This window comes from Henckelia pumila, chromosome 4 (genome assembly GCF_033568475.1).
Source record: "Henckelia pumila isolate YLH828 chromosome 4, ASM3356847v2, whole genome shotgun sequence".
Classification (NCBI taxonomy): domain Eukaryota; kingdom Viridiplantae; phylum Streptophyta; class Magnoliopsida; order Lamiales; family Gesneriaceae; genus Henckelia; species Henckelia pumila.
In genome coordinates, this window is record NC_133123.1 from 203,034,021 (window position 1) to 203,106,109 (window position 72,089).

At 36.6% G+C, this 72,089-nt stretch overlaps 5 protein-coding genes and 1 long non-coding RNA gene across 11 annotated transcripts; 3 read left to right on the forward strand and 3 right to left on the reverse strand.

Annotated features, from left to right (window-relative positions):
- Nucleotides 1–10,611: 10,611 nt before the first annotated feature.
- On the forward strand, nt 10,612–14,709 carry LOC140864037 (ATP-dependent Clp protease proteolytic subunit 6, chloroplastic). 2 transcript variants are annotated; one of them, XM_073267917.1, is made up of 9 exons: nt 10,612–10,763; nt 10,890–10,954; nt 11,203–11,272; nt 11,801–12,002; nt 12,119–12,184; nt 12,384–12,524; nt 12,973–13,026; nt 13,518–13,610; nt 14,286–14,709. In XM_073267917.1, exons 1-9 carry the CDS (start codon nt 10,675–10,677, stop codon nt 14,331–14,333), a joined length of 828 nt encoding a protein of 275 aa, XP_073124018.1. In that variant the 5' UTR covers nt 10,612–10,674; the 3' UTR covers nt 14,334–14,709. The 2 variants fall into 2 exon arrangements, with proteins under 2 accessions (XP_073124018.1, XP_073124019.1); XM_073267918.1 differs by having other exon boundaries at nt 11,206–11,272; nt 14,286–14,707.
- Nucleotides 14,710–15,077: 368 nt separating this feature from the next.
- On the reverse strand, nt 15,078–17,119 carry LOC140867325 (uncharacterized). The gene is made up of 3 exons (XR_012145111.1): nt 16,991–17,119; nt 15,799–16,115; nt 15,078–15,662 (listed from the first exon to the last, which is right to left on the reverse strand). It is a non-coding gene; the product is annotated as an uncharacterized lncRNA (long non-coding RNA).
- Nucleotides 17,120–17,876: 757 nt separating this feature from the next.
- On the reverse strand, nt 17,877–21,133 carry LOC140865157 (uncharacterized). 5 transcript variants are annotated; one of them, XM_073269693.1, is made up of 9 exons: nt 20,929–21,133; nt 20,689–20,746; nt 20,444–20,495; nt 19,684–19,954; nt 19,528–19,589; nt 19,253–19,430; nt 19,052–19,148; nt 18,724–18,806; nt 17,877–18,059 (listed from the first exon to the last, which is right to left on the reverse strand). In XM_073269693.1, exons 2-9 carry the CDS (start codon nt 20,742–20,744, stop codon nt 18,052–18,054), a joined length of 807 nt encoding a protein of 268 aa, XP_073125794.1. In that variant the 5' UTR covers nt 20,745–20,746; nt 20,929–21,133; the 3' UTR covers nt 17,877–18,051. The 5 variants fall into 5 exon arrangements, with proteins under 5 accessions (XP_073125794.1, XP_073125791.1, XP_073125792.1 ...); XM_073269690.1 differs by having other exon boundaries at nt 20,689–20,751; XM_073269691.1 differs by having other exon boundaries at nt 20,689–20,797.
- An 11,157-nt stretch (nt 21,134–32,290) lies between these two features.
- LOC140860002 (polyol transporter 5-like) lies at nt 32,291–35,610 on the reverse strand. The gene is made up of 3 exons (XM_073262725.1): nt 35,373–35,610; nt 34,799–35,161; nt 32,291–33,498 (listed from the first exon to the last, which is right to left on the reverse strand). Exons 1-3 carry the CDS (start codon nt 35,515–35,517, stop codon nt 32,426–32,428), a joined length of 1,581 nt encoding a protein of 526 aa, XP_073118826.1. The 5' UTR covers nt 35,518–35,610; the 3' UTR covers nt 32,291–32,425.
- A 2,426-nt stretch (nt 35,611–38,036) lies between these two features.
- On the forward strand, nt 38,037–41,596 carry LOC140862629 (uncharacterized mitochondrial protein AtMg00860-like). Its single transcript, XM_073265660.1, has 3 exons — nt 38,037–38,147; nt 38,315–38,641; nt 41,585–41,596. The coding sequence occupies exons 1-3, from the start codon at nt 38,037–38,039 to the stop codon at nt 41,594–41,596; spliced, it is 450 nt and encodes a 149-aa protein (XP_073121761.1).
- Nucleotides 41,597–59,546: 17,950 nt separating this feature from the next.
- Nucleotides 59,547–63,627, forward strand: LOC140862630 (uncharacterized). The gene is made up of 2 exons (XM_073265661.1): nt 59,547–60,156; nt 63,542–63,627. Exons 1-2 carry the CDS (start codon nt 59,547–59,549, stop codon nt 63,625–63,627), a joined length of 696 nt encoding a protein of 231 aa, XP_073121762.1.
- Nucleotides 63,628–72,089: the final 8,462 nt, after the last annotated feature.

Below are 72,089 nucleotides of genomic sequence, written 5' to 3' on the forward strand. Positions count from 1 at the left end.
TCAGAAGTTTCTGCGATGAGATAGAACAGATATGATCTGCTAATTCAGACTGCAAATTCAAAATTCGCAGACTGAAAATTCTCTAAGACAGAGAGAGGGGGGCGTCCGAAATTCCTAGACTGGAGGCTAGGGTTTTCGAAAATTTGAGTGTAAGTTGTGTGTAATTTCTGTACTACAATAACTTATTTATAATGTGGGCTGCTAACAGCTTAGGGCCCATTAGTCCTAAGTTCAAGCCTGATAAGCAAAGCCTGCATGTTCAGAAATTAATATAAAATTTATCGTGACTCAGATTGATAAACCAATTTCACCAATGTGCACAGAAACCATTTCTGCATCTTTTAAAGTCAAGATAAATTTTCTGAATCCGAATTCAGTGGTTTCCAAAAATGTCCATCACTATGTCATTTTAGGAAATTTTACTCCCTCTACTCTTAAATAAGAAGTCCCACTTCTTTATTCACTAAATTTAACTCTTTAAATTTAATTATCTCAACGGGGATTAAAAATCCATTACTTGTGTGACCCTCAATGGTTCAGGGATACAGCTAGCTGTGGGCTCACAACTCCTTGTGACTCGGAACAACAATTTCCGACTTGCCCATCGAATCATGGTAAGAGCGCCTAGCAACATCGCCCCATGATTCCCTAGGTATCACTGATAGTGCCTGCAAGAACCAATAGATTTTGGTTCGCGTACAGTACGGTCCCTTCATCCATATATCCCGATCGAATCAACAACCATTGGTAAATCGAGAGTCGTTCGAGATTCGATAACTATGCAATGCATCTTGAAGATTAAATAGTGACATCGCATGTGCTACTAAGAAACCATTTCTTAAAACACATCATGTACTCTGGCCAGAGATTCGTCACACTAATATCTCCTCAGATTGCATAGGATATCCACACTCGCAAGTATGTGGTGAATCCTTGACAACAAAGCATCGACTCCTATATGTGTCGTAATTGTACCCAATCCCGACACCTGATGACCCCAATAAAGTCGATAAATGAGTCAAAGTACAGTACTAGCATATAGAGTCTCAATGATGTTTCAAGTAGTAAGGACTAATGGTGTACAACCAAAACCGCGGACTTTATCCACTCGATAAGTGATAATCACTTGGAAAGTCCGGATAGGGTAGTTCGATCATTCATCGTATGAATATCCATTTGCATGCTTTGAACATCTCTATGTTCCATACCAATGAAACGTGGTACTCGGCATCGCAAATGCTAGTCTCAATCTCGAGCGATCCTTATCCTTATTAACGGTCGGCTCAATCGACTAGGAACTGTTTAGAATATACAGTGACTATAAGATGTGTTTCATGATAGCCATCCCCATGTGCCACCACATCTTACATACACTATAGTATATTCAAGGTCTTCATCTAAACATCTTATAGTATGTCACAACATAATAATATGATAAAAGATAAAGTAAATGCCATTATAAAAGTGTAAATTATATTAAACAAAAGATTATTTATACATAGAGTCATAAAAGCCCTTAGCCACAAGTTGGCTCACCGGGCACCCACTCTTTCAGTGGTGCAGAATGCCTCCCAGACCGATGAACAGACGTGGGGGATCTCCACCTACACCTCCACCTCCACCTCCACCTCCACCTCCACCTCCGCAGAACCCTCTAGCAGCATTGGAGCAGGCCAATGCGAATATGATGGCAGGTATTACGGCTCTGTTAGAGCAGCAGGCTACACGTCCTAGGTTGTCCCATGAGGAGGACGTTGCTGAGAGGTTTCAGAAGAAGGGACCCAAGGAGTTTGCTGGTACCACCGATCCTTTGGTGGCTGAAGGGTGGATTCGCTCTCTGGAGTCCATCTTTGCTTATATGGGGATCACAGATGCCGACAGGGTGAACTGTGCGATTACATGCTGAGAGGAGATGCAGCTCTTTGGTGGGAGGGTGCTGCCAGGGGAGTTCACCTTCCTACACTGACGTGGGCAGAGTTCAGGCGTATCTTCTACGCTAAGTACTTCACTGAGGATGTGCGCAGTCGCATGATCCGGGAGTTTATGAGTCTCCGTCAGGGGGACAAGTCAGTAGTTGAGTATGTGAGACAGTTCGAGAGGGGCTGTCGCTTTGTGCCTCTGATTTCAGACAGTCCACCGGAGAAGTTGAGGCAGTTTGTGGAGGGATTGAAGGCGGATATCAAGCATGATGTTCGCATGGCAGACGTCCTTACTTATGAGTCTGCAGTCAGTAGAGCCTTGCGTTCCGAGGAGGGTCGGAGAGTGATCCAGAGGGAGCAGCAGGGGAAGAGGCAGTTTCAGGCTGGGTATCAGCGACCATCTTCGCAGCCTCCTGCGAAGAAGCAGTTTACAGGGCCGGCTAAGGGCCCGAATCCGCAGCAGAGGCCGCAATAGCAGAGACCACAGCAGCAGAGGGGCGGGGCCCCTAATGCCATAGGTTTTCCTACTTGCCCGAAGTGTCAGAAGATGCATTCGGGACCGTGTTTGTTGGGAGCAGGGGTTTGCTATCACTGTAGGGAGCCAGGGCATCAGATAGCTAACTGCCCGAGGAAGAAGAACACTGCTGGTAGAGTGTTCGTCATGCAGGCCAAGGAGGTAGATCCAGACACCTCCTTGATCACCGGTATATCTTATCCCTAGTATTTTATAATTTTCCTTTGGTTAAGAATTTCGTTTCTTTATGGAATTGTTGTTCTTTGGGTCATCTATCTGCATGTTAGAATAAGAAGCATGTTTTACTTGTAATTAGAATTAAGAGTTAGTAGTGACTCGTTGGGAAAAATTTGGTAAGTGGTATGAAATTGTTGGGAATTTTTTGCGTGCAGGGAGAATTTTAGTTGGAGGCAACTCCACGTTTGCGTTGCTAGATTCAGGGGCTACGCATTCGTTTATCTCCCTGGAGTTTATCAGGCGGGTAGGCATCACACCTGAGATTATTGACAGTGGGTATGATGTTACTATGCCGTCAGGGCAGATTATTTCTACCTCGAAGGTTATTCGAGGACTGGAGTTGGAGCTGCAGGGACACTCCATTCGAGCAGATGTGGTGGTTTTGCCATTGAGTGGATTCGATTTGATTTTGGGTATGGACTGGTTGACAGTCAATGGAGCTTCGATTGATTTTCGTCGGAGATCAGTGTCAGTGAGACCTACAGTAGGCGACCCGTTCACTTTTCATGCATCTCAGAGCAGTGATATTCCTCAGGTGATATCTCATATTCAGGCGAGGAAGTTGTTGAGACGGGGTTGCCAGGGGTTTCTAGCGAGTATCGTCACGACTTCAGAGCCATCTATCAGATCATTATCAGAGATAGAGGTGGTTCGTGACTTTCCGGATGTCTTTCCGGAGGATATTGCAGGAATTCCACCAGTGAGAGATGTGGAGTTCGGCATCGACTTGGTGCCAGACACCGTGCCTATCTCTAAGGCACCGTACAGACTTGCTCCTACCGAGATGAAAGAGTTGAAGGAGCAGATTCAGGAGCTATTAGAGAAAGACTTTGTTCGTCCTAACTTTTCTCCATGGGGAGCTCCGGTGTTATTTGTGAAGAAGAAGGATGGCAGTATGAGATTGTGCATCGATTACCGAGAGCTCAACAGGGTCACAGTGAAAAACAAGTATCCACTGCCGAGGATAGAGGATTTATTTGATCAGTTGTAGGGAGCTTCAGTGTTCTCCAAGATCGATCTGCGATCTGGTTATCATCAGTTGCGTGTTAGAGATGCAGATGTGTCCAAGACTGCTTTCACGACACGATATGAGCATTACGAGTTCTTAGTGATGCCATTTGGGATGACCAATGCTCCAACGGTTTTTATGGATCTCATGAACCGAGTCTTTCAGCCGTATCTAGATCAGTTCATCATAGTCTTCATTGATGATATCTTGATCTATTCTAGGAGCATTGAGGAGCTTAGACAGCATCTTCAGACAGCCTTGCAGACTTTGAGGGAGCATCGTTTGTATGCCAAGTTCAGTAAGTGCGAGTTTTGGCTCGAGCAGGTGGCATTTCTTGGTCACATTATTTCGAGAGATGGGATTGCAGTTGATCAGTCGAAGGTTGAGGCAGTGCAGAATTGGGGTATTCCGAAGAATGCTTCGGAGATTCGCAGTTTCTTGGGTTTGGCAGGGTATTATAGGAAGTTTATCAAGGGTTTTTTCTCTATTGCAGTACCCTTGACTTCCTTAACCAAGAAGAATGCGAAGTTTATCTGGAGTTCAGACTGTCAGAGGAGCTTTGATCAGCTGAAGAAAGCACTCACTACTGCACCGGTGTTAGCGGTGACAGTACCACATGAGGAGTTAGTGGTGTACACCGACGCGTCTAAGCTGGGTTTAGGCACAGTACTTATGCAGTGTGGCAAGGTTATTGCGTATGCGTCGAGGCAGCTGAAGGTTCATGAGCAGAATTACCCGACGCATGACTTGGAGTTAGCAGCAGTAGTTTTCGCTTTGAAAATCTGGAGGCACTATCTGTATGGCGAGAAGTGCAAGATTTTCACAGACCACAAGAGTCTCAAATACTTCTTCACACAGAAGGAGTTGAACATGAGACAGCGCCGATGGTTGAAGTTAGTGAAGGATTATGACTGTGACATTAGCTACCATCCGGGTAAAGCTAATGTAGTAGCAGATGCTTTGAGTCGGAAGTCGTCAGTGGTCTCATATTTGACCGTACAGTTACCACTGCAGAGCGAGATTCAGAGATTTGACTTGGAGTGTTATCCGAGTGGTCATGCACCGAGCTTGTCAGTGTTGACGGTGCAGCCAGTTCTGCGAGATCGGATTAGGGATGGACAGTCTACTGATGAGGAGTTGCAGCGATGGAGACAGAGAGATGAGGCTAGGGGTAACCTCTTGTATACAGTGGTGGATGGTATCGTTCAGTACCGTGGTAGGATGTGGGTGGGTACCGAACGTCGATCAGTTGAGAGCTGAGATTTTAGCAGAGGCTCACACATCTCCGTACTCCATTCACCCCGGAAGTACGAAGATGTACAAAGATTTGCAGCTATTGTATTGGTGGCCCGGAATGAAGAGTGACATCGGGAGAGTGGTGTCAGAGTGCTTGACTTGTCAGCAAGTCAAGGCAGAGCATCAGCGTCCAGCAGGACTTCTTAGACCTCCTCCTATTCCGGAATGGAAATGGGAGAATATTACGATGGACTTTGTGGTTGGCTTACCGAGGAGTGCTAGAGGTTGCACAGCGATTTGGGTGATTGTGGATAGACTCACCAAGTCAGCTCATTTCTTTCCCGTGAGGACTACCTACTCATTGACATAGTATGCAGAGCTTTACATCAAGGAGATTGTTAGACTGCATGGCATACCAGTGTCGATTGTGTCAAACAGAGATCCGAGATTCACATCTGCATTTTGGAAGAGTTTGCACACAGCATTGGGGACTAGGCTTTTGTTCACCACAGCATTCCATCCCCAGACAGATGGCCAGTCTGAGAGAGTGATCCAGGTTCTCGAGGATCTTCTGAGGGCTTGTGTCATTGATTTTCGGGGCTCTTGGGAGACTAGACTGCCATTAATGGAGTTTACCTATAACAACAGTTTTCAGTCGTCTATAGGTATGGCTCCTTATGCAGCATTGTATGGGAGGAGATGCAGATCTCCTGTGCATTGGGATGATGTTGGTGAGCGGATTTTACTGGGTCCTGAGATTGTGCAGCAGACAGCTGACATTGTGACTCAGATTCGAGATCGGATGAGGACTGCTCAGAGTCGGCAGAAGAGTTATGCAGATGCCAGACGACGAGATTTGGAGTTCGCTGTAGGTGATCACGTATTCCTGAAGGTGTCACCTATGAAGGGAGTAGTGCGTTTTGGCCGGAGAGGCAAGCTTAATCCGAGGTATATAGGGCCATTCGAGATCTTGGAGAGAGTTGGCACGTTGGCCTACCGTTTAGCTCTACCACCAGGGCTAGCGGCAGTGCACAACGTTTTCCATGTATCCATGCTTCGGAGATATGTCTCTAACCCGTCGCATGTGTTGGATTTCGAGCCCTTGCAGTTGCCATCAGATCTAGTGTATGAGGAGAGGCCAGTGCGGATCTTGGCTAGGGAGGAGCGGAGGCTTAGGACGCGGGTCATACCGATGGTCAGAGTCCAGTGGCTGAATCACTCAGAGGAGGAAGCTACTTGGGAGACCGAGGCAGACATGAGGACTCGCTACCCGGAGTTGTTCGAGTAAGTACTTTAAATTTCGAGGACGAAATTCAATTTAAGGGGGGAGAATTGTAACACCCGGTATTTAAATATGTAAATCCGTATGCATAATTAGGATATTTAATTATTTAAATTTGTGATTTATGGGTTAAATAATTATGTGAATTATTTGTGCATGATTTAATTTATTTTTTTAAGCATTTAACCCATAATTAGTGATTTTACGATTTTTAGTATTTTAATTGTTTTGATCGCGTAGACGGGACCGTAGACGGACGAGATGACAACTTTCTAGCCAATTTATTTCATGAGCATTTTTAGAGCCCAAAAATATTATTTTGAGATTTATTACCTCAAATTTTTAGTATTTAATTTTATATAATTTTAGGAGTCCATTTTTATCCAAATTTAGCCATTTTAATGACTTTTAATTATTTTTAAAATTCCCTTAATTTGTAATTTCGGGATTTTTATATTTTTAATTTAAGTTATCAGATTTTAACTTTTATTTGGAGTTTTAAAATTTTATATTTTATATTTAAAACTTTTAATTATCCTAAAACCTATTTTAACTAAATTAAAAACAAAACCTAATCTACCCAAACCCCACGTTATTTTCCCATCAGCCGCCACCCCACCCCATATTCATCATCTTCTTCCTCGAACCACAGCCAAGGAGTTTCCATAGCCGAATTTCTTCGAAGTTTCAAGGTTGCTCGTCGTCCCGTCGTCCCGGAATCGTTCTACGCACTCCTTTCTCTTCAAACTACGGTGCAAGGCATGATTTTTTTATTTTTACGTACTATATCAGTGTTTATACGTGTGTGTGTGCGTGAGAATCATTTTTCTTCAAGAATTTTTCAGAAAAAAATCGAGAAGGGTTGAAGGTATGCACTTGTTCACGTTTTGGGCATTCATGTTCATGTTTTTGGTTAAGGGGCGTGCATGGCTGCTGGTCAGGGCCGTCAAGGGGTTCGTCGGGGTCCTTAGGCTAGCTTGGCTCGGTCGGTCATGGGCTAGATGGAGGCTGGGGCGAGCTGGTGCATGAAGTAGCCGTGGGGTGCGCAGGCTAGGGTTTCTGGAAGGAGGGTTCGGCCTTGGGCTAGGTTGAAGGGTTGAGGCCGAGCTAGGGTAGGTTCGAACCGCCCAGACGTGGGCTACGTCTGGGCGGCAGCGCTCCGGCCAGGGGCGGCCGGAGCAGGCCGGCAGCAGCCAAGGAGTGGCTGCTGCTCACGGCCGCAGCCGAGAAGGGAAAGGGGGGGCGTCGGGTTTAGGGTTAGGGTTTGGTTACGGGTCGGGTCTGTAGTCCGGGTCGGGTCAGTAGGGTAGTGGGTCGGGTTAAGTTGGTCCGGGTTGGTGGGCCGGGTTCGAGTCTTTTTAATTTTAAAGTATTTTATGATTTAATGGGTTTTTGGGCCAATTAATAGAAATAAAATGATTTGGGTTCCATTTAATTATTTGGGTTAAGTTTAATTATTATTGGGCTTAATTAAATTAATTAAGTGAGTCTACTAATTTTTATGGGCTTTAGGGCCCATGAAAGTTATTGGGCCAGTCTTTGGGCTTTTGGGCCCATTGGGCCAGATTAAGTTGTTATTGGGCCCAGAATGTTTTAATGGGCTTTAATTATTTAATTGGGCTTAGAATAAATTTTATTGGGCTTAAGTATGTTATTGGGCCAGTCTCAGTGTTAATGGGCCAGATTTAAGTAAATGGGCTTGAGTGTTAGGGCCAGCAGTCCAGTACAAACCATGAGAAATTGCATGTGTCCTGATTATATATTTAATTATTTTTATGCATTGAAGTTATTTTAATATGTATATGTTAGTATGAAATTAAATTAAATATATATGAAGGACACACATTTTATTTAAGTACATGCATTCATAAAATAATTTTATGTATGATTAAATGTTTAAGGTTGAGCAATAAGAAAATATTTTATGTTGGAAGTTGAAGTAGTGTGACAATTTGAGATTTGAGGGGGATTCGTCCCCATATGTGAACTATTGAAGGGCAGTTTACTGCCAACTTAAGAGGTGATTCGTCACCGCCACGTACGTTGGTTTCCACGCTGATCAGTATTTAATGTATGATTTAAGGTTACACTACGGATACAACCATGCGATATTAGAAAATAATTTGCTCAACAATATTTATGTTTTATGTTATTTAAGTTAATTTATGTTATGATATGTTATGATATTTTTAAGCATGCTCATTCATGTATATGTTATGTATTAGTAGTAAATTGATTTAAATTATTTTAAACCGTTGTTATGTTAGCATGTTGGGCCTCTAGGCTCACTACACTGGTATGGTGCAGGTGAGTACGTAGAAGAGGATGTAGCTCCTACCGGCGGCGAGGACATATGAGCGGACATGCAGTGACCCCGTGACCGTGATAGATGTCTGAGTCGTTATGCATGTTTTGAATATTTTTAGTATGTTACATTTTTAAGTATTTTTCAGTGGTTGGGTTTGGAATGTTATTTTTAAATATTTTCAGTGCATGCAGTTTTTAATTATTTTCTCTTGATAGTATTTTAATTAAATGTAGACTCAGATATTTATTTTATTAAAGAATGCATTTTTATTTAAGTTATTTATTTATTTATCTTTTTATTATGTGCATATTTGTATGGGCATATATGTACATATTTCTATTTAGTAAGTAAATAAAAAAAAAAATTCGCATATTTATTTATTAATTATAGAGTTAGGGTCGTTTCAATCTCTTTTTGCCGCCTCAGTCAAAATCATTTTGATTTATATACGTTACAAATGTTAGATTATCCACAAATATTACATGGTTAAAATTACCGGAAGGGTGGATGTAAATTATTTTAATTTCAAATAATATTCAAGAAATATGGTAAACTTATCATTATCTTGTTTAGCACAAAATTTTTGTGAGACTGTCATTTTTGTGAGACTGTCCATGACTTAATTTTGTGAGATAAATTTTTTATTCGATCTAATCTATGAAAGTTAGTTTATGACTTAAAAAAAATTTCGTTTATTAAAATAAAAATTTGACAAATTACTGGATTAAAATTATATATATATATATATATATATATATATATATATATTTATATATATAAAGTTTCTTTCAAGTGCCCACCTATCATGCCCACTACCATGCCCACCAATGATGTGTCATTATTCTATTGGATGTGATAAAGATGTGATAAATTGTAGGTCCAATAGAATAGTGCCAACTTATTGGTGGGCATGTTAGTGGGCATGATAGGTGGGCATTTGAAAGAAACTCTCTCTATATATATATATATATAGAGACTTGATCCCCCGCACCCTAGGGTGCGGGGGATCCGTGCACACCCGTGCTCAAAATAATTCCGATTGACTTGAAATTTTTATGGTAGGATCATTTTAAAAATACGAATCCAAGGATATATCATATGCTACAAATTTCAATCTCGATGGCCGGAATCGTGAAAATGACCAAAAATTGCACATTTAACCCTATTTCCGGCTATCTTCACGATTCTGGCCATCAAGATTGAAATTTGTAGCATATGATATATCGTTGGATTCGCATTTTTAAAACAATCCTACCGTAAAATTTTTAAGTCAGTCGGAATTATTTTGAGCACGGGTGTGCACGGATTCCCCGCACCCTAGGGTGCGGGGATCAAGTCTATATATATATATATATATATATATATATATATATTTTCAGCTGCCCAACTAATGATGTCCAACTCATCCCCGACAACTAAAACCCGGTAGTGGGTTTTAGTGATACGAATTTTTTTTTTAAAAAACAACTAAAACCCGATAGCGGGTTTTAGTGGCCGGGGACGAGTTGGGCAGAAATGGTTGGACAACTGAAAATTACTATATATATATATATATATATATATATATATATATATATATATGAGATTTGATATGGTGAACAATATCCTCAGTATCCATCTGAGCATTTGATGATGTGTCAATCACCTATTAGATGTATATGATGTCAAATTATATATATTAGTTGGGGAAGAGTTGTTATAGATCAATATTTCATCTCACATTAGAAATCTTCCAAACAGGGTTGACCCCGAAGGGACCCAATTTCACATGAGTCAGAGGTCCATTGGCTCATGCAGAAGTTAAATCGAGGGATGTGCACGAGCGGTAGAGACCTGAAGGAGGGAGCAATATGACCAATCTCTAGAGCATTACCCCACAATATTTGAGCAGCAAATATGCTCCACACGAGGATCAAACACGCAACGCTGAAAATTTTTCTCATGTCACCTCATGTCATACCAACTCGACTATGCCTTGTGGGCTCTCACAGAAATATTGAGCTCAAATGAGCTTGTTTACGGTTTATTAAAATAAAAAAATTTATTATTATTATTATTATTATTTGAAATTGAAATAAAATTGAAGCAAAATAAATAAATTATTTATCCTAAAAAACCCGAAAGCCGGTCGCGATTCGGATCCTCCTATCCCCTCAGGAACCTCGCAAAATGGAGATATCGGCAATTGCGACACCATTGAACTTCGCTGCAGCTTCTCTTCGTCATAGAAGTTCTTCCTCGCCATCATGTTATCAGAGGTATTCTAATCCTGCGTATGGAATTATTTTCACTGTTTTTTTATTTGTTTGCTCGAATTTTTTTGAATGAGCATTGTTGCCTAATTTTTTTGTTCTGATTTCCATTTATATTTCTGTTTGCGCCAGAATTTTGGGGTTGAGACCTGTAGTTTCAGCTCTGTCTAGCTCCTATGGTGATTCTTCGGTTCTCGGTATGCTTTCAGTTGAAATTGCAATGATAATTGTGTGTTTAAGTAATTTTAATCGAATGAGAAGTGAATTAGTTTCAAGTTTCTGCCGCTGACATGGTTTTCTGCGTATTTTTTATGAACTGCTGAAGTTTATCTAGTTCTGCATCTACTTGTGTTTGAATTGAATGCGTTCTGTGTGGGTGGGAGATAGGGGAAGGGATTCCTCCGTGAGGAATGATTTTGATAATGGTGTTAATTTTGGCTGATAGCAGGATTTACTAGTAGAACAAGCGGATTGCCATCAAAGATTGACCAGAATGATATTTTTGCTGATTACAGGTTCATTGTTCTGTTCTTGAAATAAATCATTGAATATTTATAACTCTTGTCAGCATAAGCAATTTGAACTTAGATTTCGGGAGTTTCTTGGATGATACTTGATGCATGCTTGATGATTTGGCATACTTTCACTTGCTGCTGTCAAACTCTGCTCTTGCTTGACGATTGCTCAATGCTCGTGTTTGGAGAGGGTAAAACACCCACTTACACATGAACAGACTCGCCAATACCTGGATAGAGATTAGAGATATAGCTAAATAAATCATGCTGGTTTTTTGTTGGTGTATTTTCATGATCCTATGAATACATATTTCACTGTTCAGGCCACAAAATTGGTACCTTGTTAGCAGGTAAAATGAGTTTATGAACAGTAACTCTAGCATCATGGTCATAAGTATTGTCTGTCGATTTTTAGTTACACCAGAATTGGATAATTTCTTATGAATTTGATATCTATGACGTTACTTACACCGTTTTTTAAACAGATGGTAGTTGAAAGTACGTTTCTTTTTTTTTTTTTTTAATCAGTAATGGCGTTATAGAAGCCAAAAAGGGAAATCCGCCCATCATGCCTGCGGTGATGACCCCAGGTGGACCTTTGGATCTTTCTACAGTATTGTTCAGAAATCGTATAATCTTCATTGGGCAGCCAGTTAACTCACAGGTGGCTCAGCGAGTTATATCACAACTAGTAACTTTGGCGACAATAGATGAACAATCAGATATTTTGGTGTGTGCATATTTTCTTTCAAATTTTATAACTCATAATCTTATTCTAAGTTAAGATTAAGATTATTGTGCCCTGTTTATGACTTGTTTACATTAATCAAAATTTCTTCTTGTTAGCTTTATCTGAACTGCCCGGGCGGCAGCACCTACTCTATCTTAGCAATATATGACTGCATGTCCTGGGTAAGATTCGTTTGCTTTACTATTTTATTGCAATTTTTTAAAATTCTATGTGAGATTTTTTTGCCTCCATGAGCGTAAATATACTTAAATTTCCAGAAGGGTATGCCAGATAGGTTTCCTCTTTAAGTTTTTAGCGTGCATCTTTCTACTTGTTGCTTGAGTTTTCCTAAACTATGTTTTGCTCTAATTGTTGCTTTAGATTAAGCCGAAGGTTGGTACAGTATGTTTTGGAGTAGCTGCAAGTACAGGTGCTCTTCTTCTTGCTGGCGGAGAAAAGGGAATGCGGTATGCCATGCCAAATGCCCGTCTTATGGTGCATCAACCACAAAGTGGGTGTGGGGTATAAACTAACCCTCTTATGCGTGCATTTTTTATGCTAGAGTCTAGACATTAGATCCTAGAGTGGGATCACCACACACCATTCCATGATCAAAATTCCTTTTACTAACGGTCCGAACCATACATATTGTCCTACTATGATTCTCTTTCTTGTTGCTTTGTTGGGCTGCGACGTTCATTTGCACTAATAGTTTCAAGAATGTTGCTATGAGAAACTTATCAAACTTAGATCTAGTTACATGACAGACGAGACTGTCATTTGGTTTGTGTTGAACTATTGTTCAACTTCAGGACACCAGTAATAAAAAGTTAACTCAGTATTGCTTCAAATTGAGCTGGCATCCCTTGCTGTCATCATCATTCATGTAAATGAACCCTAAAAACACACCACCACACAATTTTCCTACATTATTATTTATGGGATTGACTCACCCTTGTTATGTCTGTAGGGTCATGTCGAAGATGTACGGCGCCAAGTAAATGAAGCAGTTCAATCCCGTCATGTCAGTTTCCTCATTGTTTGTGTACATACTCTACTGTTTAAATAATTATCATGTCTGACTTGAATTTTAAAACCATAAGCATTCAATGTATCACTGTTTTGACCTGTTTAATGGGGCTACTAATATTTCTTATGATAGCATGTGAAATACCTTTTGGTCTATTCAATGGAGTTACTACTATATCGTATGATAGCAAGTGAAAAACCTTACTCTGATCTATGTATATTTTCATTTGAGGAACAACTGATGTGTTTTAGGGTACAATATTTTGGAACTCTACTTTTGAGTTATCATTCACAAAACTTGGTGACTAAAATATTATCTTTCTTGTATTAGTGGATATACCTTTCTTTGTTTATCGTTGCTTGAATATAAGGATTGATTGGTTGAAATTAGTTTATGTCTCAAGTTTAATACTTTGCCATTATATGTAGTTCCTGTTGGGGATTCATGATGCAGTGATATTCTAAGTTTGCGTTATGTTGATGCAGAAAATTGACAAAATGTATGCTGCATTTACTGGACGAACTCTTGAGGAGGTGCAAATGTACACAGAGAGAGACCGGTTCTTGTCTGTGTCTGAGGTGATGTTATGATATATTTTAATTTTCCTTATGACATATGATGATGGGGTGTTTCCTTTTTTATTTTTCTTTTATATGGAATTTTTAAATATGGTAAAAGTGAAAGCTAACTTTTAGCTGAGGGGAAAGCACAGTAGTGGTAGAACTGATGAAATGGACGAATCGTTTGGTGATATATGAATGGTCGGACCGGGACATGTCGCTAGTCAGGCAAATTCCAATTTTTGAATGTGTTGAGAGATATCAATAAGTTGCAGATCTGGACCGATGATAACCCTTATGCTTGGATGTACGACATGTATGTTTCATATACATAATACATCATAAATCAAATGTTCATCAATGATATGGTTCGAAATGAAAGAAGAATTGCACATATTAGGATCTCTTTGGGATTGCCATTTATCATATTTTTATCACTTTAATTAATAACTATACTGGGATTGCCATTTATCATATTTTTATCACTTTAATAACTCTACTTCATTTGTTGCTCATGCATATATTATTTGAGCAGCAGATGACTCTGAAATAATTGGCTGCTTGGATACATCACTCGTCTATGTAATTGGAACCGGGATAGGAAATCCATTTCTCAAAAATTTATTTGATTCGCATGTAAAAAATTATTTTAAATAACATCAAATTCTGCTGGACCTCTGCTCTTCCTTGCAGGCTTTGGAGTTTGGGCTAATTGATGGGGTGCTGGAAACTGAGTACTAAATTTACTGGCATCCTGGAAGCTGATAAACCAGTCTTGTGACTTAAAATTTACATGACAATGACACCGAATTTGAGAAAATCACGTGGTTTGTACGCTTGTTTAATGTGGAAGTGCTGGGTTTGTTTAAAGAATGTGGGATATTCTTCTGGGTTACATCTGGATATTATTTATCACAGAGAAACCAAAAGAGAATGGCTCCCCGCTGTTGGTGAAATAGTAAAAGGGTCTTGTTTTTTTTAATTCTGGACAGATGTATTTTTCGTAACATAAGCGCTTATCAGGGAGTTTCGTGTCCCAAATGGGCTTATAGTCTTCTTCAAAGCAACTGGATTGCTGAAATTTCTCGTAGACAAGGCTATTGAGCAGCAGATTGGTTTGCACAATCATGTAGGCTCTGTTTCGACAACTTTAAAAGCGTTTTTATAAAATTGCTTTTAAAAAATATTTTATAAAAATATTTTAATAGTTAAAAAGGTAAAAATATTTTATGTTAAAAAGACGTTTGGACAACTATTTTACAAAAACAATTTTAAAGTTAAAAATAATTAAAAATGTGTTTGGACAACTCTTTTCTAAAAACTTTTTAATGTTAAAATTTTTTTTTTTCTCATTTTTTTATCTAGTTGCGATTGAGAGATTTTCTATTTCTTTTTTTTTTTTTCTATATGTTTGTGATTGATTTTTTATTTTCACATTTAGTACATAATTAAATCTATAAAATTTCAAAGATACAAATTCTCATTTATCGTGAAAGCCCAAAAACATAATGTACAAGTGCAGTAAATGTATATAATTTTATACATACAAATTCTCAATTAAAACGTTGAAAGCAAAAGGACATAGCTTTTTAATAAAAAAAACAATTTTAACGACTTTATTTCGATACATTCTACATTTCAATTGCTATAGCAATTCGACCATTATTTCATTGAGAGATGATTCTATCTAATGTGTCAATGTCTTCTATGTCTTCTAATCTGTTTTGACTTCCATCATTGTCTTTATTTATGCCTTCTTGCTCCACTTGAAATCTTCGTTGCAAACTCATTAATATATACTTTCATCTTCCAATTGCACTTCTTCAATAAAATTAACACGGCAAGCAATTGTGAAGTATATTCGGTTCTTTAAACTATAATAATTATTCATGGCGATAAAATGGAAAAGAAAGAGGACTAACGGCATGGAGGTGGAATTGTAATGCATTAAAAACACTAGAGAGTTGATCTTTGACTGGAAGTGCTACCAACTCATCTTGTGGTGGTGGTGGTGCAGCAACTTCACCTCCTGGCTCCTGCCATATTTATTGTACTTTTTTCTTCAACTCACTGTAAAATAAATACATAAAACTCTGAGTCCATACACTTTCTTACTCAGATTAAACAAAAGAGTAACACTAACAAAAAATCTCCAAAATAAAGAAGTTGCATATATCTAAGCCAGAACAGATGGAAGCTATTGTACCATCAAGACTTTCTTGAGCATCAACGGTTACCGGTTCGGTAGAAGTAGTTTTACCTCTTCTGAGGTGCTTGCTTCTGAAATGAAGTTGTTTTTGTTATTAAACTCATCCAGAAGAGGGGGCAGCTAGCGAATAAAGGCTTCCATTGGGAGCTATAAAAAACCTTGACATAGAATACTCCTCTTCGTATTCCGAGTCATCTCCCTCGCTTTCCAGCGACCGTTCTTGAGCTTCCCGGCGAATAAACTTTTCAAGGCTCTCAATCAGCCATATTTCAAAGATCTCATGGTTTTCTTTGCGAACGTCCTTGTAGCCATATCTGTTAATTTCAGAGTCAGAGAACCATGTGTTCAAAATCTTCATAAAATCAGTTACTAGTCACACTAACAAGCAACGCTAATATCCCAAATTTTCGAGACTTGGCTAAGTTAATGACAAGAAAAAGAACTAATCTGACTTTAACTAAAATTATTACTCCAATTGTTGGATCCCAAATTTTCGAGACTTGGCTAAGTTAATGACAAGATAAAGAAGAACTAATCTGACTTTAATTGAACTAAAATTATTACTCCAATTGTTGGCCTGTTAACCAAAATTATTACTCCAATTGTCGCAGCTCTAGTTTCTTTACAAAGCAGAAAACAGTGATGTTTATTTTGAAGAATGAGACTATCACTATATTTTCCACAATTGGACTGCAAAATATCCATAGAACTACCAGAACAAATCAGTGATAAAACGTCTCACTTATTAACATCAGTTGTCTTTAAGTACCACCCTCCAGTCACTATGAGTGAAGGCATGCAGGCTCGAGGACGACACATTACCACAATAAGAAAAAGCTCAACACAAGAAATTTCAAGCATTTTTCCAGAGTCTAGCTCTCCAATTTCTCTTCCGAAATGAAAATGACCCAATTTTCCCTTGAGGATTCCTATCTGTAATAGCGATTGAGCTCCAACTCACAATGATATACCAAGAAACTTGATTTCTGAAGGTCAATATCAGAAGAACCATGCTCAATCTAACCACAAATATAATCAAAGCTCTTATTTATGGTATTTGAGGATCACAAGTCGTACAAAAAAACAAATCTCATAGAGAAACCAAATCCACTGTTTAAAAATTTGAACTTAAACGCCAAGACAAGTAGACATTTAAGCAAACACCTAAAAGAAACAGCAAATACCATACCAGAAAGAACAAGCAGCTTCAGAAAAAAATCGAAGGCTTGAAAATGTTTTACAGAGCAAGTACCCTACAGATTTTTGCGGCAGCGACGGCGGCAAATTCGGACGAACGGGAGAAGAATAAGAGAAAAATGTAAATATGTAATGACCCATTTTCATGATGCTCCGATTCATGACCCGTTTGACCCAACTTTGACCCGTGTTTTTTCCCCTAAAAAATACCAAAAAAACGTAAATACTTTGTTTTAAGAAAAAAATTTAAAAATATTTTATAAAAATATTAGTCCAAACACATTTTTTTAGTTTTTATACTTGTAAAACACTAAAAAAATATTTTTTAAGTTGTTATCCAAACGGAGCCGTAATTTCAAATACCGCAAATGACCATCCACCGCTTTTTCTATGGTAATGCAATTGGTATGCTTTGTCTCTTCCTATTACCCCAATTGTTAGTATTGCACTATAGCTTCTGCTTCAAGAGTTGCAACCTTTTGGGTTTTGAATGAAGATCTTTTTAGGATGTCTGTTGGATAAATAACATATCAAAACCACCATCTTTCTCCGTACTCCCAAATTTGATCATATTTATTGTGATTCTTTTCTAATTGATTTCATCTTAAAAAGTTACAGATACGAGCTGCACATGAGAATCACTGAAAGCAAATCTCATCCCCTAGCGTTTCATCTTTCCGTTATGAACCGTAACACCTCCAAGTTAATCACAAATATTCTACTGAACTACTTTTCCGAGTACATATAGGTGGTGCAAAATATAAGTTTTGTTATTAGCCAAGAAATTCAATTAACGAGGACGAAAATGATTTTTTTATTGGATGAAGGGGCATGTCGATAAATTGTTTAGAAAAAAAAACTACTATTGCAAAGTTGGAGATACAATACAATATAAATAAGAGTGTAACCACTGTTGGCTCCATTTCTGATTCTGAGACTATTTCATACAGTTAATAATGTTGTTTACAAATACATAACATTGGATTATCCGAAGCATTCTCCCAATAAGGTTCCGCTACACAAATACATAATTCTTGCCTGTCGAGATGCAATTCATTTACCTGGAGAGCAAAACATAAAAATGAACAGGGGAGGTGAATAAATTCACTCTATACCAAATAAGAATAGGATCTCCTATTCAACATATCAATTAAAAAAGATGTTTTCCTTGTACCGATGTGCTTTAGCAACCCGTTTTTGGCATAGACACTTATATATTTGAGATAGAAATTGTTTTTGCATAATGCATCTTGACATATAAAGCAAAATACAATGCTAATGGGAAACGGTTTTGAATTCACCTAATCCCATAAAATAATACCAACCACAAACAACTATTTTTTGTTGAATCTATGATAACGACTACACAATTTTTCTTAGTGATGCTTCGTGTTGCTAAGCTTTATTTACATATTGTGTCCCCAAATATGTAAGAATAAACAATTCAGAAGATAAACTTGTTCACCTCTCAAATGATAAAAACCAGAACATAAAAGTTTATAAATGTATTACAGAATCCAGAAAGCCCAAGGTTGAAAGAAGCCCATTGCATGGCTTGAAGAAATTAGTCCCCCTCAATTTTCTTTTGGAACCAAAAGTTGGTCCAATATTTGATTATATCTATGACCTGTCATTAAACTTCTAGTTTCTACTTGGAGTGGAGTGAGAATGCGTATGACAATGTTCATTAAAATTCCCATAATAGAAATGCATATGCGTGCATACCGTAGTTTTGACGAACCGTTGTGAACCTATAAATGGCTTTTACGAGGGAACCAAATTTCATAGCCTTCAATGGTCCCATGTACCTGCAATCAAACAATACAGCAAAAGGTCCAGTGTTCAAGAACTGAACGAGTGCAATATTTGGTTAAGATTAAAAGGAGAGACTCAACAAAAACAAATAAACCGTCCAGGTTTAGTAGAGGTTTGCTTTGGCTGCTGCAAGAGATAGTAATAACATGTATATAATATGAAAGATGCACTTCTATTTTTCCCCAAGCAATAGTAAAAGGGTGAAAAAAACAGGCTGAAGCGTGATTTTAATACTCACACCATCTCAGCATAACGAATTCTCCAAGCTGGAAATCCCAGGTGACATCTTGCAGGCCCATAAATCAACATGAGATCTGGTTCTGGTTCTCCATAACCTAATTTCACCAAAAAAATCGGTATGTTTTTTTAAAAAAGAAAAAGATGATATCAGAAACATGGAATTGGGGGAACACGCAAGCAAGCAAGCAAGCAAACAAACCTATAGCTCCAAGAGCAACGGTCATATCAGATTCCGTCAAATTTGGCTTCTCCGTACCGGAATAATGCTTCTCTAGAAGAAAATTAGCTGCTCTGGCAACTGCATGTTTTCCATCTGAAAAAGAAATTACTTCCAAACTCATATATTTCTGCTCAAGAAGTGGGTCACTCGTAGTTTCCTGTATAATGATGGTTAAGGATGGCTGATTTAGAGGGTAATGTGAGTGGGATTTAAGAGACAGAAAAACTACAAACTATCTTCGTGTAAGGCAGCACCTTTGAGATCTTTTCACTTTTCAGCCACAGAGTGAGGGCTTCTTTAGATTTCTTCAGCACTCCTACAGCATGAAAGGATTTGCAATCACGATGCTCTAAGGTCAACAAAATGTTAGCAATCGACCATCATGGATCATTTTATAGCAGGGATCTTACCTTCTGTGTCATATAGACACACTTTCTTTATTCCAATAGCTTCAAGCCACCTCAATAGGTGAAGAACTTTTGTAGTGTGAGCCGCTTCTTCACTATCTATAACAACTGCCAGGTACTGAACTTTACTGATGTCAAGATCTCTATAACTCTTCAGGAAGCCACTGGAGATAAGGAAACTCTCAAGTGCCTTGACCAGACTCAACAGGAAGTACCATATACTCACGACCAGATGCATAATGAGCCAGAGAAAACGAAGTCCGATATGGCGACACTGAGAATTTTATATCTGATAAATACCACATTTTTTTTGAAAAAAAAACAATGGAGATTTTTTAACATACTGAAACATTAAATTTGATTGCATTCAGGAGTTTGTTTCTCTTGCATATGACAAGCCTTTTTACATCACATTGACGTCATAGGTCCAACAGAGACCATAACTTTTAATCAGATACATTATCAGTTTCTCATTAAAGAATATGCTGCATTAGGTGTCTCTACAAAGTTCAACTTATGAAGACCCAACCGATGTTCTTCTGAAGAAAATGTAGGTTTAGAATGAGTAGGATTGCGCGTGGCTGAATTTTTTATTATTCGTGGACACTAAAGATTAGATCATCTAATGAAACAGCAAATGCAATGTGTAAAGCACCTCGTAAGTTTCTGATGGAATTTTTTGTTAAATTTCAGTGCACCTCCATCGAGCAACAATTTAACCATCCATACCATTCGAAAGGAACCAAGATATGCATTAACTCACCGAGCCAATACGGACACATATCTTCTGCATTTCATCCCCCAAGTCCAATATTCTGCAAATACCACAACCTGCTAGTTAGTCGACAACAAATTCCTTGAACTTAAAACACAAAAAAAATGCACAGCATTCGCAGAATGATGCTAATAAGTCAAAACCACAATCAGTATCAGTAAACGCTAACAACTAAAGATAAAATCAATTACGCAGTAATTTTTATTTTAAAAAAAACACAAATAATCACTAACGCTGATTCAATCCACTGAAGAAACACGACCAAACGAACGAAGTCAACCTTCAGCATATCTGTTCTGTTCAGAGGAACAAAAAAGAGACGCTTGAAATCGGTCGATCTAACTGAAAGATAGCACTTTTCATCAATAAATTAACTGAAACAAGCAACACATTCTCTCAGACTGCACCTACCAAAAAAATCAACCACAGATGATTATGCAAAAAAAAAAAAAAAAAAAAAAAAAAGAGCTCACCTACGATTTCTTCTTGCTTGAATCCGAAAGAGCACAATTCCCGGAGAATTGAAGGCAGATGACAGAAAATCCACAGAAAACCCTCGCTTAATTCAAGAACATCGGCAATTGGATGACTCCAATTGTGCTAGTTTTAAACGTCTTCAGTCTTCTAGTGTTTTCCCAGGCGTTCACAGTGCGTGAGAGAGAGAGAGAGAGAGAGAGAGAGAGAGAGGTCATGGCTGATAACCAATCGTAACCGAACACGTCATTGGTCCATATTTATTTCGACACCTGACTCGCTTTGGGCCATTGGAAGCTTGGCCCAGTTTATCTGGCTCAACATACAGAAGACCCATCAAGTTCAAATTTTGGGACACGAATGGCCCAATACACTTCGGATAGCTAATATCCAATAAGTACTGAACACGTCATTAATTTATTTTAAAAATTTTCTTCCCTACATGGGCGAATGCTTTAGGTAGTGATCGAATTCCATACAATTCTGATTATGATAAGGTGGTGAGGATTATTACGGTTTCGAAATTTTAAAGATCGACGTATTAATGATATAAGATCTTTCGAAAAAAGTTGAGTCATCCTTATCTATTTTCCGAAACTTTATTTTAATATTTTATAAGAAAGATTAACATTTATGCTAAATAAAGTTTATTATATCACAAACATACCCTCCAAAAATACAAATAAACAAATGTGATCCAACACATTTCACATCTTATTATCTTGAAAAAACAATCACTCGTCGGGTAATCCTTCATCTAACTTATCATCATGATCAATATCATCATACTCAACGACTTTAGCCTCTTCGAGAGTAGCGATGGGGACGTCCTCGACGAACTCGCAACCATTGATGCTCTCAGCAATAGCATTGTCCACAGGGCATTTGCAAGCAATTCTCTGCTTCTCATGATTTACAAACTCCTCGGCCTGATCGCAGGCGTTCTTGAAGGCTTCCCATTTATCAGACAAGCTTTCCAGACCGGAGTCGCTGCTCGGCCCTTCACCACTTTGTTTAGCTTCCAAGAAACTGCTTATTTCGTTCACAAACTCTTGATACGCGTTGTCGATGGAGTCTACTATGTTCTCCATATGCCACTGCACAAAATAGTTTCATTGTAAATTAATTAAATCATATGTGCTGCATCAAAGTTATAAATATGTCCACAAATTCTTGATATGCATTGTCACGTACAGCATATTTCGATTGCTCTACTCAACAAAAACAATTACTGCACATCATCGTCAGTAAGAATAAAAAATAGGGAATAAATTAAACTACATATGCTCAGAAATGACGAGAGTATAGGAAAGATCAAAGAAGTACAACAACTGTGCATAACAAATTTGAGAGATAACTTGATATGACCAAGTAATCATTCTCTAAATCTTAAAGGTGTTGCATACAATGTAGCATATTGTGCATGAAAAGATTTCATCCAAACTTGTTATATAAATAATGACGGCCTGAATGACTCGCGATATTCAACATTCCATCATATTCATCCCGAATTTATGTTAGTAAGGAATTCTCTATGCTATATCTTCTCATGGTGCAATCTCCAGTACTCTTAAATCTGACTCCAAATTTGAGTTTTGGCTCATCTAAAGGTGTGATTGCACTAGAAAAGGATATCTCAGAGCAGTATAGTGGCAGCCATGCTTTATATATGTTCAGGTGCAAAAGGTAGATAATATACAATATGCATGAGTTATCTTCCCATTACGTCTAAAACACTATAGAATATTATAGTGTCTCTCGTATTTTTACGGAAGAAAATCATGTGCGAGTAATATTTTTGGTATGAAATTTTGCGAAAAAGGTCGCAAAGGATTTCATTCCTTTTTCTTTGGGGATCACCTTATACATTAGGACTTCAAATATCAGATCAAGCATATACAAATTCAATCTAGATTATTAATTATCTAAGATAACTCATTATTTTTAAGAAGTAAATATTAACAATTGTGTTAAATAATCGATTGTTTTATTATTTTATTTCTTTCTAATACATATGTTTTATAGTAAATAAATATCATTTTTACTTATTTTAGATTTTAAAAAAAAAGATATGAATCAATATATATATATAACATACATGACTAAAGTGCTAATTTCTTTGTACACACTTCATGTTCGTAAAATAATGGATACAATATATATATATATATATATATATATATATATATTGTATCCATTATTTTACGAACATGAAGTGTGTACAAAGAAATTAGCACTTTAGTCATGTATGTTGGCATGTGTTTTGTTTTAGTCCTGCATGTTGTTATGTTTTAAAAACGGTAAAATAACTTGGATTTTTTTATTAGATATCATCTTGTGTGAACTCAAGAGAGCTGTCAGGTTTTACTTAGTTGACATAAGATTTCGCCTAGCTACCTGACACCTATAAACTATCATGTGGCATGAGTTGGGTTCCACATAAGTAAAATTAACTACAAGAAACAAAAAAAAATTAAAACAAAAAACAAATTAAAAGACCTAATATTTATATATATATAAGAAAAACACATGAATCGGTACCTCAAAACAAATCTTCACTCAAACAAAAAACCTAATCGAAGGGATCGAGTCCAAATCTCTACCCCTCATAAATCATTAAACTCCAAGAATTTTTGTTAGATTTTTGTTTTAAGACAATTGACGTCGAAGGAAATGGCAGGCAGTGAATCCATATGTCAATTCTTGTGATAGAAAATTTAGCCACTTAAATTTCTTTTGTTGAGATCAAGGACCGACCGGTTCAATTAGGTTTTGTTTGTGTGCAGATTTGTTTGACATAAATGATTCACGTATTTTCTTTTATATTTTAGGGTTTTTCATAGTTTAAGTGGAACCCGACTTTGCTACATGATAACTCAAAATGTGCTAGGTATGCAAAATATTATATCAACAAAGCAAGACACGACGACTCTCTCTCATTCCGGCGACACAAGATGAAATAAATAAAAAAAACCAAGTTATACATTTTTCAAACTATGACAACATATAAGACAAGAAGCAAAATCAGGCCAACGTATAGGACTAAATCGCTAATTTTCCCGTATTTATTAAATGTTGAGTTTGTAATAGTTTCCCATATATTTTAGCAAACAATATAAGATTTTTGCATGGCAAGAATGATGCCAACAAGTCTACAAGTTAATTTCATTACATGATTCCTAATAAATAAGAAATTGTAAAATGAAACAAGAAAATTAAGGTAACATATACAAATAATAAATCTTCAAATTCCTAAATATTTCCAAACCTCAAAAGATGTGTTCGAATCACAAAAATGATCTCCAAAAATCACTGATAAAACATTTTTTTAAAAAATGTATCTCAATCGCACCATAAAGTTTTCGAGAAACAACAATTCTGATCTTCGAAACCACATTGAACCCAAACTAATCTGCAGTTGTGCGTATACAAATCGTTACCTGGTTTGTGTTTTAATATGTTTTGGGTTTAAAACATGTATTTATTTTTTAAAAAAAATTGAAATTTAATGCTAAATAAATGAAAAAAAAAAACTAAATCGCAAAAAAAAAAAACATATATAAAAATGTAGAAAACATATATATAAAAAATAGAGCTCAAATGAAGAAAAAGAAAATGACCTCGAGGAAATGGGAATGGTGAGAATTGGTTGCAGACTGCTGCGCTGTGAATTGTGAGAATGATGGTGAATTACTCGAGGTTTTCTAAATAGGGTTTCCTTTAAGGAAACAAAGTACTAAAATGATAATAATAAAATGAAAAATGATAAAAATTAAATTAAAATACTTAAAAGCCCAAACAGACCATTCATTTGCATAATTAATTAGGCCTGTTTTTATTTATTTGTTTTTTTTTAATTTTCGTTTGACAAATTTATATAATCCACTATCAAATATCACTTTTTTTTCCCTAACTAATTGTACACTTTTGATTAAAATTTTTTTTTTTGAAAAATTCTTTTAAATCCATTTGTTTTGAAAAAAAGAAAATCCTGCTTAAACTTTTAAGTCTCTAAAAATCGAGCTCGTGAAATTTTCATACAAATAATTCTAGCCCCACGATTTCTTTTCCAAAGTTACTTTTGATTAATGTGTGTTAAAGCTTTATTTGATTATTGTCGAGTACTTATAAATTATAATTCGACTAACATACAAAGTAAAAATCTAAGGATCTTTTGGGAAAGTCTTTTAAAAATATTTTGTGTGTTCAATTATAAGTTAAAAAAACTTAAATCATATATATGTTGGACAAAATATTTTGAAACATTTTTGTAAAATGTTTTTAGTGTCTTCAATTATATAATTTTTAAAGAACAATTGAGATGTGTTTCATGATTTTTTTAGAATTGAAAATGATGATCGAAAATAACGTACTATTTTTAATTGTAGAAATTTTTGTATACAATAGTTGATCAAATGCATTTATATTCTTAAAACAACTTTTAAAACGTTTTATTTTAAACAAAAAATACTTTTATAAAAGCTTTTAAAAGCACACGTCTAAACAGAGCTAACTGGTCAGTTATACGTAAAACGATTAACCTAATATTAGGAAAAATAATTTTTTTCGTCCATTAACTTGTCCATGTTTTAGTTTTGATCTATTAATTTTTTTGATGTGGGTTTTGGTATACTAAATTTGCATTTTCAGTGTCTTTTGGTCTAATTGCATACGTGTCAACTTCTGATTGGTACTCCAAAATGATGACGTGGATCAATCAGAAGTTGACACGTATGTAGTTGGACCAAAACACACTGAAAATTCAAAGTTAGTGTACCAAAACCCACATCAGAAAAGTTAATGAACCAAAACTGAAAGGGGATAAAGTTATTGGACCAAAAAACTTATTTTTCCCATAATTTTATAGCTTTCGGTAAACAATAGGTACTCGATCTTACAATTATGGTTAATTTTTTGTCGAAAATTTGGTGATTAAAAGTTCACATTGTACACCTGTTTTAATGTAATATAATTTTAATATGTACATTTAATAATTTATTTTGGAACGTTTCCATATACATGCATGCACAAAGTTTGGTAAAGGTTTGTGATCGGATTTGTTGTCCAATTGATGAAGACTCGAGTTCGAGTCCTCTCTTCTCCCTTTGTAATTAAAAAAAAAATTGGTAAGATTTTTTATATCTATTACTATTAATAATACGTTGACAACGTATATATTAAATAAAATAGAGTCATGATATAATGAAAAAAAATTTGTTTATATATTAACATTTTTATTTTTTGATTTTGATCTATTAAAATTTTAAAGTTTGGTTTTGGTACACTAAGTTTTAGTTTTTTGATATTTTAGTCCAATTACTCGTATGACACCGGAAAATGATGACATGCCAAGTTTCCACGTCAAAAATTATACCAAAATAACCGAAAATTAAAAGTTAGTATACAAAAACCAAAATTTGAAAAATTAATTGACAAAAGCCAAAAAATGAACAAGTTAATGAATCAAAAAAATCATTTTTCCTGATGTAATTTTGAGTTTACTTAAAATATCCTTCATCTTATTGAACTAATTAAACATGACTTTACGTATTATATTATCTTTTACTAACAAATCCCAATTTTTTTTTTTGAAATATTTTGTTAACAAATCCCTTTTTTTTTTTTTTTTTTAAGATTTTACTAACAAATCTTATTCTGTACTATTGATTTCAAAAGACGAATATTATTTCAACTTCGATTCAAAGTATGTCACGGCTCGCTTCTAAGTATTTGTTATAGTACGTAGATAAGTAAGAACATATTTCACTCGTATAAACTTACCTATAATTTATAATACAAAAGATATCATAAAATATATTAATTAAAACTCTAAAAGTTTGATTATCTACTATTAAGGATCAAACACTTACCTTTTTCAAAAAAAAAAGGATCAAACACTTGCAATTTGATCAAAAATTATAGTTGTTCGTCAAAGCACAACTTATTTCGAACGTGCCTTATTGCTAGTGCTGGTCGGCACTGCCCCCACATAACTTCAGCAGTTTGACGCACTACTATAGCGTCCCATGAGGTCATCAATCTCAGTACTACTCTCACATTGACACGTTTAACCCAACAATCCCCCAAGAAGTATAGAAATACGTTTCTTGTGAGACTCGAACTTATGAACTCACTCTGATACCAGTTGTTATGATCAAGCGTTTTTCACTAGACCAAAATTTATAACTATTAGTCAGAGCGTAACTTTATTTTGCTTACTTATCAGAGTTATTTGTGCAAGTACTGAACTATCAAGACTGAAATTATTTGCAATAGAAATTGAGCTAATCACAAATAAACTTAATATAGTAAATAAGGGGAAAAAAATTTGTTTATGGAAGTTCGAAGGTAAAACTTCTATGTCTCTCCTTTTTTTTTTTTTTTTTTTTTTTTTGCAAAAAGATTCCACTAGAAGATTTGATTAGTATAACTCCTTGTACAAACCCAACCTAACTTGGTTCAACAACCCTTTGAGCTGAAACTCCTAGCAACTATCTATTTTAACATTGTATGTCTCAAGCCCCGAGACCGATATGCGGCACCAACATTATTAAACAATTAAATATTGTAATAATAAGCATCGTAGTTCATCAAAATACCATAAAGCCAGTCTGTTACATGAAACAAAATTATCTTTTACAACACGAAATGTGAATGTGGAAGCGATAAAATTAAGAAAACCAATTACAAACAATTTTAGAGGTCGTCTTGTCTTGAAACTTTATCACTAACCCCAAAACATGTCTTGTCCGTCTTCGTCTACTTGATATTCGTTCCTATCTGGGGAGGAAAGTAAGTGGTGAGTGTTTTGAAAAATACTCCGTAGGTGAGGGAAGTTCGTGCTCCCAAATAACAGAATACACACACACACATACACACACACATATATATATATATACACAAGAATAATTATGAACGTGACATGTTGCAGGACATGTTCCAATACGAGTCAAGACAAGATAGATACAGTACTCAAAAGAAACCTTAAAACGTATCAGAAATGAAGCATGGATGTATGTGTTTGTGTGTGTGTATATATATATATATGTATATATATAGTACAGAAGTTCATCAAGTTCATCTTACTCTATGTAGCATGATTATTCTTATAAGCATATGATTCTGGATTTGATATGTCGCAGGATGTGTCACGACATGAGTCAAAACATGACAGAAACAGAATTCAAAACAGAGCATGAAATCATATCATAAACAGAAGGTTAACATACAAAAGACACTGAAATTTCATTTTATTATTCATGGTTCGTTTTGTTGTCCCCTATAAGTTACTTTTCTAAAAAACGAGGCTATTGTTTCGATTTTATATCCACCGAAGAGGGCCATAAGTACAATTTTATACACGATGTTATAACAACTGTACAGGGCAATAACATATCATATTTCTTTCCAATTCGAAATCAAATCTTAACAATGTCGTTTCAAAAACTCGAAGCATAACCAACGAATAAAAAGAGTAGCCGAATATATACAAATCAGATAGAGGACTCGATGTACATGATGTACGATCGGATTACGAAACAGAATCATTGATGTTTACAACGCAGACAAGTCCATTTGTGAAATCTCAAGCATATAAAAGGTTCCATATGGAATATAACAAATTATATACATATCAAAACATGAATGAGATGGTGTACGATCATATTTCAAAGCCAGCACATAATTTTTTAAAGCATATATAAGCCCACTTACCGTATTGTTACAAAAACGAGAGGGGATCCTAGATGGTCGAAAATTCCTTGCCTCACGCGCGCTCCTCGTTGAAGAAAGGTAGCTCGAACTTGGAACATAACTTTGGGTAGTAATCTTGCTTGAAAATGGACAACCCTAGGCCAAAAATTTTAGAAAATTATGCAGTGTGTTCCTAGTTGATATTACACAGGTCACTAAAATGGATACAATAAGAAGGAGATTGCAAGGAATTATCAGATTTGCATAGGCCCAAAAATCAGTTAGTTTGCAGAAGCATCAGAGACCGTTTGAGCCATTGGATCGATATGAAATTTGGACATCACATTCAAGAGAGAGTGAACTTGATTGTGAGTGGTGAAAATCTGGTTTTGATGTCATTTGAAGCAGAGAAACAAAGACAAATAGAAGCTGCTGGTTTCTCGCTTGGAATCTGTACAGTCTGATTCTGAAATTGTTTTCAGAAATCTAACCGTTGGATTTTGCTGAAATTTGTGCATGATGTTCAAAATATAGTGTGGTATATTCTAAACGGTGAAGATCGAATTTAAATGATAGTAAAAGTGATGAAAATAAGTTATGTTATGTGGTCTTTTTGGTATGTATCTTCTGCAGCCTTTGAACGTGTAAATATAGGATTAGAGGAAAACGAATTTGCAGATTTCAAAATGCATAAATCAGTCTTAATTTCTGCTAATAAGGGCTGCAATTATTCTGCATGATTTGTTCCAAATCTTAGTTGATTTGGTTCCCTAGAATTTGGCCATCACAAGGCCAAAATATGGAAATAAAATGACTGCCATTCTTGGTTGATTTTACCAAACTTTTGATTTCCTTTGAATTTTAGTTTCGAAAATAAGGCTGCAAATAGGCCATATTTGTTCCAATTCATGTGGGTTGCTAAAAAAAACGAGTTCTCACAGTGTGTTCAAAAGCACTTCTCAGATAAATACATTGACTCTTATACAATCGATATTCAAATGTAAAATATCACAAATTGATCACTAAATTGATTTGATATATCAACGTAAAGTGTGCAGTCAGCTTGAATCCTTGGTAGGAATGACAATGGATCGAGTTCTGGTAAGATTATATGACTCTGTCCCCAGCATCATCTTCATTTATTGTATCCACTCTTATACACATCCCTATCCCCATAAGATATTCTACTTTCATTATCGTACTCATACCCGCCGGAGGATCGGATATCCATATATACCAATCCAAATACCCTATTACCATCTACAATTTTATTTTTACTTTTTTCAAATTTAAATATTTTGATAAAAATACGCTTATTTACCAAATTCATAAGAAACAATGATAAAAAGTTAAAGATAAAAAAATAACAAACTAAACATCATATACAAAATAATAAAATATTATAAATAAATTATTTCACTACCATTATCATACAAAAATAACATTAGATTTATACTAATAATTTGCTTATAAATTAGAATTAAAATTTCTTTAGTATAAATAAATACATAAATGTATATGCATATATATATATATATATATATATATATATATATATATATATATATATAAATAATCGGATATTCAGATCGGGTATGGATAGAACGTTATTATATCCGCCTTCATCCTCAAACTCGAAATCCCCATACTCGATTACCCATTTATTTAATCAGGTTCAAAAAATCCCTCCATTCGGGTTGGATATCAGATGCTCCATAGGATTCTGAGGAACTTAATTGCGATCCCTAATCTTGGAGTTATATTCTTTTAGAGAACTTTAAATAAATATCGGTCACGGTTTCAGTTCGAAACAATTTCGAAAACCATTTTTTCGATTCAATCGCTCAGAAATGATCCAACTCGATCAAAAATCGATTGGACCGGCCTTGAACCAGTTCAAAACCGGTGCGACCGGTTCACCAATTTTTTTTTAAAAAAATTAAAAAATAATTTTTTTAAAAAAATTAATTATTTCTTATTTCCCATAAAAAAATATATTTCTCATATTTAAAATGTAAAATTTTTATTTTTGGTTACATATACATGATTATTTAGTTTTAAAATTTTTAAAAATAATATTTTAGTAGTATTTGAGCTTATTTTGATTAAATTTTTTTGTATAAAATAAAATATATAATAATTATATTTCATAATTTTATCATATATATGTTGTTGTTTAGATTTTAAACTTTGGTAAAAATATATTATTATATATATACATATTTAAGGTTTTTATATAATATTTAAAATATATTAATTACTATATTATATTATTATTTTATATAATATTCCGGTCCGACTAATTGAACCGTTTTTTTAGGGTTTATCTATTCGATTACTGATCTGATTATGAAAACATTGTTTTAAAGCTTGTACGAAGTTTTCTGCAAATTCTTGATTGTTCTTTGAAGATCTTGAGATCCGAGTATTTATAAGCAAGAGTCGTTCCTAAAAATAGCCGGTGTTTGTTTGCCCCAAAATATTCGACATTTAAGTAGAGCATGTCACGACTCACATATCTTTGTATTCTTTCTAAATATAGTACAATGGCGCAGAGCTATATGCACCGAAAGTAGAATACGGAAACCAACATCTCATTTATTCCTTTGTCTTTAGTGAGAGTTCATTCAAAATCCTTGGAGCATAGTAGATAGAATGTCAAGAGTTGATCTACTCTGGATTGATTTAGAATAGAATAATTTGATCCGATCAGTTAGCTATTTCAGATCACTTATCTAGCTTTCAAATCATTCTTCTTAGCTTACAATTCTGATTTGTTCTATCGAATCAGTTTGATTTATCTTATCGAATTGGTTTGGTTTAACTTTGTCTGATCATATTTTGTCATCACCAAAACTTGTGTGTTATTTAACATGAATGCAAAATTTAATATCTAATTCAAGTGCTTTATTGAACTAGCTAACTTTGTTTTTTCCCCCCACCAAATAAGGTCTGATGAAAATATTTATTTTTGTTATAAGAATGAATTTTTTAATCGCATTCAGGGGAAAAAATTATTATTATTTTGACAATCTTAGTTATTCGATGTGAAAACTAGTATTATAGTGGTTTCTTGTTAACATTTTTTACTTCGTGGCTTTTTGCAAACAAAATTTCCAAGAGTGAATAATTAGATAATTTCCTAGCTGTTTTATTTGTGTAAATGAAAGAAGAATATATATTTCTATAATTATTTAGTAGTTGTGTAAATAGAATTATTAAATCTCTCGTTTAGTATATGATTTTTTTTTGGGTGTGAATATTATTTGACAATTTTAGTTACAAATAGTTTTCCAAATTTTTCTTTTGGATGTGAACATAATTGTTAGAGCACGTTGACTCTTATTACTTGTTTGGACCACATCGAGTCTATTTCATCAATTATTTCATTCCACACAACTCATTCAACTAAAATATCAATAAACTTTGGCTCAAAAAAAAAAAAAATCAATAAACTAAATACTTGATCAATGGTCAGAAGTTTGATTTTTCGTGCCAAAACTTTTTCGAATGAGATTGTTCCATAGAGTTATTCAATGTGATATAACCGACTAACGTGATATGCATGCTACTATGTTATTTCGAAATTTTATTCAGTGCACATCGATTGATACCAAATACAACTTCCATAATAAAAAAATAAAAAAAAAAATTGTGAACCAACCATAGTGGATACAAGAAACTTTCCGAAACTACTTAAAATTTCGTGATTAGTATTCCATTTTAAAACTTGCATTACAATATATATGAAAGGTTTCTAACATCTTTATAAGCGAAAACAAATTTACATATTTGACCTCATATCTAATTAGCAGTACTAGTCATCTGAACTTGTCCATTACCCTCACTCTTCTTTTCCTTTAATGCCCTGGTCGCCGCGGTCGTCCTCCACCGGAAGAAAGTCCCGAACAACGACTCCATTTCCTCCAACGTCTTCCCTCGAGTCTCGGGGAGTAAAGTGTAAAAGAACACCCATGCGACGCACGCGATGGCGGCATACAAAAAGAATGCCCCTCCAATGGTGATAGCGTTGCTCAAAGATAAAAATGTCATGGAAATCACCCCACTGGTGACCCGATTCACCGCCACTCCCATACTGCACCCTTGGGCCCTCAACTTTAAGGGGAAAATCTCGGAACTGTAAACCCACGTAATCGGGCCCATCCCGATCGAAAAAAGGGACACATAAGCTAAAACAGACCCTATACACAAAGCTATGGCCCAAATCAGCCTGTGTTCGGAGTTGGAAATGATGGTAAGCCCAGTACCCAGGCCCACTAGACTGATGATCATTCCGGCCACACTGGAGAGAAGCAACGGCCGCCGTCCGATCTTATCCAACATAAAAGTGGCCACCAAGATGAACAAGGTCTTGGTGAATCCGACGGCCATGGTGGCGAGTAGCTTATCGGTGTCTTTCTTTATCCCGGCCCTCTCGAAAATGTCGGGGCTGTAGAGCACCACGGAGTCGATGCCGCTGGCCTGTTGGAAGAAGTGTATCCCCACGCCGCAAATGAGGATGTGGCGAACGGCGGGGGTGGGGCGGAGGAGGAGGTCGCGCCACACGCCTTCGCCGTGGTGCTTCTTGGGGACCGAAACGACGTCGTCGTGGCAGTCCTCCGGTATTCCGGCAGCCTGTTTGATGTCCGCCAGCCTCAGTGTGGACTCCTCCGGCGAATCGGAGGTCTTGTCCAGCACTCGCTTTGCGTCCGCCAGCCGGCCTTGCATTACGAGCCAACGCGGTGACTCCGGCATGGCCAGCACGGCTAAGGCGATGAACACGGACGGGATCGCCCCCACTCCCAGCATGAAACGCCACCCTATGTTGGTTGGGAGCTTTGAGAATCCATAATTCGAGACGTAACCCAGCAGTATACCTGCACTCAGACATCAAACAAACACATCCTAGCTATATTAATTAGCGACATATCCATATTTAGAATATAATAATAATAATAATAATTCGAAAGATAAAATCATTTCACTATAGCTTTTGTGTTAATGAATATATAAAATTGTAATTCGACATTAGGCTGCAGTAAAATAAAACTATATATGATGAAGAAAAATATAATTTTGTTATATGATTGTTATTTAATTTTATTATGTTACCATGATTAATTACATTGATTGAATGATCTATCAATCAATACGTACACACACTTTATTCGACGTAACGTCAAATGTTGTAAAATTGAGCAATGAAAACATAACATCATGTTAAGTCACGATCAAGGTATGGTAGGAAAATTGGAAAAGGGGAGCCATTCGTTTAAACAAGTTGTGGGCACACATTGTACCAAATCGATAAAATTCAAATATATATATATATATATATTATTGTTTTCTATAAAATCAATAATCAATTTCCTTATTTTAATTTATTTATTTATGTGATGAAACACGAAGTTTAAAAAAAATCAAGAAAAAATATAGATTGAATACACTTCTAATAACTGGTTACAAAATATTTCATCATCTTAAAATCTTAAATGAAATCATATAATACTATTTTTAATTATTAATACAATTTTAAATTTCTAATTATACAAGTTTGAGACTAAATCAATATTTGTACCTCAAATAAAAAAGGCCAGGTTATATATATATATATATATATATACACGCACACACACAAAGTCTAAAGAAAGAGAGTTTGAGAGACAAACAAGAGCGACATCGATCTAATTGATTTTAGATAGAGATGGTTTCATTTAATATTGTAATTTATTTTTTATTTTAGACCTCTAATTCTGAATATAAAATTAGCTCACTTAATAAAATTATTATTATTATTATTATTATTATTATTATTATTATTATTATTATTTGTCTTTTCTAATTATTTCTGACAGCAAAGCTCAAAACGACCCTTCAACAAAATACACCAACCAATTATGTCCTTCACGTCTCTTGAGTTTTGACAAGCTCTGACTTAACTATTATTTTTTAATACATGGCTACAATTATTTAGAAAGAAAATTTTATTTTGCTCACCTCTATTTTTACACGCCAATCACATATTTTATGTTTATTATAAATTTTAAACAAAGTTATCGTGTCTCCAATTTTAATTCATACATATTCAAAAAAAAAAGAGAAAACAAAAACCATGAAAAACATGGTGAAAGTGAAGCATAGAAAATCATAAAGATGATTGAAAAAGTATGAACATACCAAAATTGATGAACACTTCGGGGAAAGAAGTGAGGAAGCCCCGGGAGGAAGCCGGCGCCACCTCCGCCGTGTACACCGGCGCAATCATCAGTGCATAGCCGACACCTATGCCGGCCACGAACCGGCCCACCATGAGGAAGGCGTAGTTGGTGGCGAATCCCATGAGCAGGGCTCCGGCGAAGAATATTGCTCCGGCGAAGATTATGGTGTAGCGGCGGCCGATCCAGTCGGAGGTGCGGCCGGCGGCGGCGGAGCCGAGCAGCGAGTATAGGTTGAGAATCCCCATGATCACTTCTTTTTGCACGTCCGTCATGGGAATGGTCTTCCGGATGTAGATTATAGCTCCACTCATCACTCCTATATCTGAAATATAATATTTATACACACTTTTATTACCAAAAGTTGTACAAAAATTAAATCTTTATATTATCTATATATATATATATAGAGAGAGAGTAATGTTTATGGGAAGCAATCTACCGAGGTTTCCCCGCAAAGAGTATGATATTTAAGTATGATTCTTTTATAGTAATTAGTTCCAAAGAAAGTGGAAGAGTCATATATATATATGTACCATATCCAAGTAAGATGGAGGTCATGGAGGCTAAGAAAGAGCAGGCCAAAGCATATTTGTTTCTCTTTGGTTTCGCCGGTGGATCGAAAGCCGGAATGGGTTCGACATGGCCGGAGGGCACACCATGTTTGCCGTCGGCCATCATGGCGGCGGCGGCGGCGGTGGCGGTGGCGAAGGCGGTTTGGTTTGGAGTTGGAAAACGAGTGACTTGTTTAGAATAGCTAGTTAAGTTGTATGTATGTATGGAGTCGAGTGGATTGGGTATAAATAGAAGAATGAGGTTGCCTTAGGATCAAATTATCAATTTGCTACTTATTTAATTAGTAAATGGATAAAAATTACCATGATTATTCATAAAATCAAATAAATTACCATAATAATAATAATAATAATAATAATAAGTAATTAATCTTATATATATATATATAAACAATAGCGTTTTCAGAAACTATATTAAAAATTCAATTACAAACTAGGACACGTGCTTGTTTGTATTTGTTTGAAGGTGACTACGACAAGAATATGTCGATGGTTAAACTGTAAGTTAGAATCAAAAGATTAGACAAATGGTTTCAGGTATGATATAAGTAATATATAGATAAGTAGTGTAATGTAATAAAAAATAAATAAGAAATAATAGTTAGAATTGTATTGAATTTGATTGATAGATTATGGTTTATTTGATTTGATTGATTAAATTTTATATAAAAATGTTAAATAACTATTTTGTCCTTTTAACAATAAATAAAATAAAAATTAATTAATTTATAAGGGGTAATATAGTAATTTGAATTCAATGATTTGATTGATATGAGATAAATAATTAATGATTTGATTGATGTAAAATAAATAGTTAATATATAAATAAATAATATGATGAGAAGAACATGAGATGAAATGTGATGAGTTATACATATATTAGTAATATCATGAACAGAACGGTGCCTAAAAGTATACATAGTATTTGTTTATAGTTACAATATAATAACATAATTTGTATATGAAAAGTTGAAATAATTATTAAATAGAAAATATTATACTGCCAAAAGTGCATTTTTTGGGAAAATGTCGAAAAGGATAGCTAGAGTCGTCGAGAAATGAAATTTTTTTGTTCTTATTTCTTGAGAATTCGAGCGGTGCCAAGTTACAAGATTATAAATATCCCAGATTAAATAAATATTAGTAATAAATATCGATTCTCCTGATATTGTTAAAAACAAAAAAAAAATTCAATTTCTCAATTAACTGGTAAAATTTGAGATGAATTTATGATTATATTCTAAATTCATTCTCAATAAAAATAAAAATTTATTAAGAAAATTAGTTATTTTATATTGCTCTATCTTTTTTTTTTAAACAATTTGATATTTTTTTATTTACCAAATGACACGCATTTTTATTATTTGGTACTTTTTATTTACGAAAATGTCACATATTTTTGTAAAATATATGTATCTTTTGCATAATTTGTTGACTATTTGATAACGAAAATGATTTTTTTTTTCCATTTTTAAAATTTTACCATTTTTTTTTGTTTTCATTAAAAAATGGACTTTAATACTGTACAAGTACGCAACGTGTGCATTAGAAAACTATTATATATATATATATATATATATATATATATATATATATATATATTGGTGTGTATGTGTGTATATATATATACCAATATACACTAAAAAAATAAATTTGCTTATCTATATATATATATATATATTTGCTTATCTCTAGAGTCTAGACTTTAATTGATGCATGTTATTTTGATTTTAAAAAAAAATTAATAGTCTTTATTTTCTTCATTCTCTAAGTTATTTAATTAGAAATCTAGTCATCCCGAAAATTTTCAACAAAGAATTGTTTTTCAAATCTCATAATTATTCAATTTTTTGTTATGCTAAATCGAAAAATAGAAATACAAGCTCAATAATAATTGCAACATCAATAATTCTCAAATATTTCAACCAGTTGATTATTTTTTCAAAAATTCGCAACAATAGATTTTTAGAATAAAAATCCAAACTTGAAATTCATATACACAATTGGTTAATATTATCGTAATTTAATCAATTACAACTAAATTCAACATTATTTTAGAGTTATTCAATTTTACCTCAAAGTCGCATAATTTCAATACGATAATAAACCAAATAATAAACAAAAAAAAAAAAGTGTGATTTTTGAGGGATTTATTTTTGTGCATGGGGCTGATGTTATTTTTTTGAAAAATAAACCATGGGGTTGGGAAATTTTTTTTAAAAATAAAACTAATAATTTTTTTTAAAAAATAAAAAGTGATGGGGGCTGGAGCCTACCTTAGCCAAAGGGATGGTGTAGCAGTCTAAATACTAATCTAATTAATTGATCACTTTCTAAAACATGATTAAGGAGTGGAAAATCGGATCCAGGACGTTCGAAATGGTCCAGGAGGAGTTTCAAGTGCTTAGGAGTTCGGAAGATCCGAACCAAGAAAAGCGGTGTTATTCGTACGCAAGAAGGATGTGTCAATGAGATTGTGTATTGACTATAGAGAGTTTAACCGAGTTACGGTGAAGAACATATATCCATTGTCGAGGATAGATGATCTATTCGATCAGTTGCAAGGAGCAGTGGTGTTCTCTAAGATCGATCTGTGATCAGACTACCATCATTTGAAGGTGAAGGATGAGGAAGTGCAAAAAACGGCGTTCAGGACTCGATATGACCACTATGAGTTCTGGTTATGCCGTTGGGTTGACCAATGCCCCAGCAGTATTCATGAATTTGATGAACAAGGTGTTTCAGCCTTTCTTGGATAGTTTGTCATAGTCTTAATAGATTACATACTGATCTACTCTCAAAGTTTGGATGAGCATCGTCAGCATTTGACTACGGTCTTGCAAATTCTGAAAGAGAAGCAGTTATTTGCTAAGTCAAGTAAGTGTGATTTTTTGTTGGAGCAGATTGCATTTTTGGGTCATCTAGTTTCGGCGAGAGATATTGAAGTTGATCTATCCAAGTTAGAAGAGATTCAGAATTGGGTTGCTCCGAAGAATGCTATGGAAATACGGAGTTTCTTGGGTTTAGCGGGCTACTACCGGAGATTCATTCAAGATTTCTTCAAGATATCTCTGCCACTGACGTCTTTGACCCAGAAAGATGTGAAGTTTGAGTGGTCAGATCAATGTGAGAAGAGTTTTATTGAGATGAAGGAAAGACTGATGACATCACCATTGCTAGATGATGCTTCCAAGAGTGGTTTAGGGGTTGTTCTCATGCAAGATGATAAGGTGATAGCTTATGCATCGCGACAAATAAAAATTCATGAGAGAAACTACCCGACTCACGATCTTGAGTTGGCAACAGTTGTGTTGCATTATCTGCATGGAGATAAGTGTTAGATTTTCACCGGCCATACAGGGGCGGATCCAGGATTAGATGTTTGGGGGGGGGGGGGGCGATCCGCCCACACACACAAATTCAAAAAAATAATTATTATATGTTGGAGATGTTGGACATCACAACTCCACCGAGTTAACAGAAAACTAAACCTGATATACAAATGTAAAAAAAAAAAAAAACAGACACAAAATTCAAAACCTACCTAAAAGAAAAACAAATTAAAGCAAATTAAACAAAACAAACTGTTTATCACCAATTTATCGCTCTTTCCAATAGGAGAAATCCAGGAAACTAGATAACAACTCTGAAAATGCTTTTGGAGATAAGAAGATATAGAACCAAAAGTGTTTACTCTGGAATAAATTGTGCAAGTTCTTGGACGATGTTGGATGAGGTTCAAATTCAAAGTATGGATCCATCCGAAAGCTATTGAAGCAACAGTTCTTTCCTGAAAATTTCATGTAACAAGACCTTTAAACCAATTAGAACACATTAATTTCAGGAATCAAGAGCTGTTTGTGTCATATCTATAATATCGTTCAGCTTTTGATGGATGCCACACTTAAGGGGATTATGGATTGCCCACAATTTCATTCAATAAATTAGAATTCCATTAAACAATTATTCTTTTACAAAAAAACTACATATTTTAACCATTGGATTCCAATTGCATGCCATCCCACTGCAAGATAATTTTCATGATTGAATCAGAATAGAGAGGAATCATGAATTAGAGTGATCATATAAAACTCACAGGTAAAAAAAAACACTAAACCAAAAAAGCATCAATTTTGAGAAAATATTAAAAAAACACTTGTCATATTTCATTCATAAATCTACTTCACCTCCAAACTATGTCTCACTTCACAATTTACTTGACTTAACAGTGACTAATGTCTTTATAATTTATATAGCCAACCTCCATTAACCATGAAACTTGTAGGAATGTAAAGTTATTAAATTATTTTAGAACATCACTGGCCAGTCGAAATCCTATAGTTTTTCTAAGTGTGCATTTAAGGATTAATTAATTAGCCTAAGTGAGAGTTAATTAAAGTCATGCAAGTATGCATAAAACAGACAAAGTATTGGAATCCCGGTTATCTTTGTTTTTATAACATAACTCCAACAAAATATAATATTATTGATAAGTGCATTTTGTATGCATTAGTTCGTGATATTTTTATGTTTATTTTGTGTGCATTCATATTGTTTTTATGTATTTTTATGTGTTTTAAGTGCATGTGTGTGTATTTCACTACTCAGGTTAATTTTGTAGGAAAATAGATTTTTAAAGAGTGAATTACGGAGTAGCCTTGATCGAAAAATCATATTTAATTTTAGAGAGATCCAAATCCGATCTTCACCGATCAGAATGAAGTTAAGATGTTTTGAAGCTGATGTCCAAATTGCAGCTCGATCCGACGGCTAGAACTCAAGATACAAATTTTTCAAAATTATCGCTCGGAGCAGGTTGAAAGTTGCGCTGATGGTGAGTGTGTAGCGCATTTGCCCTTGTGTTTGGCACTAACAAGACATGGTGGAGGCGCTATCGCGCTAAGGAAATGGAGTTCAGCGCAGGGGAGAAGCGCAATCGCGCATGATTAATTCTTTGGGCAGAAACTTGCTCGCTCGATCGAGAGTTGGTGCTCGCTCGAGCGAGCGAGACGTGATTTTTATTTTTCGGAAACAGAGAGTCTCTCGCTCGAGAGCGACCCTATGCTCGCTCGAGCGAGCCACGCGACCAGAGTTTTATTTTTGGAAAATTCTTGCTCGGGAAGGATTTTACCTTTTTAATATTTGGGACCTATAAATATATTTTTTAGCATCAGAATAAGGGTTCCAGTTCCAGATTTTCAGAGACGGCGGCTACTACAACTTGGGAGAGAAGATTTCTCGTTTCTTTTTCTTTTCTTATTTTTATTTTCAATTCATGATCAAAAACTTTGTTTGAATTATGAAATTGATTTTTGAGTAGTTTTCCCTTTCGATCAAGGCCACGTGATTGGGCAGACAATTTATGTATAAAACTCGTTTGTTTATTTGAGATTTTTAGACTTGATTTGATTTTATTGATTATCGAATTTATATTTGTCTTACAAATTTCTTGGCCAGTTATTTGTATGCTTGTTAATCGATTCCAAGTCGACAGAGGAGATCTTGAATTCGATCACTTTGATATTCAACATAGTGTAAAACTGACTAGAAATAGAATTCGGTTTCATTATGCGGTTTAGGTGTTTACAGAATTTTCACAGTGATTTATGCATTCAAGTTTGATTAGAATTACGAAAGATTAGTTCATCAATATTTGAATAGGTTTGATTGTTCTAGAAATAGTCATTCGAACAAATTAGGAAAATTCCCGTGAATTAAGATTAAGTCTGATGTCTTAGATCGACTGCTTGTTACATGAGTTGTCTGGTACCTACGTGAGTCCTTGATCGAACTTTTCCCAAATTTGAAGTAATCCAAAGTTTTCTGTTGCGTTTTAATTAATTTAATTTTAATTGAAATTTTATTTATTTGTTAAAAATCTGAACCATCTTTATTCATTAGTCTAGATTAAGTAGAAATAAATATATTTTGGTAATCATATATTTACAGTCCCTGTGGGTTCGACACTTGGACCTTTGTCCACTATATTATCACTTGACCTGGTACGCTTGCCAGTTGAATTTATTCATACCGATTAACGCGGTCAAGTTTTTGGCGCCATTGCCGGGGACTGTTTTGATATAAGAATTTTTGTTTATCTTGAGATTAGACTTATTTTAATTTTAATTTTTTTTTTAAATTCTGAATTACTCTCTTTTCTTTGTAACTTTCAGGTGCTAGGATAGATGGCGGGAAATCGTACTATTTGGGATATTATTAGGCCGCCAGTTGAAGGTTATGGATCTAGCATCGTTCGTCCCGCTGTTGAGGTGAACAATTTTGAACTGAAGCCCTCTACAATTCAGCTGATCCAATTACAAGCTAGATTTGGGGGTACGTCTGTGGAAGACCCCTACGCTCATCTGGAGCGTTTTCTGTCGATCTGCGACACATTCAAAGTTAATGGGGTAACATCTGATGCAGTGCGACTGCGGTTATTCCCATTCTCTCTTCAAGGCGAAGCTGTTGAGTGGTTAGATGATTTACCTACGGGTTCCATCACTACATGGAACCAACTTGTTTAGACTTTTCTGAACAAGTATTTCCCTCCTACTAAGATGGCGAAGTTGTTCTCAGATATTATATCTTTCAAGCAAAAGGAGGGAGAATCTCTACATGCGGCGTGGACCAGGTTCAAAAAGATGTTGAGGACATGTCCTCAGCATAATCTTACTCAAAGCCAGCAGACCCAAACATTCTATAATGGAGCCGATCAGTCGGTTCGATCTATGCTGGATGCTGCTTCTAATGGATGCTTGTTCAGGAAAACGCCGGCAACTGCCTGGGAGATCATCGGTAATATGGCAGAGAGCAATATTGGGTGGCCGGATTTGAAGAAAGAAAAGAAATCCGGAGTTCTAGAGGTCGATGATCTAATGGCTCTGAATGCAAAGATCGACACTCTCACACACCAAGTCGCACTCATGAAAACAGCGCCAGTTCAAGGGAATCTTCAAGATGAGCAAAAGTTGTTTGAAGTTGAAACGGATAACTTTACAGAAAATCAAGGACGACAGCCGTACAACTCCTACAACAACAATTATAATCAGAACTGGCAGCCCAAGCAAGAGGAGAAGAAGCCGAGCTTCGAGGAAATAATGATAAAATATGTGGCGGGTACTGAGGCTCGCTTACAAAATCAAGAAGCTGTGATGCAGAGGTTGGAAAATCAGATGGGTCAAATCGCTTCTCAATTGTCAACTCGTCCTGCTGGATCCCTACCGAGCAACACTGAGCTTGTTGAATCCGATATTTTGGTGATAACAAACAACAACTCATTGTATAGGAATGTGCTGCCAACCATTGTATTTCAGGAATCTACTACAACTTCTACCGGAAGCTTGTCAACCGCCTTTGCCCTCGACCGGCTGAAGTCACAAGCCTATCGACTGGCTATCAAAACCAGCAGAGGATAAATCTATCTACCGGAAGCTTGTCAACCGCCTTTGCCCTCGACCGGTTGAAGTCACAAGCTTATCGACTGGTTATTCAAACCAGCAGAGGACAAATATCTCTACCGGTAGAATGCCAACTGCCTATCTAGATATCTCGAGACAAGTACCTGTGACAAGATGTTCTTTGCAGGATCCTTTATTAAAAGCAGAACCGGCGTTTCAGAAGATTTGTTGACTCCTGCAAATCAAGACAACAGGTTGTACCAAAATGGCAAAAACACAGAATGACTGCAGATAAAGCATTCGACCGTTTATTCCAGTTTTGGACCCTGGAAGTTGTCTGCAGTGTACGATCCTCATGCAGAATCATCAATGCATTTATGAGCATTAAATGTGCATTCAATGCAGCATCAGAACGTTCAAAATAAAGACGTTGATGATTGACCTATATAAAGGGAAGATTGCTCAAAAAGAGAACAACAAGAACAACAAGAACAACAACAAGTGATACGAGACAACGAAGAGAGACAAGCAACTCAGAAAAATTTCAATCACTTGACTAATATCAAAAGTCCTCATCTGATATACTTGAGCACACTTACAAGATCATTCATCTGCTGCTCAAATAAACCCTCGCCTACAGTTCACATATCTGATCGTCAAAGATCATCCTAGGGTTTTCAAGCCTCTCGACCGCTCTGCAGTCTGAGAAGCTCAACTCAACTATACTCAGTGTTGAAGAGACTTGAAGCTGCTCTGAAAGCTTCCACCAGTCTGATAAGAACTGAGAATCTTATCTGTGTAAATCTAGGAGTTTCGGATTAGGCATTGGATAAGTCCTAAGTCTGAAGTGGGTGTATTACAAGACGTTGTAATAACCAAAGTCTTCTAGTGAATTCCTTCCTAAGTGGAAGAAGGGGAGACGTAGAAGGATTAAGCCTTCGAACTTCCATAAAATCGTGCTTTAGCATTTACTGCCATTTATCTTACATCCTGCTCATACACTGCATTATAAACTTTGCATCACTAAAACCTCTGAACTATTTCCGCACTATTTAAGTTGTTCAAAACGTTTTAGAAGTTGAGAAAACTGATTAAGTGAACTAAACCTCACTTGATCATTTTAAAGAAGAAGAAGAAAAGTTTCAGAGTGTATTCACCCCCCCCTCTACCCTCTGAACCGATCCCAACAAGTGGTATCAGAGCGGGTTCCTTTCTCAACTGCTGATCTGAAGTTTTCAAATCATGACTTCTTTCAACAGAATTCCTATGTTTTCTAAAGAAGAGTATGATGATTGGAAAATTCGCATGCAGGCACATCTTGCAGCACAGGATGATGACATGCTATATGTCATAACAGACGGTCCTATCAAAATTATGAAGGTCAACCCAGCTCTAGCCGATGGTGCAGGACAAATGATTGAGAAACCAAGAGCTGAGTGGACCACTGAGGACAAAAAGAAGGCCAATCTTGACAATGTGGCCCGGGATATCCTATACAAAACACTGGACAAGAATATGTTCAGTAAAATCAAGTCATGTTCCACAGCAAAGGAGATTTGGGAGAAGCTCACTCAGCTGTGTGAAGGGAATGACCAGACAAAGGAAAACAAGCTCACTCTGGCCATTCAAAAATATGACAACGCCAAAATGAAGCCAGGGGAAACCATGGCTGAATTTGATGAACGGTTCAGTAGTATCATCTGTGATCTTATTGCTTTAGGTAAAACTTATACTAACCGTGAAATTGCTGTGAAGGTTATGAGAGCTCTGCCCAAAGAATGGGAGATCAAGACAGTGGCCATGAGAGAGTCAAAAGACTTGAGCAAGGTTGAACTGCATGATCTCTTTGCAGATCTCAAAGCCTATGAGTTCGAGCTCAACATGAGAACAGAAGATGAACCATCTACTTCTCAACCAACCAAGGCCTTAACCTCAACCGTGATATGTCCACCGGTCGAGGAAGCTCCAAAGAGATCAGCTGAGCAAATCAGCAATGAAGCCATGACACTCTTTGTCAAGAAATTTGGTAAATTTATGCGTAAAAACAATTCTAAATTTAAAAATTATCATAAATCGGACCATACAAACGATGGTCCTACTTGTTTTAACTGTGGAAAGCCAGGCCACTTCATTGCAGACTGCACCAAGCCTAAGAACAATGATCAGAAGCAATTCTCCGAAAGAAGAAGGGGTAAGGAGGATAAAAGGACGTTTAGAAAAGGAAGAGACCAAAGGGTTCTAGTAGCAGACGAAAGCAAAAGCAAGTGGGCTGAGTCTGACTCTGACAACTCCAATACCGGAAGCTCTTCAGATGACAGCGATGATGAAAAAGTGGAATGCCTTATGGCCGACATCGAAGAAGAAGCTGAGGAGGTATTTGACTTTGGCTCACCTGAATTTACTCACAGTGATTTAGTTACTGCTTTACACGAAATGGCTAATGAATACAAAGCATTATCCAAGGAGTTCGAGGAATTAAAGGCAGAAAGAGCTGACCTAAAAGATAAGTCAAGCAAATCAAGCTGCATGCAGCAAAAAGAGCTTGATGGTCTTAAGGTCAAGCTAAGTCTGCTGGCTACTGAGAACGACACCTTGAAAAGAGTATTCCAAGCTACCTTGATTGAGAATAAAAAACTACTTGAAACCATTAAGGCTTGGAATAAATCTTCGGTAACCATTGACAAGATTCAAGAAATCCAAAGACCGGTACATGATAAAACCGGTCTAGGGTTTGGAACAAATGAACAGTCTATGGAATCCTGTATTCAGTCAAGCCTGGACAAAGGCAATCTTAACAAAATAAGATTTGTCAGGTCCAGCACGATATATGAACACGATAAGTGCAGCTTTGACAAAAATCAGAAAGTATCGAACGAACGAAGCTCTAAGCATAGAGGGCTGGGATATGTGGATCCCCAGACCTCTAATCAAAGAGGAACTTGGATCAAACCAAAACCTAATGAAAGAAGAAAGGGAAACCAATCTAATTTCAAAAGGCCATGGAATGAGTCTAACTACTCTAAGAAAAGATGGTCAAAGGAGAAGCCTTACCAGTACTTTAATTGCAGGCCAGTTCAAAAGAGGTACAGGCTAACTGATGAAAATAAAAAAGGCAAGCAGCACACAGCAACCTCACAAGCACACACATTTACTGCCTATCGACCGCACAGATTTCTGGACACACACACGGGCAAACCTGTAAGGGTGTTCCAGGTGTGGGTCCCGAAAGGGCTAATCCGACCTGGACCCTACTAGATATGGGTACCAAAAGTTCTTCACTCTTTGCAGGTACTAAAAGTCCAAACGGGCGAGAAAACCACTTCTATCAAGGACACTACCTGGTATTTAGATAGCGGTTGCTCACGACACATGACAGGGAATCCAGAACTTCTAACAGAAGTGGTGTTGTGCAAAGGACCAAAGATCAGCTTTGGAGACAACTCCAAAGGTAAAACCGTGGGTAAGGGTAAGATCATCCATGGTAACATCATTATTAAAGATGTGTTACTTGTTGACAAACTATGCTATAATTTGATAAGTATTAGTCAACTATGTGACAATGATCATTCGGTCGAGTTTCACAAACACACTTGCCTCATAAAAAATGACAAAGGTGAGACTCTTATGACCGGTGTACGAGACCTAAACACCTACAAGGTAAACTGGTCTTGCTCACATATTTCTTCACCTACTTGTCTTACTGCTCATCATGATAAACATTGGTTGTGGCATAAGCGGTTAAATCATCTAAATTTTAAGTCCATTTTTAACTTGAGGAAGCATGATTTGGTTTCTGGTCTGCCCGAAGGAGATTTTATAAAAGACAAAGTTTGTCCTGCTTGTCAACTAGGAAAGCAGGTGAGAGCAACTTTTAAAAATAAAGGGTGTATGTCTTATTCCAAATGTTTAGACTTACTTCACATGGACCTATTTGGTCCTATACCAGTAAGAAGCATAGGGGGAATGAGATATGCTCTTGTTGTTATAGATGACTTTTCTCGATTTACTTGGGTCATCTTTCTCTCTTCAAAAGATCAAACTGCACCTCACCTGATTAAGCTTTTTAAACGCTTGCAAAATGAACAATCTACTGTGATAGATAGAATCAGGAGTGATAGAGGGACTGAATTTTTAAACACCACTCTTATGACTTATCTAGATGATCAGGGAATCAAGCATGAATTGTCAGCTGCTAGATCCCCACAGCAAAATGGGGTGGCTGAAAGAAGGAACCGTACTTTAAAAGAAGCAGCCAGAACTATGATTGCTGATTCAAATGTTTCTCAAAGACTTTGGGCAGAAGCAGTTAACACAGCTTGCTATACTCAAAACAGATCTATGATTAATAAACGATTTAACAAAACTCCATATGAGATCTGGAATGGCACAAAACCTGATATTTCTTATTTCAAAATTTTTGGGTGCAAATGCTTTATCCACAACAATGGCAAAAACCATTTGACAGCCTTCGATGCCAAAGCAGACGAAGGAACTTTTATTGGTTACTCAGCCGTTAGCAGAGCTTATCGAGTGTTCAATCAAAGATCACTAACGGTCGAGGAAACCATTCATGTTGTTTTTGATGAATCTACTCTATGTACAGAACAAACTCAAGGGAGCATAAATGATCTGAGTCACAGACTGGAAAACACAAATCTACAGGAAGAGAGTGACAGTGATCTATATCCTCCAAAGAAGGATGATCCAGTTCCCTCTACCGGGTGTGATCAAACAAGGCCAGAAGTGGATCCACCGGTTGATAACAATCCTCCAGCCAATGATGATCCAGTAAACGAGGACGTTCATCAACCAATTGATGACAACCCTTTAGGGAATTATTTTAGGTGGAACAAAGATCATCCACCTGGGTTGGTCATAGGTGACCCTTCTGCTCCTCGAAAAACGCGTGGTCAAATGATTAATGAATTCTTGCATGCCGCTTTCATATCTCAGGTAGAACCCAAGAAAATAGATGAAGCTCTATCAGATGCCAGCTGGATTGAAGCTATGCAAGAAGAGTTGAATCAATTCACCCGCAACAATGTTTGGCATCTAGTTCCTCGACCGAAAAATCAAAATGTGATTGGAACTAGATGGGTGTTTCGTAACAAGCTCGATGAACATGGCACTGTTGTGCGTAACAAAGCTCGACTTGTTGCTCAAGGATTCAGACAAGAAGAAGGCATAGACTTTGAGGAATCTTTCGCGCCAGTTGCAAGACTAGAAGCAATCCGCATCTTTCTTGCTCATGCAGCCTTCAAGAATTTTAAAGTTTATCAAATGGATGTGAAGTCTGCATTCCTCAATGGTCTACTTCAAGAAGAGGTGTACGTTGAACAACCACCAGGTTTTGTCAATCCTACTCATCCTCAATATATCTATAAACTTGACAAAGCTCTCTATGGATTAAAACAAGCACCGCGTGCTTGGTATGACACTTTGCTAAAATTTTTACTGGAACATGATTTCCAAATTGGAACGGTCGATAAGACCCTGTTTAAATTTGTAAAAGGTGATCATGTGTTACTAGTACAAATTTATGTTGATGACATTATATTTGGGTCAACTAACCCCAATTTGTGCTCAAAGTTCTATAAACTGATGAAGGAGAAGTTTGAAATGAGCATGATGGGCGAGCTAAACTTCTTTCTTGGACTTCAAGTAAAGCAACTTGAAACTGGAATATTCATCAATCAGTCCAAGTATGCCAAGGAATTGGTAAAGAAGTTTGGAATGGAACAATGCTCAACTGTATCTACCCCCATGAGTACATCAATTAAGCTTGATAAAGATGAAGGGGGAATTCCGGTCGAGGTAACCATGTATCGAGGCCTTATTGGTTCACTGCTCTATTTGACTGCCAGTCGACCGGATATCATGTATTCAGTTTGTTTATGTGCTAGATTTCAAGCCGCACCTAAGCAATCTCATTTCATTGCTACCAAACGAATACTTAAATATATTAAAGGAACTACTAATGTGGGTCTTTGGTATCCCAAAGATTCAAATCTTAATCTTATTGGCTATTCAGATGCAGATTATGCAGGTTGTAGAATTGATCGCAAAAGTACAAGTGGCACATGTCAATTCCTTGGAGATAGACTAATTTCGTGGTCAAGTAAGAAGCAGACATCAATTGCTACCTCGACCGCCGAAGCAGAATACCTTGCTGCTGGCAGCTGTTGTGCTCAAATACTCTGGATTCAACAGCAGCTTAATGATTATGGGATTCGGTCGAGTGAAGCTCCAATCTACTGTGACAATACAAGTGCCATAGCCATCACTCACAATCCAGTGATGCACTCTCGGACAAAGCACATTGATGTCAGGCATCACTTTATCCGAGATCATGTCTTAAAGAAAGAAATCAGGCTGGAATACATCTCTACCGATCAGCAAGCAGCAGACATATTCACCAAGCCTCTACCGGACGCTAAGTTTTCATATTTTCGAAATATTCTTGGCTTAGTAGATTTAAGTTAGTATGCATGTGTTTAGGGGGAATGATTGTCAATATGACATTAATAGATTAGCTGTTACGTTGCCATTAATATTGGCATATCATCCGCCTTTAACTAGTCTCTGACAGGCTTCGTACTAGCAGCTTGGTGCTTTGAACCAAATGACATTAATTGGGCGCCGTGATTATGCTCTTCAAAACTTTTTGAATTTCAAAAATACTTTTCATGACATCACCCTATGGCCCATAGGTTCCTATATATACTTCTTTACACTCGTATATCAATCTTTCACCTCTGCTAAAAACTTTCATATTGTATTAAACGCTCCATCGAATTACTCTCAAGCTTTTGCTTACTCTTTGCTCGAGTTCTTATCTACAGATATCATGTCGATCCAGAAGACTTGCCTCGCCATCAACTTTGATTCCGTTGTTAAGGCAAACAACGCAGGAATAACTGAGGTCTTCACCATGCTTGAAGCCTCTGGACTGAAGAAATTTCTGGAATGCAGCGCCATCTGCGATTTGCCTGTTCTGAAGGAGTTCTTCGCAACCGCTCAAATCGAGCATGGGACTATCAAATGCTTGATCAAGACAGAGGTCTACTCCTTCAATCAGAAGTTCTTCGCCAGCACATTTCATCTGCCCTCCAGGGGTTTGACTAAATGCACGGATCTTCCAGATGGTAACTGCTCTTATTGGTTGAAGGAGTTCTCAACTACTGATGCTCCGATCAAACTGCCGGCCCAGAAGACATCTCTCAAAGCTCCATTCAGGCTACTGACTAATATCGTGGCCAAGAATCTTCTGGCCAAGAATGGATCTTACGACAAGGTGACGCTGGAAAAATTTCAATACATGGCTTGTATTGCCTCCAAGATCAACATAAACTGGTCAAACATTCTGTTCAATATTCTATGTGAAATGATCAGGGGCAAAGGGCAATCCGAGGGATTTGCTTTGCAAATCTGCCACATCTTGGGCGTCCTTGGAGTGAACTTTTCCAAGACTGAGCCTCTGCATCCCACCAAATGGCTCAACAAGTCTACGATTCTCAAATTCCTGAACAAGAAAGAGACTGCGGTCGACACCTTGCCCTCAACCGCAAAGGTTATTGCTATCCCTCAACCGCTTTCAACGGTTTCGGTCGTGGCCAAACCAGTCCATACCAAAAAGTCTGCCAAGCGTCAACTGATCATCGAATCTGACTCTGAAGATGAATCACGTGAGAATGTTCCACTGATTCAAGCTTTCAGCAGGTCATCCCCTTCGGTCTCCAAAGCAGCTGTATCATCCACGCCTGCAGGCGAGAAGAAGAGGCAGCACAAGAAGCTAAAGTCTCTTTCTGGACTTGCTCCTACCCTGCCAACGGTCGAGACTACTACCGTTGTTGCTTCTACTGCTCCTCGTCCTACAAAAGGTGTGATAATCCGGGAAGGTGCCTCATCAGCTCCTGAGGTCACTCTAGCTGATCCCAAAGACAAAGGGAAAGGTGTGATGATCTACACACCCAAGGCTCAACCAGCAGCTACGATAGAACTCAATATGATCATCTCTCACGTGCTCCGTACTGTCAAGCGTCATCTACAACGTTTTGACAGATGGCATCACTCCCGCACTCACTTGACACTCGCTCAAATATTTCCTAAATGGAAATCTCTAAACGTCATTGAGCAGAAGATGCTTCTATTTGCTGATACTGAAGACATCGTGGAGGCTCTGGGAAGAAGACATCTCATAGACTTGAAGCTTCGAGGAAGCCTGCTATCACTGCTAATTAATGAGCGTGTCAAGAATTTCAAATCCAAGAGTCCTACCGCTGCCGATGACTTTGTGATTTTGACTGGACTACAGGATAGTCTACGTCAAATCACTCAACTACTTCAGCACTTCCAAGCTCTCAACAATGTCAAAACACCAGCTTCAGCAGCCTGTTTGCAAGCTTATGTGCTGGAAGCACAAGTGATGATGAAAACCTTTCTCACTCAAGATCAGGGTGAAGAAGACGTCTATGCTCTCCCTTCTTCAGATGGGATTCTGACCGATCTCATCACTGCTGACCTCTTTCAATCATATGCTCTAAGATCGAGTGTAGCAGCATCTTCATCGGTCGACCCCTCCTCAACCGCAGTCCAAGCAGTTACTCAACCGGAAGCAGTTGTGATTGCTCACTCCTCTCCCGTGACGACCGCTCACACTTCTCCCGGTCATTCACAAGATGTTTTAGAAGTGGTTGCACAAGAGATACCTGTCACCTCTGTGACAGAGGCTCCTTGCAGTAGTGAAGCAACAGTGCCCCCAACGGAGATATCAAGCACTATTGTATCACCTGCATCTCCAGAACAGCAAGTGACTGATGCTGATCCAGCACTTCAACCGTCTCCATCTACTGAAAAGTTTATGGAAGATCTCATTATGGATGAACCAAGTGCTGATCCTGGTACTCCACCAACCATATTGGCTGCAGTCGAAACTATTACATCTCCAACTGTACCATTATTGGAAGGTCCATCGGGTAGCTCTCCAGCAAGTTCACCCGCACCACATCATCGTGAGTCTAGCCCGGTTTCACCAAGAAATGACTCAGAAGGGCAAATGATTCAGACTGATGATTCTTTAATTGAAGCCATGGCCGCAGCTCTAGATCATACCTTGATAAATCGGCTTCATGAGCTCATGCAAACGGTTAGGTCCTTCTCTCAAGACATAACAAACTCATCCTTATCGGTCGATAATTCACGCCAGACGATGATTCGGCATTTCGAGACCGTGTCTCGAGACCTTGCTCGTCTGTCCACAGAGATCACTAATCATCATCGCACTCAAATCAACACGCTCTCTACCGTCTCCGAACAAGTTATCCGATCCGAAAATCGCCTTCATAAGCAGTTGAATGATCGGATGGACACTATGCAAGCCACTCTACTTGCTCAAATCGATGCAAAAATAGACACTATGCAAGCCTGCCTTGGCACTCAACTCACTGAGGTCATCCTTCGGCTCAACCAAGGTGATGCCAAAAGGGGGAAGAAGAGCAACGTAGAGCAGCAGAGGCAAGAAGACGTGAAGAAGAGTCCAGAAGAAAAGAAGAAGCCGACAGAAGAAGAAGAGAAGACGATAGGTCAGGAGGAGCCAGTTGGTTCAAAAGATGAACAACTTATCTCTTCTTTACTTATCACAGCCGCATTTTTTTTCTGTAGGTGTAATAAAAATGTTTATTGTACTTAATGAAATTCATTCTCTCAATGAAGTTCATTTTAATGCTTTCATATTGTTCTTGGAGCACTTAAGTTTTGTCATCACCAAAAAGGGGGAAATTGTTGAATCCGATATTTTGGTGATAACAAACAACAACTCATTGTATAGGAATGTGCTGCCAACCATTGTATTTCAGGAATCTACTACAACTTCTACCGGAAGCTTGTCAACCGCCTTTGCCCTCGACCGGCTGAAGTCACAAGCCTATCGACTGGCTATCAAAACCAGCAGAGGATAAATCTATCTACCGGAAGCTTGTCAACCGCCTTTGCCCTCGACCGGTTGAAGTCACAAGCTTATCGACTGGTTATTCAAACCAGCAGAGGACAAATATCTCTACCGGTAGAATGCCAACTGCCTATCTAGATATCTCGAGACAAGTACCTGTGACAAGATGTTCTTTGCAGGATCCTTTATTAAAAGCAGAACCGGCGTTTCAGAAGATTTGTTGACTCCTGCAAATCAAGACAACAGGTTGTACCAAAATGGCAAAAACACAGAATGACTGCAGATAAAGCATTCGACCGTTTATTCCAGTTTTGGACCCTGGAAGTTGTCTGCAGTGTACGATCCTCATGCAGAATCATCAATGCATTTATGAGCATTAAATGTGCATTCAATGCAGCATCAGAACGTTCAAAATAAAGACGTTGATGATTGACCTATATAAAGGGAAGATTGCTCAAAAAGAGAACAACAAGAACAACAAGAACAACAACAAGTGATACGAGACAACGAAGAGAGACAAGCAACTCAGAAAAATTTCAATCACTTGACTAATATCAAAAGTCCTCATCTGATATACTTGAGCACACTTACAAGATCATTCATCTGCTGCTCAAATAAACCCTCGCCTACAGTTCACATATCTGATCGTCAAAGATCATCCTAGGGTTTTCAAGCCTCTCGACCGCTCTGCAGTCTGAGAAGCTCAACTCAACTATACTCAGTGTTGAAGAGACTTGAAGCTGCTCTGAAAGCTTCCACCAGTCTGATAAGAACTGAGAATCTTATCTGTGTAAATCTAGGAGTTTCGGATTAGGCATTGGATAAGTCCTAAGTCTGAAGTGGGTGTATTACAAGACGTTGTAATAACCAAAGTCTTCTAGTGAATTCCTTCCTAAGTGGAAGAAGGGGAGACGTAGAAGGATTAAGCCTTCGAACTTCCATAAAATCGTGCTTTAGCATTTACTGCCATTTATCTTACATCCTGCTCATACACTGCATTATAAACTTTGCATCACTAAAACCTCTGAACTATTTCCGCACTATTTAAGTTGTTCAAAACGTTTTAGAAGTTGAGAAAACTGATTAAGTGAACTAAACCTCACTTGATCATTTTAAAGAAGAAGAAGAAAAGTTTCAGAGTGTATTCACCCCCCCCTCTACCCTCTGAACCGATCCCAACAGAGCTCAATCCCAAAGGCGTGAATGCGATTATGGTAGTGACGAGATCACAAACTGACAAACCTGAGGAGCAGACCACCAAAAAGACGAAAAATCCTGAAATTCAAGAGGAGGTACGGACAGAAAAATCCTCCAAGGCAGGTAAGAAAGGTAAGACTTTGAAATTTGAAGTTAATGAGAATGTTGATATATCTACTTTACCTTTCCCCCTTAGAGCAAAGCAACTGTTATTTGATTCTCAATTTAAAAAGTTTCTTGAAATTTTCAAGAAACTGCATATTAACATTCCTTTTGCAGATGCCTTAGTCAGATTCCGAGATATGCTAAATTTCTGAAAGACCTGCTGAAAAATAAGAAAAAATTGAATGATCTTACGCAGGTTACAATGAACGAGGAATGCTCGGCGGTGCTGCAGAAGAAGCTTCCAACAAAGTTTCATGATCCAGGGAGTTTTTCTATACCCTGTCATATTGGAAGTCTGTCTTTTAAAAATGTTTTGTGTGATCTAGGATCGAGTATAAATTTAATTCCATATTCTATTGCTCGAAAACTAGGTGTAGAAAATATTGAACCTGCTGCTATCTCTCTCAAATTTGCTGATGGTTCTATTAAATATCCGAGAGAGATCGTAGAGAATGTCTTAGTCAAGATAGATAATTTAATTTATCCTGTAGACTTTGTTATTCTTGACATGGAGGAGAATTTAGAGGTTCCAATTATTCTAGGACGTCCTTTTCTTGCTACAAGTAGGGCGTTAATTGATGTTGAGAGAGGAGAGTTGGTGTTGAGACTGAACGATGAACAAATAGTTTTTACTATGTCTAAGTCGGCTACTGAGAGCCCAATTTTGAAAGCTTGTTCTGCTATTCGTTTGATTGATATGATTGGTGTTGAAATTGATGCATGTCAGCAGGTGCAGTTGTCTGCAGGAATTGGTCAAATGCATAAAATTTTTAATGATGTAGCATGCAAGTGCAGGACTGATTCGAGTTTTTCATAGACGGTGGATAAACCACCTTGAATTTTGCCACTCAAGAGAGGATTATAGTCGAGCTATAGACTATAAATTTAGCGCTGACTGGGAGGCAACCCAGTGTTTTTGCTTATGTTTTTTTTTTTTTTTTTTAATTTTATTTTTGGTTTTTATGTTTTTGTTTGTTTGGTTTGATTTTTGTTTTCTTTCCTATGCCAGTTTGCCGTGCCTGCTTATTTATCGAGACTGAGGCTACCATCACCAAGGATACAGTCAAGAAGGAAGAAAAGAAATCGAAAACCAGGGGAGTATTATTTTCGTTTTCATGGTGTTTTTGTTTGTTTGCATTCTGTTCATTGTTCTGAAGCATTGATGGCAATGTTTTGGATAAGTATGAGGGGGTAGACTAGTTCATTGCATTGGTTATTATCTTTTGTGTTCATTCTGTTTGCATTCATTTGTTTTAGTTTTTGTGTTTGGTTCGTAATCATGCATATCATTTTTTTTTGTTTGTTTGTGTTTTCTTGCATGAGTGGGATGAGTCATAATAGCCAATGATGATGAAGTTTATTTGAAAAAAAATTTATTTTTGAAAAATTTTGCTCTTTACTTGACATGAGAAACTGTAGGTTGAATCGTGAATATTTATAAGCACTTGTGTTAGACCAGTGGAGTGTAACGAAAGATTTGATGAAGTTTCTGTCTGTTTGACCATTGCACGGCAATAGGTGGTTTGTGGATCTTGATTGTGTTCTATGAATTTTGATGAGGCTCTAGTTTACAGTTATGATCTTGGGCGCACCTAGAAAAAAAAAATTTTGTATACAATTCCATCCGGGCCTTGAAATGATTAAAATCCTATAAAAAATTAAATTTAAGGCTAAGTATGTGGATTAAATGGGATTGATACTCCATCTGGGTTATAGACGAGGGGATTAGAAAGAAAAAATAGAATGATTTTTCGTATCCTAGCCAGTTATAGCTAAGTCAGCGGGTAATTATTGGGGCTAAAGCAATACCGGGTGCAAAATCCGGACGTGTGTAATTCATTATCTCAAGGGAGGTGGGTATGGTTAGAGGTCGTTGGAAGGAATGAGCACTTAAAGAGTGAAACTTGCACTGATTTGTTATAGGTTGCTAAGTAGATTTGAGACGAATTCGATCTAAGTTGCATGAAACTGGAATGACATTTCACACACACACGTTCACGTTAAATCAAAAGTGTATTATGAAAAGTTGAGAGCATGTCTGTGTTTTTGGTTTTATGATTGAACTTCTCGGAGGCTTTGCACATTTATGAATCGTACTTACTTATGTTTTTGTTTGCATTTTGTTTTGCATGTCTTGCTCGAGGGCGAGCAAGAGTTAAGTATGGGGGTGTTGATAAGTGCATTTTGTATGCATTAGTTCGTGATATTTTTATGTTTATTTTGTGTGCATTCATATTGTTTTTATGTATTTTTATGTGTTTTAAATGCATGTGTGTGTATTTCACTACTCCGGTTAATTTTGTAGGAAAATAAATTTTTAAAGAGTGAATTACGGAGCAGCCTTGATTGAAAAATCATATTTAATTTTAGAGAGATCCAAATCCGATCTCCACCCATCAGAATGAAGTTCAAGATGTTTTGAAGCTGATGTCAAAATTTCAGCTCGATCCGACGGCTAGAACTCAAGATACGAATTTTTCAAAATTATCGCTCGGAGCAGGTTGAAAGTTGCACTGATGGTGAGTGTGTAGCGCGTTTGCCCTTGTGTTTGGCGCTTACAAGACATGGTGGAGGCGCTATCGCGCTAAGGAAATGGAGTTCAGCGCAGGGGAGAAGCGCAATCGCGCATGATTAATTCTTTGGGCAGAAACTTGCTCGCTCGAGCGAGAGTTGGTGCTCGCTCGAGCGAGCGAGGCGTGATTTTTATTTTTCAGAAACAGAGAGTCTCTCGCTCGAGCGCGACCCTATGCTCGCTCGAGTGAGCCGCGCGACCAGAGTTTTATTTTTGGAAAATTCTTGCTCGGGAAGGATTTTATCTTTTTAATAGTTGGGACCTATAAATATATTTTTTAGCATCAGAATAAGGGTTCCAGTTCCAGATTTTCAGAGACGGCGGCTACTACAACTTGGAAGAGAAGATTTCTCGTTTCTTCTTCTTTTCTTATTTTTATTTTCAATTCATGATCAAAAACTTTGTTTGAATTATGAAATTGATTTTTGAGTAGTTTTCCCTTTCGATCAAGGCCACGTGATTGGGCAGACAATTTATGTATAAAACTCGTTTGTTTATTTGAGATTTTTAGACTTGATTTGATTTTATTGATTATCGAATTTATATTTGTCTTACAAATTTCTTGGCCAGTTATTTGTATGCTTGTTAATCGATTCCAAGTCGATATAGGAGGTCTCGAATTCGATCACTTTGATATTCAACATAGTGTAAAACTGACTAGAAATAGAATTCGGTTTCATTATGCGGTTTAGGTGTTTACTGAATTTTCACAGTGATTTATGCATTCAAGTTTGATTAGAATTACGAAAGATTAGTTCATCAATATTTGAATAGGTTTGATTGTTCTAGAAATAGTCATTCGAACAAATTAGGAAAATTCACGTGAATTAAGATTAAGTCTGATGTCTTATATCGACTGCTTGTTACATGAGTTTTCTGGTACCTACGTGAGTCCTTGATCGAACTTTTTCCAAATTTGAAGTAACCCAAAGTTTTCTGTTGCGTTTTAATTAATTTAATTTTAATTGAAATTTTATTTATTAGTTAAAAATCTGAACCATCTTTATTCATTAGTCTAGATTAAGTAGAAATAAATATATTTTGGTAATCATATATTTACAGTCCCTATGGGTTCGACACTTGGACCTTTGTCCACTATATTATCACTTGACCTGGTACGCTTGCCAGTTTAATTTATTTACACCGATTAACGCGGTCAATTATCCTCCACACCTTTATATGAAAATCAACCCCAAGAAAAAAACATAAATTTCTATGACAACAGTCACCTTTAATAGCTAAAAAAGGAACAAAATAGACATAAATTTTAAAAAACCTAAAACAATCCAACCAAATTTCAATAAATTAAATCATGAAATTTGATAATTGATTAACTATTCTTATCATATAAGCTCCAATTTTGTGATATGAAATTAAAACAAAAAAAAAATGAGAAAGTTCTCCCCCAATTTTTTTCTGCCAAAAGCCAATGTTAATTGCTATTTTTAAATTTTAATATCAATTTTTAATTTTTTTTAATGTGATATATTCAAATTGGGCCTTTGAAAAAAAAAGGGGAGAGAAGATTTTAAAAAGAAAAGTGCCGAATAATTGGGGATAATCGAACTCGGGTAAAGTGTAAAAGTTTGAAAGTGTTAAACCATCAGCCTAATCCTAGAGATTCGGTATATGGGGGGACCGAAAATTATATATACTAAATTGGAAATATATTTTATATATAGTAATAATTTTTTTTTTTAATTTTGGGGGGGGGGGGGGGGTGGCGAGGGCCCGTGGCCCCCCCCCCCCCCCCCCCCCCCGGGGTCCTATAGTAAATCCGCCCCTGCGGCCATAAGAGCCTAAAGTAATTATTCATCCAGAAGGAGTTGAATATGAGGCAGAGGCGATGGTTGGAACTAGTGAAGGATTATGACTGTGACATTAGCTACCATCCGGGTAAGGCTAATGTAGTAGCAGATGCATTGAGTCGCAAGTCTGCGACTTTGAACTAGTTGACAACTCAGCAAGAGTTGATTGCAGATTTCAAGAGTTTGAGGTTAGAAGTGGTTGAACCGGAGGAAGAGTGAATCTTATCAGCTTTAACAGTGGTACTGAGTTTTCTTGATAGAATTCGAGCTGGCCAAGCTTCAGACCATCAGTTAGTAGCGTGGAAGAAAATAGATGAGGCTAAATGTGGTACCTTGTACACAGTTAAAGATGTGATTGTGCACACAAACGCATAATGTGGGTGCCGGCAGTGGATTCACTGAGAGTAGAGGTGATGACAGAAGCACATACTACACCGTATTCCATTCATCCAGGGAGTACGAAAATGTTTAAGGATCTACAGTTATTGTTTTGGTGGCCAGATATGAAAAAGGACACGTTAGGTTTGTGAACGAGTGTCTGATATGTCAACAGGTGAAAGCTGAGCATCAGAGGTCAGTAGGACTTCTGAAACCGTTACCGATTCCCATGTGAAAATGGGAAGATGTCACCATGGATTTCTTGGTAGGATTTCCAGTTACACCACGAAGGATGCATTTTATTTAGGTGATAATTGTTAGATTGACGAATTCAGCTCATTTTCTACTAGTTAGGACTAATTTCTCAATGAATCAGTTTGCAGAATTGTACATTCGAGAAATAGTCAGATTGCATAGATTTCTAGCCAAAATAGTGTCTGATTGAGATCCTAGGTTTACCTCGGGCTTTTTGGGAAGTTTACACCATGGATTAGATACGAAATTAGCTTTCAATACATCATTCCACCCTCAGACAGATGGTCAATTAGAGTGAGTGATTCAGATACTCGAGTTTATGCTCAAAGCGTGTTGATCGACTTTGGAGGAAGCTGAGAGTCGAAGTTGCCTTTAGTGGAGTTCACTTACAATAATGGTTATCAAGCTACTATTGGTATGACTCTTTATGAGGTATTGTATGGGAGGAAGTGCAGGTTTCCCTTACATTTGGATGAAGTTGTAGAAAGAGCTGTGTTAGGACCCGAAATAGTGACTCAGACAGTGAGTATGAAAGCTAAGATCAGAGACATAATGTTGACAACTCAGAGTCGTCAGAAAATCTATGCCGACCAGCAGCATAGAGACTTGGAGTTTGAGATAGGTGATCATGTATTCTTGAAGGTGTCACCTTGGAAGGGAGTGATGAGGTTTGGAAAGAAGAAAAAACTGAGATACATAGGACCTTTCGAGATACTAGAGAAATTTGGAGCTCGAGCTTATCGATTAGCATTGCCTCTAAACTTGGCGAACATACACAAAGTTTTTTACATCTCCATGCTGAGGAAGTATGTTGCAAATCCTTCCCATGTGATTCGCCACGAGTCAGTGCAGTGGGAGCCAGACTTTCCTTACGAGGAGATGCCAGTTCAAATTTTGGATAGACAGGTTAGGAAGTTGTGGAACCGAGAAAACGGGATGGTGAAAGTGTTGTGGCGTAACCAATTGGTAGAAGAAGCTACGTGGAAGACTGAACAGGATATGTGTGGTCGCTATCATGAGCTATTTGGTAAGTCAAAATTCGAGGACGAAATTCTTTTAAGGAGGGTAGAGTTGTAATGTACAAAAGTTCACTAGCTCAATCACGAAAATTTTTAAATTATTATATGTTTTATGCATTTTATTTATGAAATTTAAATGTTATATGTTTAAATTATGTGATGTTATGTCTATGCTTGATATTTAATATTGTGCAAGTTAGTTAATGTTTTTAGGTTTGGAATTTAATTCTGGACTGAAGGAACGAGACTAGCCTTCGAACAAGTTAAGAAAATGTTTTATGTTTAAATTAAAATTTAAAGTTGATGCAGTGTTATTTTATTAGTTGGGTGCAGTAAATTTTAAAAGTTAGTGTTTGAGACTAACAGGCTGAATTTCAAGCACAGTAGTCACAAACTAATCAGACGTCAAAAGTTTTCTTTCATTCTTCCACTCCTTGATGCCGCCTTATCTTTATTTCTCTCTTCACGTTCAAAACTACGCTCAAGGTTCTTTGTTCGAGGATAGATCGCTCCCAAAGTTGCAGGTTAAATCCAAACGTCAACGATCATGTAAGTTTTTAATGTTTTGAAACCATCATTCAAGAATATAGGTATTTTCGCTATGAACCCTAAGTGTATATGTCATTTCTATGCATTATTTATGAGGATTTTTAAAAGTATGATGTAGAATCGAGAAGTGTGAATCTATAGTAGCTCAGTTCTATTTTATAAGATTAAATTGCTAATAATATTTAATTTAATAAAATATGATTAAAGGGATTTGAATATGATTTAACGGACCAAGAAATTGGATCCAGAATGCCCGAAAATGCTTAATGGGCTTATTGGGCCTAAATAGGACCGAAACTTCCGAACCAGAATCGGAATGTCCGATCAAATCGGAAAGAACAAAGCAGGTCGGAAGGAACGTGAGAGATCGGAACGTCCGATCATGAGACCGGAGATTCCGATCTACATCATCCGGGACGTGGCATTAGGGTTTGTACACGTAGCTGCATGCAAGAGATCGGAACCTCCGAAGTACAGATCGGAGCTTTCGATCATAGCCAATGAACACGTTGCATGCATGCAAAGATCGCAGCTTCCGATCAGGCGATCGGAGCTTTCGATTGTCTTTTATAAATAGGGGTCCGAGGCCTCATTTTCATTTGTTAATTCCTCATCTCTCCTTGGCCCATGTAGCTCGATTCTAAGAGCTTTTGGGTACTATTTCCTTAAGAGTTGGAGTAGGTAGTAATTTTTAGATAACAGACAGTATCCGTAGTGGTGGCTAGGTAGCGGAGCTCTGGCGAGGTGTCCAGGGGTCGTAGCTAGCCTATGCCCAGGCTCTGGGGCATGCGACATCAGCGGGCTGACAACGGACGGAAGTATGACTTTGGTTTCCTATAGTAAATAAGGAGTAGGATATAGTTTAATTAAGGCTTTTAGAGCCTAGTAGGTGATGTTTGGCATGCTAGGTAATGCATGGTGATTTATGCATTGTAGTGATGCATGGTAGGCTTGGATCTAGAGAAGGAGCTTCTAGGATCTGCCTTAGTATGGTACAGAAGTATTATTTGAGATATCCAGATTGAGTATGCATGTATTATGTGTTTGCATGAATTATGTGATTGCATGTTTTATATGTCTTTTTATACAGCATGTCATGACTGTATGTTTCATACATGAGCATATTGATCTAGTATCTTGAGATATCCAGTAGTAGGGCGCTCACCCTACGAGTCTGTGGATGGTTGGATACACAAGTCTTGTGTCAGATCACCGTGATGGTTGGACACTTGTACTAGTATCAGGTCACCATTATCCAACGGGTATAGGAGTCACCTCCTGATGCGATGGCGCAGCGTGCTATACACCCTGGGCTCGGTCTATGAGCTAGTTTCTTGACCTGAGAGTCTTGGTACCCAGTTCATTTGCATTCATGCGCATATAATAGTGTATAATCATACTCTCGTACTAAGCATTTTAGGCTCACTTTCGGTTATTTATTGTTGGCTGGATGCCCTATTCCATGGGGCTGTTGCATGTAGTTCTCCCGAGGACAGGGAGGTTAGGTGGTGACTAAGGCTGGAAAGCAGGGTTGATCACTAGGCTTTACCTACTTGGTATTAATTTATTTTAAAGTTCCACAGTTTTCTCTGATTAAGATTATTTAACGTTTAATTGCATGTTTAAGTTCTGATTAGTAGGTAATCACGGTGCGGGTCACTACAGAATCGTTCTTGATGTCTTTGGTGAAATTTTATTGAGATTTATGGTTTAGATGTGAAGATTCAGAATTTTGGGTGTCATGTGTATGGTGTATATGGAGGTTTTGAATTAAAATTTTGAATAGATGAATCATTTGATGGATTTCTTTCATGTTTGAAAGTTTTTATGGCGTGTAATCGTTCTTTTCAAATTGTGGGTGTGTATATTCTCAAAATGGTTAGAAGGGGTCGAAAGAGGTCGGAATGACAACATTTTTTCGTTCAAGTCGCGCAGCGCCGACCTGCCTGGAACCAGGCAGATTGCGTCGCTCCTATGCGCGATTTTCTTATGCCCAGACATGATAGGTGGCGCTGGGGCGCAAATTTTCTCGCGCCCAGGCGTTGGCTTGCGCTGGGGAGGAAATAATTTTCCGCCCTGGTGGGAAAAAAGTTCTGTCCAAGAATTTCGTTTTTCGTATTTGAAGTCCAAAATTCAAGTTTATGATCTTTTAAGCTATTTTAAGTACTTTTAAGATGTTCTATTGGAAAAAAGTTTCAAATTCGAATCTTCGGGACGAGCGAAACGACTTACGTGGATCGTTTAAGTTATGTTATGCATCTATATGTGATATTTCTTCATGAAAACTATTTTACTCTGAAATTCATGAAATAATATGAATTATTATATATGCGCATGATTGAGTTTATATCAGTTTTAGCATGCATGATGTTTATCACGAAGGTTTTAAGAGCATAAAATGATGAAATTATGAGATGTATGATGAAGTTACGATGTTGATGATGCATGAAATTATTTTGATGTTGCATGCGCTTTTGTGGTGGCAATATGAGACTGGTACTCCAGTTTGAGCATCGGAGGGGCCTTTCCAAACTATCTGCTCACGAGACGAAATGATAGGACTGGCTCCCTGGAATGAGTCCCGAGGAGGACCTTTCCAAAGAATGAAAGTTTAAATGGTCGATGTCATATGGTAGTTGTACAACAAATCCGTGATCACGGAAACCAATGATGTGCTCATAAAGATGGTTGCCACAACTGCATATATCGCATCACCCTAAAATGTCAAGTTTTATGTTATGTTCATGTTATGGCACTGCATTGAGCTTCAAGTTTTAAACAAAAGTTTTGTATGCATGCATATTATTGCTGAGTTTTTAGACTCACTATACTTGAATGATGTAGGTAATAATGATATTGATGATTATATTGATGAGTATGGAGTCGGACTTGAAGAGGAGCAGACGGCCGGCCCGACGGGAGATGCATGAGCGCTATGTCATAAGAAGTCATAAGAACAGTTTTATTATGCACATTTTACTTTTATTTTAGTTGGAAGGGAAACGAGTTTTACTGTGTTGTTTTTTTTTTTGGAACTATTTTATTTTATTGATGGTGCACAAATATTCATTTTAATTAAAAAAAATATAATTTCGCAAATTTTTCCCATAATTAAGTTTAAAAAATGTATGTTTAGCAATGTTCTCGATTTTTGAGACGTTAAATATGTTGAGGTCTAACGGGTTCGAACAATTCTTTTTCGGATTTTTTGAGGATCACGTTGGAAAATTAGGCACATCAGATAATAATATTTATATTTATTTTTTTTAAAATTTTTTACTAGTATGTTTATGACAAAACTAGATTAAAAAAAAAGAAGAAGAGAGAAGTTCAAGCTATTAAACTATTTCTCGTAACGAAATGAGTCGTTACTCGTTACTACTTTTTGTCAGGATATTTTCCAATCAAAATATAAGTAAATACAGTACGAGTTGAGACATCTCTCTCTCTCTTTCATGAATAATTATATCAAATAAACAAAAGAATTGTGTAAGAAATTTTAAATGATTATATATACATATATATATATATATATATTATATCATAAATTAAAATACTGTATGATTTCTTTATGCACATTTACTATATATTTTTTAACCCCGCCGAGTACTCGGAGTCTCTTTGATACGAGTTTTGTTTTAACTATATATGTAAAACAAAAAAATCATCGTCATCGTTTATAATTTTCTCCCTCATTTTGGGGAATAAATAAATAAAAGCATGGAAAATGTTGGAAAAGAAAGGTCAATAAATTTCCAATTGTACGTAAATAAAGTAAAAAGTGACCACAAACTTTTCAAATGAAGTCAATATAATGTATGTGAAATTAAATATATATATATAGAGCTGCTGTGGTCAACAACGATGGGCTGAGGGGATTGGTTTGGCTACCATCGAACCCCACACCTCTCTGTTTTCTAAGTTTGTTACTTTGTTCACAGCTGTCTGTGATATTCACCAATTTTAATTTAAAATTCTATATTATTTATTTTTGTTTCATTATTTCTAATAAATTAGTTTGTTTTAAACACGTATCCCCTTCTTTGTTTGAAGCAAAATGTTTGGCTCGTCTCATTCATTGACTTAGGGACTCCATTCTCACGCTAGCTAGTCGACGGCCAAAATCAGGAATTGTGATCGCGATACTTATTATTATAATAATAATAATTATTATTATTGTTGTTGTTGTTAACTATTTCTTATTGTTTTCTTGGTACAAATCATCATATCTTCTTCTTCTTAAAATTTCATCGTAAATTATTTAGAATATCTAGACATCCCCTTATTCACGGTTGAGATATATTTAATATTTGGAATAACACTGTCCTATATATGTTTTAATACAAAAAGGTATAATAATAAAATATATATGGCTTGTTACTTCATGTACAACACATCCCACACAAATAGTCCTCTAAAAACGTCTCACGGCTCAAATTTATGAGATGATCCCCGATTCGACCCATGATAACATTATTTTGTATGTCCAAAATATTATTTTCATTACAAAAATATCATTTTGTTATGTCTTTTTAAAAAATGTAGTGTAATTAATATATGTTCATTTAAGTGATGATGATAATAAGTAGCATTACTTCTTCAAGTCAAAAGTATTGTTATTATATGCTGATTTGAATAAAAAATTATTATTTTTTATATAAAAAATATTATTTTTTACTACAAGCGAAGATCAGATTAATCATCTGGTGGATATAAATTCAACACAAATTAACGACCAGTTTCCTGGATCAATGTGTTGAAGTGAAATGGGTTGGTGAGATTTATGCTTATCTGTTCACAAATGGGTCGCGCTAGCTAATATAATAATAGTTGAAGCCACAACGTAATCACAAAAAGATTTGATTTATACACAGAAGAAGACATGAATTGCGATATATAATACGTCGGCCAGATCTGTTCCGTGTCAACTTAAAAGTTGCCGATTTAACAAGGGATCAAGCTAAGAATCCACCGACCCAATTCATATATCAACTGTCAAACCATATTAACTACGACTAAAAACCTAAATTGATCAACATGGGCTCCCAAGTTTTTTTTTTTTTTTTTTAAAAGTAAAATCAAACAATGAATTTAAACGAGAACGTTATTTATCGTCGTGTGTGTTTACATCTACGTGAACATAGAAGATTAAAACCAACAAAAACAAAGTTACATATCTAAACACACAACTTTAACAAATCATATATATGCTGAAAAAATATATATAATACAATTCAAATTAAAGAACTAAATTAACTATTTTTCAATATAAAATATTCCTCACACATCAATCCATCATTTTTGAAAGATATTTCAAGTAACTATAAAATAATAAACGTCTCCGTCTCATAAAAATACGTGGGAGCCAGATAATTATTAATCTTTGCACAGTAGTAATTTCACGTGGTTTGAATAAAAGGAAAATGCTAATGAATATTCATAACAAATAACAATCAGAGATACCTTACTTCAATAATAGAAAGAGATCATGTGCCCCCACAATTTTCTGGCCTTGGAGAGTCGGAGACCCTAATTTCTTTCCAAAAGTCATTGGACGGTTGACTCAATTTTTTGGATACATCAAACCATTCATTTGTGGATGAAAGTAATATTTTATTCCTTAAAATATCTTAATTTAAAAAAGATTTTTTTTATATCTTTTGTCTTTCTTGGACATGAAACAATATTAAATAAGTTATTTATTTCTTTGAATAACTTGTTTTGAGATTTTGATAAGCTCATTATAATATCATATCTAATATATCGTTTTCATATTATGTATATTTGATATGATCAAATCTAGAGAATCCTATATTTACAAGGAAATATCTACAAGAGAGGATTCTAGTCTATATATTGGAGAAAGAGATCGACCGAAAGTAAGAGAGAAACCGTGAGATTTCCTAGAGCTTCATACACGTACATTGACAGAAGGATTGAAGATCTTTGAAAGCTCAAATCGGTTAAGGCTACTTGATGCTTGAAGAACACTCGAAGATCATTGATCAAAGAGTGTTTCGTCTCTACAAGTTTTGGCATCAAGATTTTTCTCCTTAATTCGTTTTCTTTATTCTATTTCATATAGAATTTTTAGGAGAACTTTTACTCTTTATTTTCTCATATGTTTTGAGAAATTGAATTTTACAATAATCACTAGTTTTAGGGTTTGTAAAACTCTTTGATTGTTTTTCTAGTGAAGTTTTGCCCTGAGGCGCTGCAAGAGTATTTTATACTCTTGCTTATTTATCTGAGTCTATTTATTTTGGTTGCTTGTTTATTTTATTCACGTTTAATTATATTCCGCTGCAAATTACTCAAGGTGTTATTGTAGGTGTTGTCAACACCTTGTGACAACACCTCAAACTATTTATGTGCAACCCCTATTCCCTTACAAGTGGCATCAGAGCCATATTCTTGATAGACTAAGAACTGATCTTGGTTTGTTTATTTTATTACAGGGAATAAGATGGACTCATCGTCTGTTGCAAACTCGTTTTTGAAACCTCCGGTTCTTGATGACACGAATTATGAACTATGGAAGACTAGGATGCGATATACTATCAAAGTGATGGATGTTCGTGCTTGGCAAAACATTCTGACTGGTTGGACTCCTCCAAATATATTAGATCCAGAAGGAGACTATATCATCAAGCAAGAAGAAACTTGGACTACCGAGGAAACACAAAGTTCAAGCTACAATGCTAAAGCACTCAATGCAATTTTTGCAACTGTGGATATGAGGATGTTCGAAATCATATCTGACTGCACTATTGCTAAGGATGCATGTGATGCTCTTCAAGAACACTGTGAAGGAACTGATAGCGTGAGAAGAACAAGATTGAGATTGTTAAACGCAAAATTTGAGAATATCAGGATGCATGAGAATGAGACTATTGTTGATTATGATAAGAAACTAAGGGAGATAGCTACAGAGGCGCATGCTCTTGGAGGACCTATTGCTAGTGAGAATATGGTGAACAAAGTCCTTCACTCTTTGCCAAAAAGATTCAATGGGAAGATTTGGGCGCTTGAGGAGATAAAAGACACGTCAAAGATGAAGATGACTGAATGGATAAGTATCCTTCAAGTATTTGAGATGAACTCTACAGCACAAGAGAAGGATAAAGAGAAATCAATAGCACTTCAAGCTTCAAAGCCCTCATACGAGAAGTATGTTCAATTTCATCAAGAAGTTCATCAATCTGATCTAGAAGATGATTCGATCTCTCTCATGACTAGGAAATTCAATTATTATCTGAAGAAGATGAAAGAGACTAGAAAGACGGATCAAAAGCTCAAGGCACCAATGTTTGCTAGCAAGCCTTTGAGAATTACTGGACCAGAACAGTCACCAAGGAAGCCTACTGATACTCCTAAGCCTCGACTGATGTTGGAAGGGAAGATGAAGATAGTTTCAAAGAAGTTAGACACGGTTCAATGTCATGCATGTCAAGGTTTTGGACATTATGCAAATGAATGTGCTAACACGCTTAGGAAAGGTATGAATACATCCTTAAGTGATGGAGAGTTTGATGATGAAGAACATGATGATGAATAAAGTCACACGACCCTATCTGCCCTACTGAAAAGCAAAAAGAAGTTTCAAGTCAATCCTTTAGGTGTTGCCGCAGGTGTTGCCACACCTGGCCGCAACATCTCCCAAAGGCCAGTCTGTTTAAATTCTTCCATTACAGATAATATGTGTGATATTGATTCAGGTGATGATATATCCATGGAAGAAGCTCGGATGATGTTTGAAGAGTTACATACTGATTGGATCGAAAGGAATAAGATGAATACCATTCTTTCCAAAGAAAATTCTGATCTAAAGGCTGATGTGTCTAGACTCGAAGTTATGCTGAGCAAGAAAGACATGTGTTACGCCTTAAACGCATACAAATATCGTGTTATGAGATTAATGTTTTTAATGCATTAACAAGTCTCATAATATTATGTTTTGATGATTACAAAACTCGGTTAATTGTTACTAACCATTTAAAGTGAGATTTTGCATATTAGATTTATTGACAAATAAATTCTTGAAAGCTATTTTGAAGCTATAAATGTACTTATGAAGTCTCATACTTCTCATATAATGGACACAATGTTATGTGGATGATATGGAACATTGTTATGAGGATATGAAGAAAAGGACAAGAATAAGCCAAATTATGGAGCAGCAACTTCCGAAAATTAGTGGGAATTTTCTATGCATTGAAATCCGATCTCCACTGGTCATAATCCAGATGAAGAAGTGTTAAACCGTATGTCCAAATTTGAGAGAAATCCAACGGCTATATTGAGAGATATGATTTTTTTTCAAATATGATGCACAGTACCTACTCCTGCAAGGAACGAAACCATGAAGATTCAAATTCAGAAAATAACTGGGAATGATTGATAAATCCAAATCCAATCTTCACCAATCAGATTTAATCTTAGGATGTTATAAAACTTTTATCCAAATTTCAGATCTATCCAACGGATGGATTGTGAGATATGAATTTGTCCAATATGTCGCGCAGAACAAGATGTGAAAACATGATGAAGCGACTTCTAAAAATTAATGGAACTGTTTTACTCGTCCAAATCCAATCTTCACCGTTCCGAATGAATATCAAGATGTTTTAAAGCATCAGTAAAAATTTCAAATCAATCCAACGGTTAGATTGAGAGATATGATTTTTCCACAAAATCCGCTCAGTGCTGGGTAAAAGCAGGCAGCGGCTCCGAACACTTTATGTCTACTCCTTGACTTCTCAACACACGCTCCATGCACTCAAATCAGATTCAAATCCTTGCCAATTATAAATAGAGGCTTTCCAAGGTCATTTGGAGACATACCAACTCATCTCTTCTCTCCTTTGCAAGCAATCTTCTCTCTATCAGAGTATTTGTGTGATATATTCAAATATTTGAGAGTGTTTGTAAAAATAAGTTTGTGAGTTAGTTGTGCTATTGTTGTAAACACTTGAGTGTGAAGCCAAGTGTGTTGTGTGATTGTTGAGGCTATCCTTGGAGCCCTTAAGGCCAAATGTTTGAGTTGTATCGGCGCGGTGATCGTGTTGAGTTGTACAGCTATCCTTGGAGCCATCAAGGTCAGGACGTTGAAGTGCTAGTGGATCCTTAGTTAATCGATCTTAACCAAGAAGGGGAGACGTAGACGATTTATCGTCGAACTTCCATAAACATCTCTTATCTCTTTTACTGCTTTATTTACATTACACATTTATTTACTGCACTTATATTTGATTGCTTTAAGTCTTCCGCTTGCGCACTAGCATAATCGCTTTAAATTGTTAAATTTGCCAATAGAACCTAAATCCCCCCCCCCCATTAGGTTCTAACAAGCGGTATAAGAGCCACCTTTTTACAAAATATTTTCAAAAAAGACTCTATGGCAAATCTAGCAAGTCAAGGGCAATCAACCAATCGTCCTCCTCTTTTCAAAGGCATAAACTACGGATATTGAAAAAATCGAATGTCCCTATATATCCAATCCGTAGACTATGACCATTGGAAAGTAACTGTGAAAGGTCCCTACATACCTATGAAAGAGGTTGAGGGAGCCAAAATTCCTAAGGGAATGGACGACTTTTCAAATGAGGATATGAAATTGATATCTCAAAATGCTAAAGCTATGAATATTTTGCATTGTTCCTTAGATATGAACGAGTACAACCGGATCTCAATGTGCTCCTCTGCAAAAGAGATTTGGGACAAATTGGAGATATGCTACGAAGGAACCAACCAAGTCAAAGAGACAAAGATAGATTTTCTACAACTCAAATACGAGACATTTGAGATGGAATCCAATGAAGACGTAGATACAATGTTCCGAAGGCTCTCTCAAATCATCAATGAGCTAGCCCAACTTGGAGAACAATATCCAACCAAGCAAGTATGGAGGAGAGCTCTACGCGCCTTACCCAAGGAGTGGGATGCCAAGAGGACTGCCATCATTGAGTCCAACAAAGGCGACACCGCATCGTATGATCTTGATCAACTTCACAGGACCCTTAAAACCCATGAGTTAGAAGTGTCTACAAGGAAAGAGTCAAAGAGGGAGGATGAAAAGAACAAGGCAAAGGGGATTGCCTTATCCACCCAAGTCGAAGAAGAAGATGATGATGATATGACACTCTTCGTAAGAAAATTCAAAATATTTATGCGAGGAAACAACTTCAAAAAGAAGACGGACAAGGAAGTAACATGCTACAACTGTCAACAACAAGGTCACTATGCAAATGAGTGTCCTCTCAAAAATAAGGTTGACAAAGGCAAGAAGAAAGCCCTAATATCGACTTGGAGCGACATCGATGATGACGAGGAGGAAGCTAACATTTGCCTCATGGCTAGGAGTGATGACATCGTCTCTGACGACGACGATGAGGTACCTTCCTATGATGAATTACTACATGCATATAAACATATGTTTGATATGGCTAAGTCACTTAGAAAGAAAAATAAAAACCTTAAAAATTAATTAAAAACTAAGGAGCATGAAAACCTAAGATTAAAGGATGACATAGCTCACTTAGAAAAATCATTCGAAAAAGTTCAATGTTAGTAGTAATAAATTGATAATTTACTTAGCATGCAGAAATGTAGTTTTGATAAGGATGGAATAGGATATGGTAAGAAATCTATAGACTTTACTAGCCTCATTGCTAAAGCAAAAATGAGATCACCCCCTACATGCTCTTATTGTTGTAAAATAGGTCATGCTAGAAATAAATATAGATCTTTGAAATATTAATATGATCAAAAGAGCTATATGAAATGGAGGCCTAAGAGTACTTAACAACTCATCAGTCGATATTATGAGATATAGCCCTACCTACTACTGGGAGCACTCTTGGAAAGTGGCGATGATGTTGCTATGAGAGACTGAACTCTTAGAAGTCCATTTTGTATCTCTCTTTTCTAACACTGTGGATCCAAAAGAACTAAAGGGTACCAAAATCAACTCTTGCAGGAAAATAGGAAAACTGTTCTCCCTAGCATATGATATCTAGACAGTGGATGTTCTAGACATATGACGAGGAACAATGAACTACTCCAATCGGTCAAACCAAAGGAGAAGAGAACTGTCACCTTTGGAGACAACAACAAAGGAGTTATCGAAAGAATCGACTCAATAGGTATTTCTAAATCCTGCTTGATTGATGATGTACTCCTAGTGAAAGGACTTAAGCATAACCTACTATGCATAATTCAATTGTGAGATAGAGGTTATGAAGTCAAGTTCACTCCCCAACACTGCACTATATCACTCACATCTGACAAATTCATAAATTTCAAAGGATATAGATGTGAAAATGTATACAAGGTTTCTTTAAATAATTTATCTTTATCAAATATTAAAAGTCTTGTATCCTTGAATGTTGAT

Coding starts and splice junctions, on each gene's coding strand:
- LOC140864037 (XM_073267917.1), top strand. CDS start 10,675: ATGGAGATATCGGCAATTGCGACACCATTGAACTTCGCTGCAGCTTCT. Junction 10,955..11,202: donor TGGTGATTCTTCGGTTCTCG/GTATGCTTTCAG, acceptor TTTGGCTGATAG/CAGGATTTACTAGTAGAACA. Junction 12,003..12,118: donor ATGAACAATCAGATATTTTG/GTGTGTGCATAT, acceptor TCTTCTTGTTAG/CTTTATCTGAACTGCCCGGG.
- LOC140862629 (XM_073265660.1), top strand. CDS start 38,037: ATGAGGAAGTGCAAAAAACGGCGTTCAGGACTCGATATGACCACTATG. Junction 38,148..38,314: donor TCATGAATTTGATGAACAAG/GTGTTTCAGCCT, acceptor TTGTTGGAGCAG/ATTGCATTTTTGGGTCATCT.
- LOC140862630 (XM_073265661.1), top strand. CDS start 59,547: ATGACTCTTTATGAGGTATTGTATGGGAGGAAGTGCAGGTTTCCCTTA. Junction 60,157..63,541: donor TCGCTATCATGAGCTATTTG/GTAAGTCAAAAT, acceptor TGAATGATGTAG/GTAATAATGATATTGATGAT.
- LOC140860002 (XM_073262725.1), bottom strand. CDS start 35,517: ATGATGGCCGACGGCAAACATGGTGTGCCCTCCGGCCATGTCGAACCC. Junction 35,162..35,372: donor CTCCATCTTACTTGGATATG/GTACATATATAT, acceptor ATTATATTTCAG/ATATAGGAGTGATGAGTGGA. Junction 33,499..34,798: donor CGAAGTGTTCATCAATTTTG/GTATGTTCATAC, acceptor GTCTGAGTGCAG/GTATACTGCTGGGTTACGTC.
- LOC140865157 (XM_073269693.1), bottom strand. CDS start 20,744: ATGCTGAAGGTTGACTTCGTTCGTTTGGTCGTGTTTCTTCAGTGGATT. Junction 19,955..20,443: donor TATGTGTCCGTATTGGCTCG/GTGAGTTAATGC, acceptor TAAAATTCTCAG/TGTCGCCATATCGGACTTCG. Junction 18,807..19,051: donor ATTCGTTATGCTGAGATGGT/GTGAGTATTAAA, acceptor GTTTGATTGCAG/GTACATGGGACCATTGAAGG.